Here is a 72089-nt window from a genome sequence, read left to right on the forward strand (position 1 = left end):
TGTATATACACCACATTTTCTTTATCCAGTCTTCAGTTGAGAGACATCTGGGTAGATTAAGACCTTAGTTATTGTGAGTTGAGCTTCTATAAACATCAGGTACAGAAAACTCATATGCTGATTTCATTCCATTTGGGTAAATTCCCAGGAGTAGGATGGCTGGATAATATGGTAGATCTATTTAAAGATATCTGAGGCATCTCCATACTGTCTTCCATACTGGTTGTACTAGTTTACATTCACACCTATTAGGGTACCTTTTTCTCCACACCCTCACCAGCATTTGTTATTTTTATTTTATTTTATTTTTTTTTAACTTTTATTTAATGAATATAAATTTCCAGTATACAGCTTATGGATTACAATGGCTTCCCCTTCCCATAATTTCCCTCCCACCCGCAACCCTCCCCTCTCCCGCTCCCTCTCCCCTTCCATTCACATTAAGATTCATTTTCAATTCTCTTTATATACAGAAGATCAATTTAGTATAAAGATTTCAACAGTTTGCACCCACATAGAAACACAAAGTGAAACATACTGTTTGAGTACTAGTTATAGCATTAAATCAAAATGTACAGTACATTAAGGACAGAGATCCCACATCAGGAGCAAGCGCACAGTGGCTCCTGTTGTTGACCCAACAAATTGACACTCTAGTTTATGGCACCAGTAACCACCCTAGGCTGTCGTCATGAGTTGCCAAGGCTATGGAAGCCTTCCAAGTTCCCCGACTCTGATCATATTTAGACAAGGTCATAAAAGACAGGGTGAGGATAGTAACCAATGATCCTAAGAGTGGCATTTACCAGGTCTGAACAATTATACAGCATTAAGTGGGGAAGAGGACCATCAGTACACACAGGTTGGGAGTAGAGCCATTGGTGGTAGAGTAGAGGTTATGATTACAAAGGAATGAGGCCCAAGTGCACTAGACAGGGTCTAGAACAAAGGACAGAGTCATTATTAGAGGAGCTAAGAAAGGTGCTGTCTAAGCTACAATTAAGTTTTCTGACTGAGAGGCAAATAGAACCTGATAGAAGGGGCTTGATAATATTCTGGTGGGCTTTAGGCCTTGTAAGTTAAGAGGCCCAGACCTATCTATAGCATTTGTTATTTTTAAAGGCATGGGATATGGCTGGGTCTTTAGGAAAAGATAACTTAAGGAAAAATATTTCTGTTAGTATGATATAAGAATATGAGAAAATCATAAAAGTGGTATGTAAATGATAGAAATTTGGTGAATCCTAAGTTTTAAAAGTGCTAATAACATCATTCTTTCATTTTAAAAATGATTGACAGTCTTGAAAAATTAAGTCTATACCGGACAAATATAATCAGAAATCAGATTTGCTATTAAGTGACTTATTTCTGAAAAATAAGCATAAGCTAAAATATGCATTTAATATTAATAAGTCAATTCAAATACTTTCAAATATTGGTAATAGTGAACATAACTAAATTCATTTAAAACAGTAAGAATGATGTTTCTGGGGTAGATTCAGTGAGTGCTTCCTTGACATCATCATGGACCCAGGTCCTTTCCATATTGTCCTCTGCCACTCTTAACATGTTGCTTTCACCCTCATAGTCTCATGATGACTTCCATGGCACCAACTCCTGACCCAGTGACCACCAGAGTCAGGAATATGTAAAACACTTTTTCTTGAATTTTTTATCCCTTTCAAGAGCAAAAGAAACTTAAAGTTTCTCTTATATGTCTGTACATTTCTTTTTAAAAAAGAAAAAGATTTATTTTATTTATTTGAAAGAGTTACAGAGAGAGGTAGAGACAGAGAGAAAGGTCCTCCATCCACTGGTTCACTCCCCAGATGGCCGCAACGGCCCGAGCTGTGCCGATCCGAAGCCAGGAGCCAGGAGCTTCTTCCGGGTCTCCCACGTGAGTGCAGGGGCCCAAGGACTTGGGCCATCCTCTACTGCTTTCCCAGAGAGCTGGATTGGAAGAGGAGCAGTCAGGACTAGAACCAGCACTCATATGGAATGCTGGCGCTTCAGGCCAGGGCTTTAACCCACTGCGCGATAGTGCTGGCCCCTATATGTCTGTACATTTCTTAAGCAAGCTTGCACCTAAGCTCTTACCTATATCGAGCATTCAAAAAAAGAGGGAGAAAGAGGGAAGGGATTACTGGGATTTCCTTAGATTAATCCTGATTCACCTGCTGGGGTTTAGGAAGGGCCAATGACAATCACAGGCCTAATGATGGAACAGCACTGGGGTTCTCTTACCAAGAAAGTAGAAGGGATAGGACGTTACTTGCCATAGTGTGCATTAACAGAAGGCTTTAACACCTTGTGGGCTTCAGAAAATCTAAAGATTAATGTTGATGAAAAATATTATTTCACTAATACAAACCTGGGTCATATTGGCCAAACACACACAGAAGATGGCAGTTTGGAAACATACAGCAAGATCACTAAACAAATAAATGAATAAGCAAACAGACATTTCAGCTGTTTAAAAGATATTGATTGGCTGATAAGTAGGCCCTGTGAACAAGGGGACAGATATGACAGGACAAACCACAGTGAGGAAAAGTGGGTTGGTGTTACTGCTTTTAAGAATTCAATGTTTTTAAAAAGCTTACAGTAGTCATTATGGGGACAATATAAGAACATTGTTGGACTTTATAAGACATTTTCACCTTTTTTTCATTATTTCTTATTTTCATTTCATTTGAAAGGCAGAGTGATAGTGAGATAGAGGCAGTGCCTTTTGTAGGAGCTGGGCTGGGCCAAAGCCAGGAGCCAGGAGCCAGGAACTCCATTTGGCTCTTCCACGTAGGTGGCAGAGCCAGAATCTGCTGCCTCGCAGGGTGTGCATTAGCAGGAAGCTGGATTAGAAGTGCCAACCAGGCACTCCAGATGTGAGATGTGCGAGTCCCAAGCTGTTACTTTAACCACTGTACCAAACGCCCATCACTTTTTTATTTTATCTTACATGTAAGATATGTGGAGGAGCATCTATATCTCTCACCTAAGCATAGAGTTTAGAAATGTTCTAATCTAGCCCTGACAGGTAAATTTAGGTCTCAAAAATAAGACAGGATATAAACCTCCAATTCACCTCTCAAACTATCTAAGTTTTAAATACTTTTTTTTAAACATATTTTTTTTTTGCTTTATCCCGTATTCCAGAATGAATGGAGCAGAAAAAAATGACTGAGTAGAGTCTGAACTGGTATGAGGAGACAAAAAGGGCCATTCACCCAACATTGATGAGCATAGAAGGGATTCTAAGTTCTCCATCTCTATTCTGATTTTCATCTCATCAATAGCCCTATGATGTGGATATTCTTATTCCAATTTTAAAGAGGTACAATGCAGGACCAAAAAAAAAAAAAAAAAAACAGTGTTTTGCCCAAGTTCTTTCCATTGAACTATCTGTCATCGTAGGGTCCATGCAGCAAATACTGCAGGACAAAATCAGAGGCCACACAATGGAATCAAAGAAACAGGCCGAGGGATGCCAAAAAACAAGGGTCAAAACCAGGCAACAATCAGACATTTAGCAGAGACTGTGTACCAGGCAAAGAAAAGAGAAGAGCCTGGGAGCCTGTCTAGACATGGTGGGGGAAGGAGGGAGGTCAAGGATCAGCAGTGACTCCAAGATGCTCTGAACTCTCAGGGGAAAGGTTTTCATATGTGCTTTGGTATGGGGCTATAAGTGGGAATGGAAATGGGAATAGGCATGGCTGAGACTTCAGGATAAACAGGCATACCTGAGCAATAAGGAATGTTCTCAACAGGGAGGGGTAAGGGAGGCATACGTTTTTGGTAAGATTACCTTTTCTCAGTAAGGTTATATTCCCCTTTCCTCACTGTTAAGTGGATCTGGGAATATAAAATATAGTAAATGTCCATATTTTATACATTGATGGATGCTATTTTATCATAAATTTTAAGAACTGCAGTTTACTGCAGATTATTAAAGCTATTACAGTGTTCTCATATCATATTTGAAATAATCATTCTGTTAGCATTTCTCCTGTTCTTAGACCAAGAAGCTGGACTGGTGTTGCCTCAGCTGTCATCTGGGTGTCAGTGTCATCTTAGATATCTGTCACTTATGGAGATTAAGGATCATCATTATGGCTGTTAGTCCAGGTGCTACCATGCAGTTTCAGCTGTGTGACTCATCTTGTGAAAAAGTATGCAATTTCATTTCCTGTATCAGTTTTAATCTGCCAGTCTTCATAATGGCCTGCACATTTTTCATTGGCTCTTCCCCTTCTTTTCAGTGCTACCATGATGACATGGCAGCTGTCTGTATTGATCTAAACCTAAAGAAAAATAAAATTAGTGCCAAGCCCATTTTAGTTGCAACCTGAAATTGAAAACACCTTGCAAAGCAAGTTGGGAGGTCAAACCATGCAACAGAATCTCCAGAGATGAAAAGCAAGGTCACACTCCTCCTCACCCAATTGCTCTTACAGTACAGAAAATGCAGACTACACTACATGTTGTTGGACAAAATGCGGAAATGTTCTTTGATCAATCCAATCCTTCTGACCCCTGAAAAGTGACACAAACTTATTTGTAGAAAGCAATTTACTAAAGTGGATCATTTCTCAAAATGCACTGGACTCATTTCCCAAGTGAATTTTTCTGTTCTTAAACATATCTTGGAATTAGTCTAAAAAATTTTAGCAGTAGATTGCATTGCTTATTTTACAAATGTAATATAAAAACCATCTGCCTGATCTCAGAAAGAGACTTGGGTTCAAATCCTGGCTCACTCATTTGATTCTGCATTACCTTGAGCAATTTACATAACCTCTCACTCAATATTGTTTCATCTACAACATTTAACTTCAATGAGTTGTTGGTTTGAATAAATGGCTGCAGATAAGTACCTTTAGCATTACTTTAAAGAATTATAAAAAAATAACTTAGAGGTTGGCACTGTCCTGTGGTCCCAACATCCTATGGGGGCACCAGTTCAAGTCTTGGCTGCTTCACTTCCAATTCAGCTCCCTGCTAATAAGACTGGGAAAGCAGCAGAAGGCGGCTGAAATGATTGGGCCCCTACACCCACATGGGAGACTCAGAGGAAGCTCCTGGCTCCTGGCTTTGGTCTGGCCCAGCCCTGGCAGTTGCAGTCATTTGGGAAGTAAATCAGTGGATAGAAGATAGATCTCTCTCTCTCTCTCTCTCTCTCTCTCTGTGTGTGTGTGTGTGTGTGTCTGTCTGTTCTCTCTCTATAACTCTGCCTTTCAAAGAAATAAATCTTAAAAAAAAAAATAAATCGCTTAAATTTAAAAAGCAGACATTCAGTCAAAGATCTGTAAGATTCAAATTTCTCATCAGAAAAATGAGAACCTCTCAAATGAGATTTAGATGAGATAACATATAAAAAGTTCTTAATACAGGAGTTGGCATTTATGACCATCATGACACAAATCTGATTATGGAAATCCTGCATTTCTATGTCCTCCTGCTGCTGCATCTAACCTCCTTTTGAATAAGCAAATCCCACAACTAGGCCTCCTTGCTTCCAATTGCCTTGCTCCAGGCCCGACTTTTTTTTTTTTTTTTTTTTTTTTTTTTGACAGACAGAGTGGATAGTGAGAGAGAGAGAGACAGAGAGAAAGGTCTTCCTTTTTGCCGTTGGTTCACCCTCCAATGGCCGCTGTGGCTGGCGCATCGTGCTGATCCGAAGCCAGGAGCCAGGTGCTTCTCCTGGTCTCCCATGCGGGTGCAGGGCCCAAGGACTTGGGCCATCCTCCACTGCATGCCCGGGCCATAGCAGAGAGCTGGCCTGGAAGAGGGGCAACCGGGATAGAATCCGGTGCCCTGACAGGGACTAGAACTCGGTGTGCCGGCGCTGCAAGGCAGAGGATTAGCCTGTTAAGCCACGGCGCCGGCCTTCCAGCCCCGACTTATAATGATTACGGTCATGAACATCTTCTGATTTTGCACTCGTGAGTCCAGATTTCTTCCCATGGCTCGCAACCAGAGACCTGTCCAGATTATGTGGATTTGCCAAAAGAGAATATCTAGTCTGATTTGGCTCATTCCCTACCTACAGATGAATCATCCAACTACCAACTAACTAGAATCAGGTATCTCTGCTATGGCCTGGGAAAGCAGTGGAGGATGGCCCAGGTCATTGGGCCCCTACACCCACATGGGAGACCTGGAGGAAGCTCCTGGCTCCTGGCTTCGGATCAGCGCAGCTCCAGCCTTTGTGGCCAGTTGGGGAATGAGCCAGCGCTGGAAGACTTTTCTCTCTCTCTCTGCCTCTCCTTCTCTCTCTGTGTAACTCTGACTTGCAAATAAAATAAATCTTTAAAAAAAAAAAAAAAGACATGCTGTAATCAGCAGATCAGTGGGAAGAGAAAGCTACCAAAAAAAAAAAAAATCACCCCCCTCCCCCGGTAAGGCTGATCTGTAAGAAAGGTGGACTGATCATGTAAATCGAAATGCTCAGGGGGAACAAGCGAAGTAGGGGCCAGTCTGGAGACTTGGCACTTTCAGGAGACAAGTGGGTCTGGTGGGTTAGATCAGCTAGAGGCCAATATCTTCGTCAGGTGGTAAAACTTATTGATTCCAGAAAGGTACATTGTGGCTGATGCAAGACACCAGCCAATGGCTGGGGCTGTTTGGAGACAGGAGACAAGAATGACACTCCTGGGAAAATAGCTTAACAAGACAACAGCAGCAGCAACAATGACGATGATGATAGCTGACTTTTTATTTATTATGTCTTATGAATTGAGAGCTATGTTAATCCTTTTCCATTTTCTCTACTTGTCACAACAACTCTATAAGAGGTTGGGTGCCAGATGGCGAAACTGAGTCTCAGGGTGGAGTGAAAAGACTTACTCAAGTTTACACAGCTTGTAAGCAAGTCCTTGGGCCACAGCCCAATCACAAGAGCACTGAAGGGAGAATTTCAGCTCACTGAGCAGGGCCTGTCCCAGGGGCTCTCTTGAATAAATTTGCATACTGTGCTTACAGCAGCATCTAGTTCCCATTTCTTTAATCCCTAATATCTCCTTTCCTCAGTTCAGACAAAGCAGGGCTGAATGTGCTGGTTGCAGGTGGGGCTGGAGCAGAGAAGAACTTCAGTAACTCAAGTGTCAATGCTGTATTGGCAATTTCAGACGCTGGCCTGCACTATCCTATCCTTTCAAATCACATGAGAGTTTACTCTAATCCTCTAGACTCTATCCACCATAAATAGCCTTTCTGAAAATCATTTCTGGAAAACTAAGACAAGATATTCAAGAAACACAGCTTACTACTTATATAATACAAGAAAAAGAACACTAAATGAAAGATCTAACAATATGGAACAAATAACAAACCTCAGGCACAGCCCCAAAAAAGCAACCATAAAATTTATATAAGAAAACACACATGACAACTTTGAAATAATGTGAAAAGACTTATGATATAAACTGAAGATTTTTTTAAAAAATCAAAATTATATTTACCCTGAAGACATAAATGTCTTTTTATTTGACATGTGGAAAACAACTAAAAGGTTGGCCGGCGCCACAGCTCACTAGGCTAATCCTCCGCCTGCGGCGCTGGCACCCCGGGTTCTAGTCCCGGTCAGGACGACGGATTCTGTCCCGGTTGTTCCTCTTCCAGTCCAGCTCTCTGCTGTGGCCTGGGGAAGGCAGAGGAGGATGGCCCAAGTGCTTGGGCCCGCATGGGAGACCAGGAGGAAGCACCTGGCTCCTGGCTTCGGATCGGCGCAGGGCGCCAGCCATAGTAGCCATTTGGGGGGTGAACCAATGGAAAAGGAAGACCTTTCTCTCTATCTCTCTCTCTCACTGTCTAACTCTGCCTGTCAAAAAAAAAAAAAAAAAAAAAAAAAAAAAAAAAAAAAAAAGAAAGAAAGAAAGAAAGAAAGAAAAGAAAACAACTAAAAGGTAAAGAATGTGTCACTGGGGAAGACATTGTGGCACAACAGGAGTAGCTGCCACTTGGGAGACTCACATCCCATATCTGAGTGCTTGTCTGAGTCTCAGCTACTCTGCTTCTGATCCAGCTTCCTGCTAATATGCCTGAGAGGGCAGCAGATGATGGCCCAGGTACCTGAGTCTCTGCTACCAATATGGAAGACCTGGATGCAGTTCCCAGCTCCTGGCTTCAAGCTGCCTAGCCCCAGGTGTGTAGGCATTTGGAGAATAAGCCAGCAGATGAAAGATTTCTTTCTCTCTCTCCCTCCCTCACCCCTTCCCCATCTGTCTTTCCCTCTTTCTCCATCACTCTGCCTTTCAAATAAATAAATCTTAAAAAAAAAGGAAAATGTACTATAGAGACTTTTTTAAAGATTTATTTATTTGAAAGGCAAAGTTACAGAGAGGTAGAGGCAGAGAGAGAGAAGTCTTCCATCCTCTGGTTCACTCTCCAAATGGCTGCAACAGTTGGAACCGAGCAAATCTAAGCCAAGAGCCAGGAGCTTCTTCAGAGTCTCCTATTTGGGTGCAGGGGTCCAAGGACTTGAGCCATCTTCTATTGCTTTCCCAGACCATAGCAGAGAGCTGGATCAGAAGTAGAGCAGCTGCAATTTGAACTGGCACCCATACAGGATGCCGACGCTGCAAGCAAAGACTTAGCCCACTGCACTTCAGTGCCAGTCCCTACTAGAGATTGAGTCTAGGTAGTAGGAGTGGAGATTATACTGTTCTTTTCTTCTTATTGATATGTTACAGTATTTTTAATGAGCACAGATTAATTCTCAGTACAACAAAAAAAAAAAATCCATCCATCTTTTTGAAAATGAAAATCACTAGCTTCCTGAAAAGTCACAGTACATTTTTTAATTGCTTCGGAATCCGCCTCAGCCCACCCTCCTATTTTCTTCCTCATGTGGCTGTAATCCGTGGCCCAGCCATCTGGTGGTCTGTGGTCATCACAGCTATTAAGTAACTTCTCTGAAGTTTTGAAGACTTTGACATTTTCTCCACTATCTTAATAGAGCCTTCAACAGGTTTTTGGCCTTAACAATTGTCAGAAATCCAGTCTTCCTCCCAGCAGTCCATTTCCGTAGAATGATGCGGTGAAACACAGGACCACACAGGCAAGGGCTGGTTTTAATTGTTAAACACTTCCCATCGTGTTTGGTTTCCTTCTCCCTGACAGGCTCCACCAGAACTCATCTGTAAACTGCCCCTCTTTAAGGACTCCCAGTCCAAATAGGCCTGACCACTCCCACCAGCGCGTCCTCAGCAGAAGTGGCCTGCTCACAAGCTTGCACCAGCCAATGATATCTCACAATCCTTACCTAAGAAGGAAATGCATGCCAGACTGATCACAGTGAGCACAGAAAATATCAAAGGACCCTTGTTGCTGTCTTCCAGGGGTCGGTTCATTTTTATGTTTCAGTTCCAAAATACCTTGGCAGCCACTTTCCTCCAGGGAGCCAGGGAGGGGAAAGTCTGTTCTTGCAACATTACCAACAGCTTGGGGAAAACCCAATCCTTTCACACACAAACAGGGCTGGCTGCATCTGACTGCACAAAGCCAGCCAAACTGGGATTCCTCAATAGCTCGTGCCTTCTGCAGTTATTCACCCCACACCACCTCTGAAATTTCGTTGAGAGACACCCCCAGAGACCTCCTTTCAGACCATGAGTGTGGTTTTCCTCCCTCTGTCAGTCCTGCTTTGGTGAACAGGCAGACGCAGTAACACTCATCTCCATACAGCAAGGCTGCTCTAGATGAGTCGACTGAAACCACATGAAAAGCACTGGGTGAAGGAGGGGTATCTGCATTACTAGAAAGACACTTTGACGAGCAATAGGGTTTTCAAAGAAACTTGACAAAGGGAGAACAGTTGAACACACAAGAAGGCTAAAAAGGGAAAAAGACATAACAGAGGAAAGTGAGGGACATCTCAGGGAGATGTAGATCTAAGTAAGCATGGTGAAGAAATCAAGAGAAGCGTGAGAAAATCCGGAGTGAACTTAGGTTCTGAGGGGTGTGCATCTCCCCTTTGGGTGTGCATCTGAGGTTGTAAACACTGTTAGGCAGCCCCGAACCTTGTATCAGGCTTAAAATCACTTTTCCACAAATTGTTTCCTCACCGAGACTAGGAACCCGACAACTTCTTTCAGCCTTCTTCCAGTGAAATTATATGATTTTAACATTTATGTATTTAATCAATTTCTTTTTAATTTTGACAAAATGAATCAGAACTGAAGAAAATAAAAATGAAATCTGATACAAGGCCTACAAAAAAAAAATTCCTAGAGATTGACAACTGCTTTTGTGTTAGCTGTCCCTGCCTCTGAAACAAGGCTTTCATAACTGTGGCCTTGTTCTGCTCTCTCAGGGGAGCCAAAGAAACTCAGTAAAACATTGGCACCATTCATTGACACTCTTACCAAGCCATGAGAAAACCCAAAAGAAGATTATGCACAGCTCCTTCACTTAAAAAGACGAGTCTCAGAAGTCTGCAAAAGTACGCTCCAGCTGAGATTTAAGGGATGTCAGAATTGGCTCACAAAGCAAGAAAATGCACATCCAGGTGGCAATGGAGGAAATGTGGAAGGAGGGTCAGTTATAGGAAAGCTTTCAGATACTCCGAGAATCTGTTCCTCAAAATTATTTTTAAAGATTGTGTTTATTTATTTATTTGAGAGGTAGAGTTACAGACAGTGAGAGGGAGAGGAGACAGAGAGAGGTCTTCCTTCCATTGGTTCACTCCCCAAATGGCCTCAACGGCCAGAGCTGTGCCGATCTGAAGCCAGGAGCCAAGAGGTTCTCCCAGGTCTCCCACGTGGGTGCAGGGGCCCAAGCACTTGGGCCATCTTCTACTGCTTTCCCAGGCCACAGCAGAGAGCTGGGTTGGAAGAGGAGCAGCCGGGACCAGAACTGGTGTCCAAATGGGATGCCAGCGCCATAGGCGGAGGATTAACCTACTTCACCACGGCACTGGCCCCTCAAAATTTAATCTCTGGGAGCTTCTTAGAAATGCAAAATGTTGGACCTATCTCAGATCCACTGCATCATAATTTGCATTTTAACAAGATTCCAAGCGGATCTGTTGCTGATAAAGTTTGAGATGCGCTTCCCTAATATTCATGGAGCCCCTTCACTCCCCTTGTTCGAATTGAATACAGTATGGCTTTAAATGTTGGGTGGGAACAGGCCTTTAGCTTAGCTGTTAAGATGCCCATGACTTGGATGCTACTTCTGGTTCTGACTCTAAACTCCAGCTTTCTGCTAATGCAATCCCTGAGAGGCAGCAATGATGGCTCAAGTAGTTGGATCTCTGCCACCCAAATGAGGGAGCTGGGTTGAATTCTCAGCTCCTGGCTTTGTCCCTGATCATTAGCAGACATCACAGGCATTTGCAAAATGAACCAGTAAATGGAAGTCACTTGTGTGCTCTCTCTCTTGTAAATATATGAATAAAAATTTTTAAATAAATGTTTCATAAGAAAAGAATAGGCATAACTGCCTAAAGGACCATAGACAGGTCTAGTTTTTTTTTTAAGAAGAAGAAAAGAAAAGAGAAAGAAGGGAAGGAGAGAGGGAGGGAGGGAGGAAGAGAGAGAGGAGAGAGAGAGAGAGAGAGAGAGAGAAAGGAAAGAAGGAAGGAAGGAAGGAAGGAAGGAAGGAAGGAAGAAAGAAAGAAAGAAAGAAAGAAAGAAAGAAAGAAAGAAAGAAAGAAAGAAAGAAAGAAAGAAAGAAAGAAAGAAAGAGAAAGAAAGAAAGAAAAGGAAATAAGCATTTCAGGAATAGCCAGCAAAACTAGTCAAACAGGTATCAAAAGATAGAAAATGGGGATTTCGGTTACTGATACGTTTGATATGAGTCAAGTGCCTGTGGTTACCAGAAAAGGGGGGGGGGGGGGCATGAATGCAAGCAAACTTCAAAGCTAGAAGCTGCACCTAGTAGCTTGTTATGCAGACCATACCAAGAAAGATGACTACCTTAGGTACAACTGGGGCCAGCATTGGAGCACCATGGTTAAACCTGTCACCTACCGTATCGGCCTCCTATATGAGTGCTGGTTCATCTACCAGTTGCACCATTTGTGATCCAGTTTCCTGCTAATGTACCTGGAAAAGAAGTGGAAGATGGTCCAAGTGCTTAGGCCCCTGTCACCCATGTAGATTGGAGTTCCAAGCTCTTGGCTTTGGCCTGGCCCAACCCTAGCTGTTGCAGCCATTTAGGGTGTGAACCAGCAAAAGGAAGATTATCATTTCTCTCTCCCTCTCTCTCTATCCTCTCTTCCTCTCTCCCTCTCTCTCTCTAACTCTGCCTCTCAAAAAAATAATCTTTTTTTTAGAAAAATATGCAATCAGAGCTTATGCTGTGGTGTAGCAGGTAAGCCACCACCTGTGACACCATTTCATGTTCCAGCTGCTCCACTTTCGATTTAGCTCCCAGAAAAAAAGTTCAGTTTAGCCTGGGAAAAGCAGTGGAAGATGGACCAGGTGCTTGGGCCCCTGCACCCACATATACTTGTATATGTAGACAAACTATCTATGCTATTTTAAGACATTAGTTTTATTTCTTTGTTCATATTTTTTAAAAAAATTCAAAAGTCTTAGGTTTGAGGTTGGTAATACTTGACTTTTTTATCAACAAGGCTGATTTAAGAAGATACAAACCGTGCCAAGAAAACAGAAATGTCCTTCGCTCCCATGCTGTTGCCCATCAAAGTAATACAGAGGTTTTAGCAGAGCTCATTCTGACAAACATATAGGCCTCCTGCTCTAAGACACTGCTAGATAATAAAATGGGGCATTTCTGAAATGTGTTAAATACAGAAGTAAATTTGAAGATAAATTCCTTCTCCTCCTTCCTCCTTTGCTTCAGAGGGAGAGTGGTCCCTTAAGTATATGTACACTGCATGTACATAATGGCTGTGTCAGGAATGAGTTTACAGATACGTGGTCCTTCCCACATCCACCCCCACACCCAAACGAAGACACAAAAGCTCACAACTTGGGGTCATGGTTTTAAGAAACAAGCTTTGACTTTGTCATTTCTTTCCTTTTCTCCACCTAACTAGCTCCTACTCATCCTTTGAAACCCATGTAAGGATTCCTTTTCACAGGAAAGCTTCCTAAATCCCAACTTCTGTATCCCCAAGCCCCTTCCTCAGCTCTGGCCACACCCTATGCCTCCTATTTCTTATTCACCATCACTCTGTAGGTCATAGCCTTTCTAAAATCTCCTGAGATGTGATTTCTCATCATCGCCCAATGTTGTTAAAGTAAAGGCTGGCAAACAAAAAGGCATCCTGATTCTTGAGAGGATCCAACAGTTCACTGGCCTAACTAAAAGCAAGAAGCTAGCCTAGAATCTACAACTGGGCTCCCCAAACCTGAACTACTCACATACCACCTTGGCATTTTTTGCCATGCCTGAATTTCCCCAGAACTCTTCTTAATACTTATTTTTAAATCAACTCACATTTTTAAGTAAATGTACTTTAAAAAGAAACTTTATCACCGTATAAGTAGAAAACTAACATATTGTATGCAATAAAAATACACAGTGCTGGAAATAAGAAACATTTATCCACATACCAACTAAACTCTCTTCCACTGCCTATGATATCCAATTCATTACACAGAGACAATGGCCTAGAAACCCATTTAAAGATTCCTGTGGCAGACCAGATGGAAGTCTAAGTGTGGGTGTGAGCCTATGAAATCATTCATGGCAAAGTCATCTATCTGGCTTAGGAAACCAGATAGAGCTTTTCAGGACAAAGACTTTGTCTGAACACAGATAAAGAGATCACTTTTCTGGAGTCAGGGCTGTGGTCGGGGTGGGAAGTGGGGAAGCACAGGAACCCAGTAAACTCCGAGAAAAGCAGAATGGTTCCAGGAAACGAATTGCCACCCCACACTACTCCAAGCTTCCAGCTCTAAGCTGTGGCATCTGTGTCAGCAGCATATTGAGACTTGGAACAGAGAAGATCGCAACAGAAAGCCAAAGGAAACAAACAGACAAAGTCAGAAGTTTACTCAGTGATTCCGCATTCCTGACTGACCAGATGCATCCCTGAAGGGCTCCTTTGCACCCCGCTCCTGCAATATCCCCCTCACCATGGACATCATTTAGTGATAAACCAAGTTCTGCTGATAAAATAACTGATTTTGACTTTTACTTCTAATTCCTCTTTCATATTTGGAGCCACTATTTATACAAGTACAATACAGTTGCTCCCTTTCCATGCACACGAAATGAAACAAAAACTCCTGCTACAAACGTGATCTTAAAATTCTACAAGTTCAAATTTCATTAAAATATCCCGGGTATATACAATGTAGATCTAGGCTTCGTTGTATTTTTGCATACATGACTTGATTTCCACCAACCTTTAAAAGTAGCATGAGCAGCTCAAGGAACCCTGGTTTCTTTTTTTTAAAAAAGAAAAACTAAATTAAACACAGAATTTGCCTAGTTTATCCATAGGGATTTGAGCAGTTAGAGTTGTAAATTGAGGGTTTCTGGTGGCTAAATAGGTCAAAACAAGCAGTTCCCTTCATACCAAATAAACTAAGGGTGCTGCACACAGGTTATTTAGGAGGCAGATTTCCACGAACTGTCAATCACTTTCAGTTAACAGAAAATTACACCCAAATATTCTTAGAAATCTCTCGGTTCTCCTCACTTCATAGTGCAAGATGTAATGTTCCTCTTTGAGGTGGTGCATATTAAATACAAGTGGTTTGATGTGAAAATGCTAGGGGATTTTTGCTAGTTTTTGCAGTTTCCCAGCCTAGATGCACAGATGTACTTAGAAATATTGTGCAGAGGTTAAAAACACATGCCAAGATGATCTTTTTGAATACTGAATACATTGCCCTAAAAATTAATAGCTGTTTATAGGAAAGATTATTTTCTTGGAAGAAAAAATATTGACACTTAGGGAGTGAACCAGCAGATGGAAGTTATGTGTGTGTGTATCTCTGGTTTTCAAATAAAATGAAAATAAATTTTAAATAAATAATTTGTGAGTTGCACCCAACATCAAAAATAATTTAGGGGCTGGTGTTTGGCCTGTCAGTTAAGATGTCCATGAGGCCAGCATAGTGATGCAGCAGGCGAAGCCACCACCTGCAATGCCAGCATCCCATATGGGCATGAGTTCGAGTCCCAGGCTTTTCTACTTCAGATCAAGTTCCCTGCTAATGCACCTGGGAAAGCAGCTTTGGAAAATGGCCCAAGTGCTTGGGCCCCTGCCACTCATGTGGGAGACCCAGCCACTGCAGCCATTTGGAGAATAAACCAGAAAATGAAAACGCTCGCTCTTTCTGTCTCTCTGTCTCTCTGTCCCTCTCTCTCTCTCTCTCTCTTTCTCCCCCCACGTTTCAAATAAATAAACAAACCTTAAACTAAAAAATGCCTGCATCCCCTATCAGAGTGCCTGGGTTCAAGGCCCAGCTCCTGACTCTGGTCAGTTTCCTGCTAATGCACACACTGGTAGGCAACAGATGGTAGCTCAAGTAGTTGAAGTCCAGCTCTGCCACCCACATAGGAGGTTTACACTGAATTTCCAGATCCTGACTTCATTCTGATCCAACACTGATCATTGTGGGCCAGTAGATGGAAGTAGATAAAACCTCTCTCTCTCTCTCTTTCTCTCTCTCTCTCTCTCTCTCTTTATATGTGTATGTGTGTGTGTGTCTACCTCTCTGCCTCTCAAATAAATACAAATGAAATAAATTTTAAATAATAATTCAAAAGGATATTTCCTCAGAATATATAGGCAGGAATGAAAATTGTGTATACTTATGTCTGGAGTCATAGAAATCAAAGATACAGAGATACGCCTGAAGAACCAGCTGAGTTCCAGAGGACAGCTAGCAGCAAAAGTGAGTCACCATGTCAGAATGCCAAATTCTTGATTTAATTCTCTTTCTGCTACAAGATTATCACTTAAAAATGTCACGTTTAAACTCAAGTAAATCACACTCTCAAATATGTGGCTATTGCAAAATAGACTTCTAGGTACTTGCTTATTTAGGCCCTCACAGGCAGATGCTTTGAAAAATGTTGGAGGTTTCCAAGTCTGGCCTCTGAGGCCAGAGAATCAGACTAGTCTCAATTTGTAACTATTCAGTGGCAAGTCACTTTGCCACACTGGGTATTAATCTGTAAAATGGAGAGGCCAGATAGATCTGTTAGATCACAATTGACTGAAAAAAAAATCACACTACTTTAAACCAAAAAATCAAACTGATTTAATTACTGCAACTGAAGGGTCCAGAAAAAGATGTGTTTTAGATGGGGCTTAGTTCAATGGCTAGAATCATATGACTAGGACTTAACCTCCCATCTGTCTGCTGTGTCCTCTACACTGGGTCTGATTTCAGGGTCCACGTGTGACTAGGTACCTGCCAGCTACTCCAGGCCTACATCCTTCCAAATTCAATCTGTTTGGAGTCAAGCAAAATCAACACCAAACAAGATGCCTCTTAGGTCACTTACATATACATTAGTTCTATATACTCCTATGAATTTCTATCTTAGCATAAAGGGATATATGAATTATTTTTGAAGAGACAGAACCTCCCTGTGCACCAGAGGTAAATATTTTTTACACTACAACTGCCTGTCATGGCTAGACAAGTAAACACCATTTTGTCATGTGCTATGATTGTTTCCATGTACTCTGTTGTCACAAGTCATTTTGCCTTTGTACACTTTATTTTCTCTACCTGAGACACTTTTATCCTTTCTTATATCCCTGAAAAATGTTTATTCATTGGTGTCAGTGTCACTTTTCTTGGGAAATCATTCCTGATTGCAGCCCTCCCCTTATGTTAAATTGACCACTCCATTGTACTCAGACCTTCCTGCAAAGCTTGATGGGACTACAATATAGTATTATTTAGTCACTGTCTGTCTACATGTCTTCTCCAAAGATTGTTGGCATTTAGAAGATGGACACCATGCCTAATCCATCTATATCCAAGACCAAATATAATGTCTGAAACAATATTCATTCAATAAATTTTAATGAATCAATTAACTAATCAATGAATTCCAGCTCCTCAAAACTGAAACATTACTCACCCCCTTTAAGCCACCTAAAACAATTAAAAAATAATGTATTTTCTCTTTCACACCATGGTCTAACTACCTGGCAATAATGAATGGTTTTATAGTCTCATATTTTTAACAAGTAGAGCTGCTTTTACTTTCTAACCAATGTCAGGACAAGAGTGTTCATTTGGTTTTCATAAAATGCATGAACGCAGTACCTGGGCCTTAGACAATGTGCTTCCCAACTCCTACATAACCATATATATCACACTGAATCACTATCCTAGGAGTTCATTAGTGAGGATACAGGGATATGATTAATAGATTTGAGTTTGTTGAGTACACAGTTTGTGTCACTAATTGATATTCCACTTCTATGGTGGTTAATTCAAGGGAAAATATATGCGTTCTTTAGGAATTTGACAGCTAATCATCACATTCCTGCTAGCCCTCCATTCCCATTGGGTTTTCAGAGTACAAAATCTTCCTTAAGAAGCTGCAGGACAGGGGTTCAGGTATGGAGCTATTACTCTATTGTGTCCCTCTTGCTTCCTACTTCATTATTTTTACCTAGGAAAAATGAGATTTTAAAGTGGCATCTGACAAAGCCTAGAAAAGGAAAAGAAAGGTGACACGCAATGAGAGGAGTGGACCATTGTCCTCATTTTGGTTACAGGAGTGTGTAAATGAACTTCTGGTGACACTGACAGCAACCAGCAAGGAAGAGCCCTCAAAGCATGGCTTCCTGGAATAATTCCCATAATAACACTGGGAGCCCTGATGGACTGCACTCCTGATTTGGAGATGGCTACTACATGTTAGGGCTCAGTTTACTTCCAGTCTTGCTTAAGACCAAGGAATTTGGTAGAAAATACTAATATTTCATTTGTCTGCTTCACCATCCATGACTTGGGAAAAACAAATATAATCAGTAAGTACAGGACCATATTGACTAAAAGACCTCATTCAGTACACTGTGCCACTGGAAAGGAGTCCAACACAGTCCTCTCAAAAATAACACTCATTTACTTCTGCTATGGAACCTACATGGTTCCTTGGGCGAACCATGCTCTCTCTGTCAAATCCTGACTAGGTACCTACTGTCCTATCTGTCTCTGATACCCTTCTGCCACTGCCTCCCTGATTCCCCAGTTGCCCTGAGTCAAATCTTATTTTTCTTTAGCTCACAACTTCCCTGGAATATATCCCCAAATCTCTTGGATTAGAACATACCCTCATATATCCTGCTCTTTTCCTTCCCTATCACTTATCATGCTTGAAGTTATTGTTCAATGATTGCCTTCCTCCATTGAAGTCCATGAGTTCCAGGTCCCTTTCTGGTTTGTTTACAGTTGTGAATAGGACATGGATTAGTCTGATTAAACTTGGAGAGAAGGGAGAGAAAGTTTTCATTATGCTACATAAATAAAGAAGGAGATATGTGAAACAGAAAGAGGAATCAAGAGCAAAACTGATATTTAAATATATTAAGTCATTCTCGTGTTTTAGACAATGGACTATGATGCTTATGAACTGCAAAGACTAACAAACTGAGGTTCCTGCTTAATAAATAATTGTAGTTTCTATCTTATAATACAGAAAACAAAAAGTTGATGAAATAGGAGTATATTTGAATTCCTGAAAGAGAAAGAGGGGAATACTAGAAAGATAAATTGGAAAGAAAAGATAAGCTTAACATTTTTCCAATTTCATTGATTTCTCAAACTTTCTTCACCTGAATCCTAACATACAGTCTGCTTTCAGATTGGTGTTTTCTAACAGAGCATAGGACACAAAGACCTACTTCTTAAAATTTATGAGGACATTTTGGGCTCCTTTGGATATCATTATATTCTTTGAAAAAGGAATGTAGTCAACATTTATGGAACCCTTACGATGTGGCCAACATCATCCAAACCACTGTAGACTGTGTACCTTACAAGAGATGTTTTATACCGCCATCACGTCTTAGCTCTCCACATCCTTCCTAGATACCCAGATGCTTGTGCGTGTTTTTATCCTGTTTGTTTTCTTTTAAATTTGCCCTCTGTAATCGCAATAGCACATTTTGGTAAAGAAGCTGAGGTAGTTGCTTACATGACTCAACCCTGCTCATGTTCTGCAAATCTTCATTGCTTTGACATCCCACCCTCATTCTGACCACACTGCCTTGGCAGCAGCACTAAGTCCTAAAGATGGCAATGATTAAATCCAGTCTCCTGAATAAGAGATAAAAAATTTTAGATCTGCTTACTTATGGCAAAGAAAAAAAAAAAAAACAAGCTGGACTTCACCTGAATTTTAGAGCCTGTGCAATTCTACAAAAAACATTCATATTAAGTTCTCATTGACCTACAAAAATAGAATGAGGGCAACCAAAAAAAATTGTTTATCCTAGGCAACTGAAGCTATCTAACAGACAGACACTGGTTCTGGAAAGGGAAGATGTAGAAAAATAATCCTGTAATCCCAAATCTCTGTGCCTTAATGGGGGTGCCCTATGGAATTTGGAGTGATGTGATGAATAAAGAATATCCACAGCATTTTGGAAATTCTCAAGAAGCCAGGAAGGCAGCATTCCCAAGGCAGAAAATAAAAGTTGAACAGTGATTTTTATTTCATTCTGTTTTATTTGTTTGAGAGACAGATAGCTCCCATCTGCTTGTTCACTCCCCAAATGCCCTCAACTACCAGGGCTGCAAGGATCCAAGCACTTGACCCAACACCATGACTTTCCAGGATGTACAAGAGCAAGAAAGTGGAATCTGGAGCTAAGCCAGGATCAAATCCAAGCACTCTGATATGGGATGTAAGTATCCCAAACAATGTACTAACTGCTGTGCCATATGCTCATCAGAGCAACAAGCTGTTTCCCTAGTAGAAGTCAATTCTTCATCACCCAGATAGTGCTAATTCCAGACATCTAAAGAAACTTGGGGGGGGTATTCAAATGGATAAAGTCAGAAAATTGGAGAAAAATTCAATATGAAATATTAGAGAGAGCACTGAGGATAATCAGCCATTCAGAAAAGCATTTAAAACCTTCAGCAAAATCAATAATAGTTCAATGAACATCTGTGTCCAGGGAGTCCTCCTGAGGCAAAGTTTCTACCTAAAGCCAAAAAGTCACATTTTTTGCCCAGAATAAATAGGAGGTATAAACCTGTTGATTCAAAGGAGACGCATTACAGAATGTTGTACACTAAATGAGTAAAGAGAACATATAGCATGTTTTTACCCCCAAGACTAAAGCACATTTCACTGAAAATAATGTGTGCATGTCTTAATAGCTGACTGGGTATGTTGTACTGTACTGACTAAGTGAGGTAGATATACCCAGTTATTCCAAGGAATGTATTTTCTGCAGAATAGTCTATGCATCCCAAGCCCAGAAAGGAAAAAGATCACTATCGGTAGGAAAGTGATGATAGAAGGAAGCTAATGAACCTGCTTGGGAACTACCCTTAAAAAAGGTCTATTCCATCAGAGCAGCTTCCTTCTTGCTTCCAAGAAAATACAGCATCAAATACATAAGTACAATATCAGTTCAACTTCAGAGGCAGGAAGAGGGTATCAATAAAGGAATAAATTTCTTGGTTAGAACCACATTGTCCATCTTTAGGAAAGTCTAAGGACCTTACATGTTGTAAAAGGGAAATTCTGAAATTCTAAGGAACAGCTTCCTGTTGAATCAACCAGGGGAACCTGGAGAACAAGGACAGGTTGGCAAACCTTGCTTAGGGGACACCAGCCAGCTCAGCTCCACAAACAAGTCAGGAGCTGGAGGCCTCTTTATGACTGGGAACCGGGAAGAGGAACCTTGATGGGTGGCCTAAGTGGGAGCCTGGGCTTTGCAGTAGAAAGGTGCTGAGACAGAACCTCCAGCCATAAGAAACTGCAGAAGGAGGTACACACACTGCAGGGAAAGATGCCAGCCCACATCAAGACTTCATAATCACAAGCGTAAATTGGCCCAAGTGCCAGCCTAACACTATAAATAAAATGCTTGGCTTTGTTAAAGGGAATCCCTAATTATCCTCAGGACTGTGTTACAGATATACTGAAGAACACAACAAGAAACACATCAAAGGTACTGATAACAATAAAACTTAGCAGATAGAGAGAGATTTGCAGTTGATAAAGTGCTTTCCTGCAAATGACTGCCCTGAATCAAAACAACTCCAAGGATGGAAGACAGGTGGATATTTTATTATCATTGCTGTTCCCACTTTTCAGATTTACATGAAGCTAGAAATGAAATGGTAAATGAAAACTGTCCCCACATGTGGCCTCTTAGCTCATCAGTGGACCTCCCCAGGGGACACAGGCCAGGCCTCTCTCTCTGCACAAAGGAGGCAGCCCATGTTGCAGACCCTTCATGACCCCAGTCTTCACACAGACAGCCCACCCACACATGACTAGGCCAGATCCCACCTCAGACCCTCAGGCGTCTGTGTCCCCGAATGACTCACTCCATCTTTGGAATATTTGTGGTCAACTAATTCCAATTAAGCTTCCATTCTTATAATCCTCATAGTCCCAAAGAAAGATAATTTACATCCCTGTTCTTAACCCCCTATTGCTCAGTCCTTTCTCTCTTTGGCCTCTCCTCTCTTTAAACCACTATGTCCTCTGGAATCTTCTTCCTTTACTTTAAAAGAATCCCACCCCTTGTAGGCTCAACATGTTCTCCCTACATTAACCTGTATTTTTCCTGTCATGTAAACAAAGCCAGGAATAACAATTTATTGGTTCATCAACACCACTTTGGAAGCACCACATTTTCTTGGTACTCATGCCACTTGACTATACCATTCTGTACCTGTCTATGTTTTATCATCCCTTACCTCCGGGTCATATTCTTTAAGACACAGCCATCTTCTTATTCCCTCAAATCCAACTTCTGAATCATCTTAGAAAATGTCATTGTCTTTGTGGGCAATCCATCCAACAACACCTTCAACCTGTTGTTCCTGGACCTCAAGTACTTAATAAGAAATCTCATCTCCACTCAACTTCTACTCACCCACACTAGCAGAGTTACAACCTGAACCTTGTCAACACCAAGAATAGTTAAGCAAAGCATAACTACAAATATCTCATCTCCTGATCCAGCTCCTTTCCCCTGATCTCTCAGGACCTTTTCCTACACATTCCTGCTCCTCAAATGTAGAAGTCCTCCAGCTCCTGAGTTTTCATTTTCTCACAGTCCACCACTCTCTCAAAACACACTACTGGCAATGAGTCATCTGAACTACCCATTCACCAACATCCTCAAACACATCCTCTCTCTCTCTCTCTCTCTCTCTCTCTTTCTCTCTTACACACACACACACACACACAGACCTAGAGAGTTCCCAACACAGGATCAATGCTACCCTGGCACTTAAAAGGCTGAACACTCCTAAGCAAAATTTTAAAGCCATTCATATTATTCTCACAATGGTTTTTGATCTCAGGACTTCAATAAATCTCAGTCTTATCACTTGACAAACTTGCCTACACTGCTGGGTAAGTATTTTAAACCTATTTATCTTTTTTATGATTTATTTATTTATTTGAAAGTCAGAGCTACACAGAGAAGGAGAGGCAGAGAGAGAGAGACAGAGAGAGAGAGAGAGAGAGAGAGAGGTCTTCCATCTGCTGGTTCACTCCCCAGTTGGCCGCAACCGCCGGAGCTGTGCCGATCCAAAGTCAGGAGCCAGGAGCTTCTTCCAGGTCTCCCACACAGGTGCAGAGGCCCAAGGAATTGGGCCATCTTCTTTCCCAGGCCATAGCAGAGAGCTAGATCAGAAGAGGAGAAGCCGAGACTCAAATCGGCACTCACATGGGATGCCGGCACTGCAGGCAGCGGCTTTACCCGCTACACCACAGTGCAGGCCCCACCTATCTTTATTAAGAAACTTTACCATAACATGTCCCCTCCTCCAACCAGGAGTGGAAAACCTCTTTCTTCAAAGGGCATTTGAATATTTGTAACATCATTCATAGACCATACAAAATTATCAACTTAAAAATTAGCCTGCAGTAGATTTATTGAATTTGGAATTCCAACTGCAGTTGCCTTGGCAACCTTATATACTAAGCAGACTGGATGTTCCCCACCCCTGGGTGTCTAAGCAAACAGCATAATTTTCTTCTTCATTAAAAAAAAAAAAACCTGATGCATTGGAGGTATGAGGAAAATCAAGGAAGTGATAAAACTGAACTTTTGGGGCCAGTGCTGTGGCATAGCAGGTAAAGCTACCACCTGCAGTGCCAGCACCCCATATGGGTTCCAGTTCAAGTCCCGGCTGCTCCACTTCTGATCCAGCTCTCTGCTATGGCCTGGGAAAGCAGTGGAAGTTGGCCCAAGTGCTTGGGCCCCTGCACCCATGTGGGAGACCTGGAAGAAGCTTCTGGCTCCTGGCTTTGGACTGGCCCAGCTTCAACCATTGTGGCCATTTGGAGAGTGAACCAGCAGGTGGAAGACCAACCTTTCTCTCTCTTTCTCTCTCTCTCTCTGCCGCTGCCTCTCTATAATTCTGCTTTTCAAATAAATAAATAAATAAATAAATAAAATTTTTGGAAGAATTGCCCAGCCCACTATGCAACTGTTAAATAGTAAAGTTTTCAGGGCTCACCAGAGGCTTTCTTTTGTCTTCATAGTCAGTATACTTCATCTGCTCCTACAGATTCAGTTACTCCCTTGATGCAAAGGATTTTGGAATCCCTATTATCAACCAGATCTCTCTCCTAAGCACCCTGGCATTGTGCAGTGGGTTAGACTGCTGCTTATGCCATTGGCACCCCATCTGGGAGCACTGATTGGAATAGTTACTGCTCTGCTTCCCTTCCAGCTTCCTACTAATGTGCCTGGGAATTCAGTGGATGATGGCTCAAGTACTTGAGCCCCTGCCACCCATGGGGGAGACCTGGCTTCAGCCTAGCCCAGACCCAGCTCTTGTGGCCATTTGGGGAATGAGCCAGTGGATGGAAGATCTATCTTTTTGTCTCTCTCTGTCACTCTGCCTTTCAAATAAATAAAAAGAAAGCACCTCAAAACCATATATTCAAAATAGACCTCTCTCTTACACACACACACACACACACATAAAATCATTTCTGATATCTCTCTTTCAGTAAAAAACATCACCACCCAGGCACTTAAGAAAGAAAGCTGGTAGTCATCCTTGCCTCCTCCCTCTGCCTCACCCAATGCATCAACAATATCTACTAGTATTATCTCCTAACCCTCTCACAAGTCCAATGCCTTTTCCTTGTTCAAATAAAAAACAATAACCCTGTTCAAATAAGGAAGCTAAAGCAGGGAGAGGTTGAGAGATTGCACAATGTCACACAACTAGTAGGTGACAGAGCCAACTCGGACTCCCATCTGCCTGTAAAATCCATGCTTGAAATGAGAGAAAACTGCCTTACCCAGGGGAATCCTTAGAGCCAAAGATACCTCTAAGAAACACACACTCAACTTCAAGATGTCCCAGAATTCAAGAGGAGCATGCTTGGAGCCATATAAGAAAGTGTCTTTCTCATCTGACTGCAGTAGGAGCCATCAAATCATGAGTGACACAGCCCCACAGCTCCAGCTCTGAAAAAAAAAAAAAGAGAGAGAGAGAGAATAATGATTTCAACAAAGCCAGGGTCAAACATGATGCCAACCTAAGTTTGCCTCAGATAGACATAAACTACTCCTTATCCAATAACAGTGAGACACCATGACATATGAACCTTTGTAACCAAGTTTGATTATGCATATTAAACATAATTCTGAATAAAGATTAACAAATAATCCATGTTTGTAGTTAACAGGCTTGGTTGTATATTTTTTAGAATTTTTTATGTATTTTTTTATTTTAGAAAAAAAAGAGAGACAAGGAAGGACCCAGAGTTCCCATCTGCTTGCTCATCCCCAAAATGCTGGAAACTCAATCCCCCAGAAGCTGGAAACTCAATTCAAGTCTCCCACATAGATGACAGGGACCCAGCTGCTTCAACTATCAGCTGTTAGCTGCTAGGGTGTTCATTAGCAGGAAGCTGGAATCAAGAGCAGAAGCCAAGACTTGAATCGAGGAGCTCAGTTGGGCATCCCAAGCAACATCTTAACTGCCCACTTCTTGATCATCTGCTTTTTTAAATTTTTTACTTTTTTAAGATTTATTTATCCTATTTGAAAGGCAAAGTTGTGGGGTGGGGGCAGAGAGAGAAAGAGAAATCCATCTTCCTTGTGCAGGTTCACTCCCCAAATGGCCACAACTGCCAGGGCTGGGCCAGGCCAAAGCCAGGAACCAGAAGCTTCATCCACCTCTCCCATATGGGTGACAGGGGTTCAAGTACTTGCGCCATCTTCCACTGTTTTCCAAGGCACATTAACAGGGAGTTGATACGGAAGTAGAGCAGCCAGAACTCGAACCTGCACCTACATGGAATACTGGTGTAGGAGGTGGCAGTTTAACCTGCTAGACCACAGTGCTGGCCCAAAGTTCTTTATTTTTTTACTCATGCTGTTCATCCCTCACTTCCTTATTAATACAGAATTAATCAGAGTTAAAAATACAAGTGAAAAAAAAGTGAGTTTATATATTTATCATTTTCCTTTTTGGCTAGTAAAGAAAAGAGTATCTTTAGACAATGGTATTGTTGTCCCCAGAGTTCCAAAAGTGGAAGGCCAGGGGAATAAGCTGCAGACTGAGTCAATATCCACAGTGGTCATCGATGCCATCTGCCAAATATTCCAAATTCTCCCCTGACCCTGGTTGGATAGGACTGCCAACCAGTTATAAGAAAAAGGAATGCATTTCATCTCCAGACCAAACGTTCATCACCAGTACAAGCCTCTCCAAAGCTTTTTTTTTTTCTTACTTTATGGTGTAATGACCAAAAAGTGGCTATTCCATCCGTCTGAATTCCTAAGTGACTTCAGGAAGCAGCCCTCCCCTCTGTGCAGACCATGGATAAACATGTGTGAGAACAAGCCAGTGTTTCATAAGCCACTCAAATTCCAAGTTTATTCGCTATCATAGCATAACCTGGTTCATCATGACACATTCAACCTCTTTCTATTTACATTTGGGATTTTGTAGTATGCTCACTATCAAAGCCAGAAAGAAGATTCAAATGGCCACCAAGTAGAGTCCTGCTCCTGGAAAATATTACTAATAATTCCATTTGTCCTCTTGTTGGGTTCAAGTTTCTCCTTGGTTTCTCTGAAGGTTTTTACTGGGGGTCAGGAGGAGGAGAATGGAGAAGAAATGAATGAAAAAAGGGGAAAAAAAGAATGGAAATTTGTCAACACCTCCCAAAATGAAGTTACTTTGAAAATCACCTAGGCATAGACCATGAAGCTCACAGAGATGATATTAAAGGATATATTTTCAATATTGTATCTTTTTTTTAGAACTATATCTTTATGTCTTCCTGAATGAGGACAGTCAAAAGATATTTGCCTTAGAAGTTGCATCTACCTCTATATAATGGCTCAGAATTTTAACTTTGGGACAGGCAATGTGGCATAGCAGGTAAAGCTGCCACCTGTGGTGCTGGCATCCCATATGGGTGCCGGTTCAAGTCCCAGCTGCTCCACTTCTGATCCAGCTCTCTGCTTATGGCCCCTGAACCTGAGTGGGAGACTCAGAAGAAGCTTCTGGCTCCTGGGTATGGATCGGCCCAGTTCCAGCCTCCGCCTCTGCCTTCGCCTCTGCCTCTTCCTCTCTGTAATTCTGCCTTTCAAATAAAATAAATAAATCTTTTTTAAAAAGTATCATGAAAACATAAAAAAGATAGAAATGACAAAAGCAATCAACATCTGTAGAGAACTGATAAACATGCATGATTCAGAAGAAATTTCAGGACTTAAATCTGGAGAAGGAAGCCAGCACCCCTTTGGAACCATGAATATTGTCCGGACTCCATCTGTTGCTCAGATTGGAATTTCAGTGGAACTGTTGGACAGTTTGGCTCAGCAGACTCCAGTAGGCAATGCTGCTGTATCCTCAGTTGACTCATTCACTCAGTTCACACAAAAAATGTTGCTTCATCATTTGCTACATCATTTTTTGCTTCATCATTTTTCCTTCATCATTTGCTGTCTCTCAGGCCCAGATGACACCAAGTCCATCTGAAATGTTCATTCTAGCAAATGTGGTTCTGAAATGGTATATAACTTTCAAAAGCCACTAACACAGAATCCTCTCTTTTGTAAAACATAATTTGAAAAAAATACTATGTGATGGATCCTGAAATTTGTCATGTTTGGAAGATGACTCCATTTGAAAGCACAAAGACAAGAGAATCATGAAGCCTAAGTGTAAAAACTGCTTAGTGACTGTGAAACTTAATTAAAAATCTTTGTAAAAAATTAAAAACATTTAAAAATAAGAATACCTTCATCATTAATGACTTTTTTTCCCTTAAGCTTAGAATTCTACTCAGAGGCAAAATTTTGCTTTGGCCATCATTCATTGTTTACTTAGAAAAAAAGCCATTCAACCCAGTAGAGTGCTAAATGCCATTGCACATGTCATGATACATTTATTTTTACAGTGGTTTGCTGGAGTAGTTAACTTTAAATCAATCATCTCAAAATTAGGAGACTTTTGAAAAACACCAAACATACATTTTTAAATATGGAGAAATTCTTTTCCAGGACTATTTAAGGTTGCAAGTTTTGTCACAACAGGCTAGCTGTCAGTTTTTATATCTGCAGTTTCATACATTTCTATTTGTTTAATGAAATTGCCATGGTTAAAACTGATGAACTTTAATACCAATAATATTACTAGGCATTTTTATTTAAAATATTGGGTTCATTACTTCTTTTTTTTTTTTTTTTTTTTTTTTGACAGGCAGAGTGGACAGTGAGAGAGAGACAGAGATAAAGGTCTTCCTTTTGCTGTTGGTTCACCCTCCAATGGCCGCCGCACTGGCGTGGGTTCATTACTTTTGCATATGGAAAAACCTTTATATCTCATTTAAAAGGTAATTTGTTGATTGATTTGTACTGGTGAAGCCCATTGGCCAAAGACCAACAGGATTCCACCTGTAATCAAAGCTAGGTTTATTAGCCTACTGCTGAACCAAAGGAGTGTGTACACCAGAGGAACAATGAAGTATCCCCAAAGAGAAGGGTACACGCAAGTATAGGAGTATGGGGCCTGTAGTTAGTTTTAGATTGCCTGGGTAGATACTGGTGAAAATTTGGAAGCTAGAGGTTGCTGGTGCAGTGCTTTTAGAACACATAAGCCTGGCCAGCGCCGTGGCTCAACAGGCTAATCCTCCGCCTAGCGGCGCCGGCACACCAGGTTCTAGTCCCGGTCTGGGCGCCGGATCCTGTCCCGGTTGCCCCTCTTCCAGGCCAGCTCTCTGCTATGGCCCGGGAGTGCAGTGGAGGATGGCCCAAGTGCTTGGGCCCTGCACCCCATGGGAGACCAGGAGGATGTACCTGGCTCCTGGCTTCGGATCAGCGCGGTGCACCGGCACGGCAGCCATTGGAGGGTGAACTGACGGCAAAAGGAAGACCTTTCTCTCTGTCTCTCTATCCACTCTGCTGTCAAAAAAAAAAAAAAAAAAAAAGATAGAAAGAAGAACACATAAGCCTGTGGAGAGTTATTTGTTGAGTCAGTTAGTGGTCTTGCTTTGAAACATATGGATCTAGTTGAGCTAGTGTTGAGAGTTTGAGCTTAGGTAGTTTCTTGCATTGTCAAAGTGATTAGCTTCAGATCTTGTTAATGGAAGATCATTGTTGAATTATGTGACTTGACATACTAATATCAGCAATAGAAAGGGATGAAGTACTGATTTGTGCTATGACATGGATGAATCTTGAAAACATTATGCTAAGTGAAGGAAGCCAGTTACAAAAGACCACACATTTTCATGATTCTATTTGTATAAATATCCCAAATAGCCAAATGGCAGAGACTAAACTAGATTAATGGATGCTTAATGTTTGTGAGGATTGGAAGGTAGGGAGGATTATCTACTAATGGGTCTAAGGCTTCTTTCAGGGAGGATGAAAATGTTCTGAAATTAGATTGTAATGATGCACAACACTGAGTAAACATTGTACACTTCAAATGGGCGAATTGTATGCGACTTACAGTTTTTTAAATAAAATGGACAACTGCTGAAAAAATTTTAACTTAATTTTTATTAAAAGCATGAGCTTTGAAAGGTAATGATCATTATTGTTATTTTCACTGTATAGCAAAGATACAGGGATCACAACACCACCTTTTTGATCTCTGAAATTCAAACTAAAAAGTTACAAAGTCTATCCTAATTCAAGCCTTGAGTTAGAAGTCAGACAATAGAATATTTTTTGATTTTTTAAAGCTTTATTTTATTTATTTGAAATACAGAATGACACAGAAAGAGGGAGAGATACAGATCACCCATCCACTGGCTCACTCCGCAAAGGGCTACAGTGGATAGGACTAGGCCAGAGCAAAGCCAGGAGCCCAGAACTCCACTGACCTCAGTAGAATACCTCAAGACTGATAAGGGTAGACTGTAAATATTCTCACCAAATGATGGGCGAAACTGCTGCCAGGAGCCAGAAACTCCATCTTTGTCGCCCATGTGGGTGGCAGAAATGAACGCAGTTGTGCCATCATGTGCTGCTTTCCAGGTGCATTAACTCCCTGTGGGATCAGAAGCAGAGTAGTCAAGACTCCAATACGGGATGAATGGAATCCCAAGTGGTAGCTTAACCTACTGTACCACAATGCCTGCCCCCTAATTAGCTTGTTTTAACTATTTCACAGTGCATGAATTTTTCAAAACATCACATTAGGTGCTATAAATACATAAATTTTTTTGTCAACTATGCTTTAATGAAATTAGGTTAATTTTTTAAAAATTATGTGGCAATGGCATCTGATAGATAACATGTGAATTTAATCATAAAACAAAGAAATCAGACTGCAAGAGCACAACAGCATGAGTTTTCACATAGGACCCTCCTGGATGTGATTGTCACTTCCATCATTGCAATTTATGAAATTCTAAACAAAATTCTTAACTTTTCTAAGACTCACTTTCTTCATCAGAAAAATAAAGAACTCTTTTTCATGATGAATCAGTGAATCACTATATTTAAAAGTGCCTGACACAAACTGGGCTCACAACGGTTTAAAACTATTAGTGCTGACAAATTCTAAGAAATTGTGGCTTTCTAAGCATTGCCTAGTGATTACTATAAGGCTAAATTAGTAGCAGAGGCCACTTGCTGAACACCTCTTGTGTGCCTTTTACGCTCTAGATTTGCAGACAAACATCAGTGGTTAAGAGCATGCACTCAGCATCGAGCTTCAGAGATTCCTATTTTAGCCCCATCACAGAATGACTGTGTGACTTTGGGAAAACTACTTAATTTCTCTCATAAAGTCTGACTTCTTTGTCTATAAAATGGAAATTATAGTAAGTATCTATTCACAGGGCTATTGTGAGGATTAAATGAGCAGTACATATAAACAGTTTATCACCAGCACATAATATGTGCACAGTAAATATCAGCTAATGTTATGATTTTTATTTCCATTTTACATATTAGGAACCTGAGCCTTAAAGAAGGTAAGTAATTTCCCTATGTCACAAAACTAGTCATGAGCTAACTTGCTTTTCAAAGTCAATGATGCCTAATTCCAAACTCTATGCTTTTATACTACACCACCTCCTCTCCTGCTATACTACATAAAAATATTTATTTTTCTTTAGTGGCATGCACAATTAGCTAATTACAGTCTACAAGGCATCAGGGAAAGCATATGGAATAAGAGAGAGCAATCAGGTCTGCATTAAATATGTGTTCCTTTGTTCTTTTTACTCTCCATACTTGTATATTTGCATTGGAAATATTTTATCCTTCTTTATTTGAGAGGCAAGAGACAAACACAACTACCATATGCTGCATCACTCCCCAGTGTCCAAATCAGCCAAGACTGGGCCATGATCAGAGCAAGCAGTAAGGGAAATCAACCCAGATCTCCTGCACAGGTGACAGGAACCCAATTAGTGGGGCCATCACCACTGCCTCCTGGATTTTGCAGTGCTGGAAAGCTGGAGTTAGAGTCAGAAGCCAGAGCCAGGCATCAAATCCAGACACTCTGATGTGGGAGGCAGGTGTATGAACTGCTAGGCTAAATGCCTGCTCCTTCAAAGTTAAGTTAATAGGGAAATCCTTGAATGTTCTTGCTTCAAACATCAGTGCACATTTGCAGTCTCTAAGAAATCTTCTGGCAGGTACTTCTGGTTGAGAGTTGGAAGAAGGCGGCAAAAGAAGAGAAAAACAGATTATCATTGGTAAGCATAGTCAAAGGAAAAAGTTTAAGGAAGAAATAAGATTTCCACAGGCCTGATGATCAACAAGAATTATTTACCAAGCTGCTTTGTGCAAAACTTTGTAAAGTCACCTGGGACTTACAGCAAAAATTTCAGCTCTTTGATTTCCTTTATCCTCTCGTCTGTCTTCTACTATCTTCCATCTTCCAAAATGAATCATTGTTGTACGATCAATTGAAATTCAGACACACAGATTCTCACAGGTCTTTATAGCTATTTTTAGAAAGATAAATAGCCTAGTGATAAAGAATGTAATTCTGTTTAGCTTCATCTTCCAGTTCCACCACATATTAACTGTATAAAAATCCAAAAGGGTTGTTTCTGTGTTAAGATTCCTACTTTCTGCACTTTCAGACCCGCTTACTCACAACTAGAAAATTTTCTGCGTGCAAGGAGATGACTTCTGCACTCAGAAGACTGGCTAAGTGTAAATAATCAACCTAAGCTCGCTCTGCCTCTAGCATTTCCTCACAACACTGCAAGTCTGGCAACCTTCTTAATGGTGGCACCAGTTCAGCCACACTCTGGAAGGTATTAGTTCATTAAGTACGTTGTGGAACCACCAGAATAAAAGGACACCATGAGGGAAAACGACAGGCATGCGGCTCTGTGGTCTATCGACGTAGTTGCTCATACAAGAACCTGGGAAGGGGAAGCCCCCAAAAGATTAGTCACTCTATTTTGTGTTGCAGAACTCAATGCAGGTTAAGAAGGCATGTGCCAACAAAGGAGGTGGGAGAATGGCAGTATTCACTTGCTCTGGACTGAATAAACAAATGTGGGATTTGTGGACTGACTAATGTCCTGGGAAAAACCAGGCAGTCAGCCAAGCTCTAGGAATTTGGATGAAAAGACAGCAAGTCCATACTTTTCTTCATGGAAAGCGCTCTGTGGGAATATTGATGTCCACAAGGGCAGCTTGGGCCTTCATCTTGCCTTAAAGATTCACCCTTATTCAGCCACAGAGATTTCTCAGTGCTTCTGTAATTGAAAACCTAGATCAAGTGATAGAAGCTGAATTCCTTCTTTTTAAGATGTGTTAAATAAGAGTCATCCATCTTCTTTTAAAAATGTGTTGTCATTGTCCCTTTTTAAATACCACATTACCCTGAAAATATACAATTAGGCTACTACAATGTGACTCTGATTCTATCTTTCTATTCATTCATTCACTTTATTCATTGAGTGCCACTCTACTCTAGGAAACATGTAGGGCCCCTGGATAAAACAGTAGCTGAATCAGATATATTCCATGCCCTCAGGGGGCCTGTTTGCCAACCTTAACAATTTCAAAGGCACTGGAAAGTAATGAAGTACTTAAAATTCCACTTCTCTGTTGAAGTAAACTTAAAATTTGCAAAATTTTAGTTTGCAAGGCAATAGTTCTTTCAATTAAGGTCACAATATGAGAATCCTTCCAAAAGTTTGTGGAAAACCATGACAAAAGATAAATTTTTGTGCAAAAAAATTTTTAACTACTTGCCTAGTTTTTCGTACTATGTATTTTCCGGGAACTTTCTAAAGACTTTGCATGTAAGTTTATAGAGAAGTTGGACATGAGAATAGTTTCCATTTGACCTAATCCTCATGACTTACTAGCCCTTTAGAGTCCCAGTAGGAAGCTGCCAAGCTGCAAATTCCAAGAATTAGCTTCAAGAGGCATTGTATGTAATTGCCTTGAGAAGGAAATTCAGGCAGATTAACAGAGAATTTAAGAAAGCCTTTTCACACAACTGTCTAGGAATCTGGGGTTTATGAAGTCATCAAATCAATACCACGTTTAACATATTTATTTGACTGAGTCTTGGGAGCATACGTTTGTAGGAAGAAAGGTATTATAAGGTCAAGGTTTGGAAAAGGAATTTAACACCTGCTTATTTCCTCTGAAGATGGCAGAGTTAGAAGAGTTATAGACAGACTGGAGAAGAGGTGCTTCAGACTTGTAAAATAGGGAAAGAAAAGCTGAGATCAGTGATTGGATGATAAGCACGGAGCAGACCTCACAAAATGTCTCTGTCTCCCTCAGCTCAGTGTGCCCCTTAAAGGCGCAAGATGAAGCGCACAGCCGCAAACCAGAGGAAGGCCTGCACAGGAAGTGGAGAGGCAAATGCAGCCCTATGGACTCTGAAACAGGATGAAGTCAGTCCATGTGAGGTTCAAGAAAACCACGCAGACAATATGGGCATCCAAGTGTTTCCTGAGGTCATTAACTCAGCACCACATCCTGATGTCAGACACATGGACCCATGGATGGAAAAGCTGTGAAACAGGGGACCTTTTTAAAAACCTCTCTGCTGTTTGCTTGAGCTCTAGCAAGGCACACACCAGAACCCGCTGATGTGAGTGATTTAATACACAGTATCAGTTTTCCCAGCAAAATTAGACAAGAGGCTTGACTTGACAAGCGGCAGGAAAGAGCACAAAGAGCTTCCCTAGACAATGCCAGAGAGTCTGATGCCAAAGCCTGAGGTGGTTATTAGAAAATGGTTAGCGCCTCCGACTGTGCCATGCAGGAGCTTCACTGCCCGAAGACTGCTACAGCCGAGTGCAGCCAAAGCAATCACTGCTCCCTTAGGAGATATCCACCAGGCGCTCCTGCTAGCATCCCTGCTGTTTGCGAAGTGGCTAGATGGATCACTGACAGTAATTCCTGTTACCAATTAAGGAGAAATTGCCCAACAGGATTTCAACGCTTAGCTGGATTTCAGCCATGCTACTTCCAAGTACTCCTCTCTCCTTTGGTTACCTTTCAGCTAGGACTCCTTTGGCAGTCAAATCCTAGTGCATTTTGCCTCCACGGTCATCAGCCAGTACAGAGGATAAAAAAAATTGGAAAGGGTTCAGACACTCCAGGTCTAACCTTGGCTTTTTGCCAAGTCAGGTTGTTTTCCTGTGTTCCTATCACCATTATCTATAAAATAGGATAATATAAAACCTACTCACACTGGGTTACACAGGAGATAACAGATGAGCAGACTGCTATAGAAGTACAGATAAGGGGTCGGCGCTGTGGTTCACTTGGTTAGTCCTCTGCCTGCAGAGCCGCATCCCATATGGGAGCCGGGTTCTAGTCCCAGTTGCTCCTCATCCAGTCCAGCTCTCTGCTGTGGCCCAGGAGGGCAGTGGAGGATGGCCCAAGTGCTTGGGCGCCCGCACCCACATGGGAGACCAGGAAGAAGCTCCTAGCTTCGGATTGGCGCAGCGCCGGCCTTGGCAGCCATTTGGGGGGTGAACCAACGGAAAAGGAAGATCTTTCTCTCTGTCTCTCTCTCACTATCTATATCTCTACCTGTCAAATTAAAAAAAAAAAAGTATGTGTGTATCTTAAAAAAAAAGTACAAATAAATGTACTTGAGAGTATGTCTGTGTGTACACATACAATTTTTTATGCTTCCTAACTGCACAAAAATGAAGTGGAATTTTCCTGGTTAAATGATATGTATTCTCAAAATATTTTAGAATAAAAATTCATACTTTGAAAGGACAGAGTCTAAAATCGTATCATTTTTCTTCTCTCAGTCCTGGCCACAGAGTGCACCAAAGACTGAGTTTCATGATTGTTAGCAGGCCAGAGAAAATATTTTGAGGAAAATACAGAACTAGTGATTATTAAAGGCTTACTATAGGCCGATCAATCCACAAAGCACTCTATAGATATTATTTTGATTATTCTTTTTTACAATCTTGTGAAGTAGGTATTCTTCAACAACAAAATCCATGATTCCTTCAAAGAAATTTATTGTTGGTGCTGAAATTCAAACTCAGGTCTTTCAGTGACCTTGTTCTTAATCAGAGTCATATTACCTCTGTAAAGAAAGCCATGTTTCTCCTCTATTCCTACTCCAGACTTCTGCATTTTGCTTTGCTGCTAAAAATTGGCCCATGTGCTCTGGCTGGTGTGTGGGCCAGTCCTTGTGCGGCCTTTTGTAAGAGCAGATGGTTACTGGGGGTTGACAAAGAAAGAGTGGTGTGAGGGAATAGTTCTAAAAGCACAGTGCAGGAAAAAAAAAAAAAAGTGTCACTTATTAAGTTACCACACTGAACCCATAAATGTATGTAATCATGTGCCAATTAAAAAAGAAAAAAAAATCACATTTTATAAAACAGAATTGGTATCTCCTTTATCTCCTTTATACATAGTTGCAATAAAAACATACATAAAGATACCTAGCTTAGGGTTGGGAAAAACTATAGGGTATAGAAAAAAATAATGAAAAGAGGAGGAAAAGGAAGGGGAGGAGAGGGATGAGAAAAGCAAAGCAGAGCTTGTGTAAAGACAGGAGATGAAGACTCTCTTGGTTTATTTTGTATCTATTGGTGCCATGGGTTTACCTGTATAACCTGCACTATACCTTGATTATAGCTCTGGAGGTAATCTGAGTCACCATTAATTTTCAGAAAAGTAATCCAGGGCTTTAAGCAGTAAAGTGGGCTATTTAAAAAGGTCTATTTCAGAACTTAATCCTAAATCTATGTGGTTTTTATTTTATTTACATTTTTTAAGCCACAGAAACTTCTATTAGAAATAAATGAGTTGCAGCAAAGTGACACTCAGTGCACATGGCCAGACAGTCAAGGTGGGGAGTACAGGTGGGGTTAGGGGCCCACCCAAGACCAGAGCTGATGACCTCTGCATCCTGCTTGGGCTGGAGTGCATAGGTCCAGGGCAAAATACAAGGATATGCACTGGTCCACCACTCTATACTGTGACATTTGTGTGGACAGGGCAGTTGCTCTTCCCACCAGCCCCCAGGCTATCCAGCCCAGCCTCAGTATTAGCAGCAGGTGCCTGTAGGGGTAAATGGCCATCCAGAGGCTGGAGCCAAAAGACAAGGCACATGTGGCCTTGGGCAGTGCCAGGACACAGGCAGTGCCAGGATCTGGCTAGCATCTGGGCTGGCCCTGGGAGCCCTCAGGTAAGCAGGTCCAGGCTTGGTTGAACTTGGATAAAGCTGGGGCCTCTGCTCCTTCTCCTCACATACAAATCACCAGGACCCCGTCTTGGGCCTTGGGCCTGGGGCATCCTCACCTCCTCCTCCCTCGGTTCCATGTCCACACTTTGCCTGCCTCTGAGGGTTGTAGGTGAACCCTGTGATGGAGCAGCTGTTGACAAAGACAATTTGTTGAAGACAATAGTTGAAGGACTAGAGAGGCTGCCATCTTCCCCCAAAGGGTCTGAGGCCACGTCTGAGTTATAGCTGTACATGTCACATTCGGCCAGGCCAGTAGCCTCTGCCACCACGTGGCACACCTGTGGCTTCGAGCCTTGCAGTCCTCCTACCCTCTAGAGAACAGACTGCAATTGACGGCATTCACCAACCCAGTGAGGCCGGGCTCCCCGCTGAACAGAGCAAGGCCGTGCTGCAGGCACAGCCAGGCCTGGTGGACAAGGGTCTTGCAGCCACACTCGTCACTGAGGGAGCCCCTGGTTTCATATCCTGCACAGTCTGCCAGGGCTGAGGTTCTAGGATGGGGACCTTCTGGCACAACTGCTTAAACACGTGCTTGTCGGCTCCAGCCCTCTGGACCTTAGGGGTACACGCAGGACCAGGGAGCACGCCGCCGCCAGGTGCAACTCAGGGGCCAGGCAGGGCACAGTGACCTCTGAAACACAGGTCTCACCTGCCGGCGACGTGAGCATCTCTGGTCCCCAGTCAGCTGCTTGCTCCGGTTCTCTCACAGTTTCCTGTCCTTGGGGAGCAGGCGTTGCTCCCGAGGGACCAGTGCGGCCTGCCCCGGCCGGCGCGAAGGTGCCCACTCACGTGGGTGCCGGCGCGAAGGCGGGACAGGCTCAGCGCAGCGCGGGAGCCTCAGGACCGGAGGGCGCGCGGCGGCCTCAGCGCAAACCGCACGACATCCGGGGGAAGCTCCGCCCCTACGTCCCTGCACCTCGGGCTCTGGCGCCCTTGTGGGTCGCCACCGCGACTGAGCCTCACCCCCGGCACAGCGCCCCCTCTCGCCTCCGCCCTGCCACCGAGCGCCACGGAGGGCCCCAGAGAACCAGCGACCTCCGCCGCCCCCAACTGGAGGACAGCAAGCGTCCGTGAGGCCCGGCCCACGCCTCTGAAACCCTGTGAGATTTTAACATCCCCTTTCTCCTTCATTGTACCTCATGATCTGTCGCTCCACGCTGATGCTCTTCTGATGTGTGCTTTTCAGTTCTAAGCGCAGATAACACGTATCTGGTGGCAAGAAAATAGACGTCATTTTTGTGAACCCTGCTTTTTTTTTTTTTTTTTTTTTTTTTTTTTTTTTTTGACAGGCAGAGTGGACAGTGAGAGAGAGAGACAGAGAGAAAGGTCTTCCTTTTCTGTTGGTTCACCCCACAATGGCCGCTGGGGCCCGCGCACCGCGCTGATCCGAAGGCAGGAGCCAGTGCTTCTCCTGGTCTCCCATGGGGTGCAGGGCCCAAGCACTTGGGCCACAGCAGAGAGTTGGACTGGAAGAGGAGCAACCAGGACAGAATCCGGCAGCCTGACTGGGACTAGAACCCGGTGTGCCGGCGCTGCAGGCGGAGGATTAGCCTATTGAGCCATGGCTCGGGCCGTGAACCCTGCTTTTGAATCAGAGTGAGGCTTATTCCTCTCATCAAAAGGCAGACTGGCTGTAGGAGAAAGAAGAGGCAAATGTTAATTTGGCTATGATCTAAACACAGCAGATACTGCTACCCCTCTTCATAGACCCTTTTGTCACCTTGGGTAGTATGTGGAGTTGAGAAACACATTGAATATGGAATACCTGTAATCAATAAACAATGCAGGCATAGTGGATTCAGCCCCAGCCTGTGAGGCAGGCATCCTACATGGATGCAGGTTTGAATCCCCCACTTCCAATCCGGCTCCCTGCTAATGCGTCTGGGAAAATAGCTGAAGATGGCCCAAGTTCTTGGGCCCCTGCCACCCACATGGGAGACGGGGAGCAAGCTCCTGGCTCCTGGCTTCCATCCCGCCCAGCTGCTGTGGTTGCATCCATCTGGAGAGTGAACCAGCAGATGGAAGATTTCTGTCTCTACCTTCCTCTCTGTGTAACTCTGCCTCTCAAATAAATAAATAAGTCTTAATAAATAAATAAACAAACAATACAGGCACAGTGTTGGGTGCTGGAGGTTGGGCCACAGCTTGAGATGCCCAAGTTCCACAGCAGAGTGCTGGTTGTGTCCTGGCCACTCTGCTTTCCATACAGCTGCAGACTATTACACCTGAGAAACAGCAGGCAACAGCTCAAGTAGTTAAGGTCCTGCTGGAGTTTCTGGCTCCTGGCTTTGTCCTGACTCAGGCTCAGTTGTTGCAGCCATTTAAAGAATTAACCGGCCCAGGGCTGTGGCGCAGTAGGTTAATACTCAGCCTGCGGTGCCGGCATCCCATGTGGGTGCCAGTTCTAGTCCTGGCTGCTCCTCTTCCAGTCCAGCTCTCTGCTGTGGCCCGAGAAGGCAGTGGAGGATGGCCCAAATGCTTGGGCCCCTGCACCCGCATGGGAGACCAGGAAAAAGCTCCTGGCTCCTGGCTTCAGATCAGCGCAGCTCCTGCCATAGAAGCTCTTTGGGGAGTGAACCAATAGACGGAAGACCTTTCTCTGTCTCTCCCTCTCATTGTAACTCTACCTCTCAAATAAATAAATAAATAAATAATCTTTAAAAAAAAATTAACCAACAGATCAATCCCTCTCATCTCTGTCTATCACTCCAGATTTCAAATAAATTAAATCTTTGTAAAACAAACAGAATAGTTCCACCTTTCAATTCTAGTACACGTGCCTAGTTTAAACCTACACAGCAAATCCTGCTGGCTTTTTGTCTCTTGCAGCAACTCACTCTACACATAGCAAGGTCTCTATGACAACCTCCCCAGTTCCTTGAGGGGGCATTATGGGTAATCCAATGGTCAAGGACATGGGTTCAAATTCTGGCTCCATCACTGATGTGGTCTTGGATAGGCAAGTTATTTTATTTTGTTTTCTCAATCACTAAAACAGTATTTATTTCATGGAGTTGCTATTAAAGTCAAGCAAAATAATATGCATAAATTCCCTAGCGTAGTACTTAAGACATATTGGGAGATAATGTATTTTTCTTAAATTATTGGTATGACTGGTGTGATCTAACTAAATAAACTGTGAAATAGACAAATTCCAGTGCTTTGAGGTAATTTTCAGATCTAGGGAATCATTCTGATGACTTCCATTTGCTAGGGAGAAATTCGCTTAGAGGAAAAGGTGCTTTGAAAGAAGCTTGTCACTTTCTCAAGAGAACTGAGCTGCCAGGATGTTCCAAATTTTGTTTGTTTGTTCTAAGTCTGGTGTGAACAAAACTGTTCCCTATTTAATATTTAACATTGCCAGTGAATTCATTCGAATTCATTCAATTTGTGAGACTATAATGTAATATAATACTCTTGTATGCATATGTGAAATATTATTTAACAAATGTGCATGTTGATTTATGAGCATTTTACAGAGCTGTAATTATGATATTGAGAAATTTGCATCTTGATGGAATTGTACAGTGTGGTAACTTCACTTTTATAGCTTATTGCTAAGTCTACTTGGTTTAGCCAACACCAGGTTCTTGGTGAAGAACACAACACCCAGAAAAAACTTTAGACTTTACATGATCTATTTTGTGACCTGCAGTGTGGCAAAGAGCATGGACAGCCTGTTTATTTCACCACTTCCTCCATCGGCACCACAACTACCCCTGGCACTTAACCATTATTGCTCCTCCCACCTGTTCTGCTTTCTAAGCACCAACGGTTGAAAAACTTGGCCAGTTTATGAAGTCCAGCTACTTGGGCATTTGCTGAGATAGTGTTGTGCTTACCATTGATAAGGGACTTGCCAAAAAGCAGGAGGATATAAAGCTGAAACTCTGGATAAGACTACCAGAGGATTCGGCTCCACTTCCACCAGTAATTAGACTATGGAGTTGAATAAATGAACTTCTCCAAGCCTCAGTTTCTACATCTATAAAATCTAAACAGATGCAAAACAGCAGCTACACTACTTCATTAGATTAGCTGTTTTTATTGGTGTGATATACAATAAACAATCAGCAGTGGTAGCTATTCTATGCAATACAAAAACATTCACTTTCACCTGAGGATGCTACTCATATTTTTCTCCTTTTCCATCTACCTATTTTCTCTTTTCACTTTAATTCTATTATATTATTTGTGCTTGTAAAGCCAAATTTTTGGTAGAAGGAGACTAGATATTAAGGAACACACACACACACACAATATTTTCCAAGAGAAACAAAAGTCCTGAAACAAATATTGATATTGTGAAATGTATGCCAGGTGAAAATGGATCACTGATCGCTGTCCAACCTGGAAACAGCACGACATTCTCAGGAGAGTATCTGGGATTGTGGCAGGGCCCTAGTGAAACATATTCAGGCACCTTTTGCTTTCAAACCTTTTTTCCCAGCCAAGATGAAAAATGTGGGTTAAGCATTTCCTCTGTAACTGACTCATTTGGCAGAAAAAGAAGTCCAGATGCCAAGAGGAATAGAAAAAAACTGGTGGGGAAAGAGACACAGGAAGGAGGGGGAGGTAACAGAAACATGTCGTATTTCATCAAACTATAAAAACCGGATCCGGAAGATTAAAAAAGAGGATGCGTTGACCTTCACAGGTGAAAACCAGGCTCTGGAAATATACTTCTTAAAGTGAACTTCACACCAAAGAGTGTTAATAGGCGAAGTTTGGGGTAAGGAGAGGTTGGTGTGGTTTTTTTTTTTTTTTTTTAACAGATTGTGCTACAACTCCATTATCTTCTTGGCAATAGCAAAAAATGTTTATCATTAGACACAGGAAAGCCAAGGAGGTAAAACCTCCAAAACATTCAGACTTAAGTATTCTAACAGACCCAAAGCTACACTGTAATTAGACTATGGTGAAAAGTAATTAGAGTAATTGTCTTGTAATTTAATCATAGGAAAACATCTAGTACATTTTCACCTTTATCTAAGCATTTTACACACTTTAGCTCATTTGTTCCATAACCACTGCCAAAAATAAATGTATATGTCCTACAGCTTCTGGCATTTACTAAGATGTCTAATGAACATATTTAATAACATAGTCTTTATACCTTTACAATTTTCAAATATCTTTCTGATTTTGACCAACTTAAAATAAGAGAGTCTTCAAAAAGTTCATGGAAAATGAATACTATAAAAAGCTCTTTGTGGATTTCAATATTTTTTGCACCAGGATGAACTTATCTGGGAGCAACCATTTAGCCCAGCAGTTGAGACACTCCTGTCCCCATCAGAATATCTGGATTTGACTCCTGGCTTCAGCTCCTGACTCCAGCTTCCTGCCAGTGCAGCAGTGATGATTCAGGTAATCGGGTTCCTGACACATGGGAGAACTGGATTAAGTTCCAAGTTCCTAGCTTTGGCCCTGACCCAGCTCCAGCCATGGTGGACATTTGGGGAGTAAGCCAGCTCTCTGTATCTCAAATAAGTTAATTAACTTTTGAAATAAGTTTACCTTTTAATTAAAATTTTCCATGAACTTTTTGAATTACTCTCATATTGTCTATGCCCTGAATACAAGAAAGTAACAGTATTCTGTTCCAGTTTTCCAAGTCTGTATTATTCACCAAAATAGCTCCCAAATGTATGTGCTTAACACTTTATAAAGTAGGTAAATAGTGGAATGTTAAGTGAGATTTAAGTATCTTGAAAGTTTATGCCAAAGGAGAACACAAAGACAGATTTGTAGAATACATTATATTGTTTAGTCAAAAACAATATTGGGACATCAGTGTGGTGGTACAGAGGTGAAGCTGCACTTGAGATGGCAGTATCCCATATCAGAGTGCCAGGTCAAGCCCTGGCTCATCCAGTTCCCATCCAGATTCCTGCTAATGTGCCTGAGAAGGTAACAGAAGATGGCCTACCTCAAGTACTTCAGCCCTGACACTCTTGTAGGAGACCCAGATGGAGTTCTCGGTTCCTGGCTTTGGTCTGGCCCAGACCTGACTGTTGTGGTCATTTGAGGAGTGAATCAGCATATAGAAGATTCTTTCTCTCTATTTTTCTCCCTCTATCTCTGTTTATCAGCCTTTTTAAGAGAAAAAAAATCTTTAAAAAGCAAAAACAAAGCAATTATTGAGCATGAAGTGAGTACAAGGTGCTCTGCTAAGAACAAAAGATGAGAAACAGGCCGGCGCCGTGGCTCAACAGGCTAATCCTCCGCCTTGCGGCGCCGGCACACCGGGTTCTAGTCCCGGTCGGGGCACCGATCCTGTCCCGGTTGCCCCTCTTCCAGGCCAGCTCTCTGCTGTGGCCAGGGAGTGCAGTGGAGGATGGCCCAAGTGCTTGGGCTCTGCACCCCATGGGAGACCAGGAGAAGCACCTGGCTCCTGCCATCGGATCAGCGCGGTGCGCCGGCCACAGCGCGCTACCGCGGCGGCCATTAGAGGGTGAACCAACGGCAAAGGAAGACCTTTCTCTCTGTCTCTCTCTCTCACTGTCCACTCTGCCTGTCAAAAAAAAAAAAAAAAAAGATGAGAAACAAATAAACCATGATTGTACTCTGTTCACCATGTACTGGAAGCAAAATTCAGGTACACAAACAAAAAAATGCATGTAATAAACTGTACAATGAAGACGCCAATTGTGGAAACATGGGGAAACTTTTCCTAATTATTGCTGGATTTCCATTTTTTCTTCCTCTGTAAAATAAGGAAGCAGTCTTAGATCCTTCAGATCCATGCTGTCTCTGATATTTTATAATATGTTTAAAAATATGTATTTCACTATTTTCTTCCAGAGAGCTAGAAGATTTTTTTGTCTTTAATAAGTTAGCTACTCATGAAAGAGAATGCAAAGGCTTGTGAGCAAATGCCTTGATTAAGCATGACAAAGATATTCACTGATCAGCTAGCAGCTAAGGAAATAAAATTATTAGTTAAAATAAGAAAATGTAGTCTGGTTTCTCCTGCTTGATCCTGGCAAAAGAAGATTCAGCATTCATGGAATGGATATAATTGACACTAACATCCTTTTTCTGAGATTATTATTTTGTTTGACTAATAACAAGCACATAAGACAAAAAATTTAATCTGTCACTACCATACCCCAGCTTCTATGAAATAATCAGGTGTGAAATCTCAGCTGACCAATAAAAAGACTAACTACTAAAACACGTTATGTGTTAATTACAGCTGCTCTGGGCAAAATGAAGTTTAACTTCTGCTACCTCCCGGTCTTGCCTTCATACTCCATATTTCTGTGGAAAGTGTCTGTGAGGGTGGTTGTGAAAATGAAATACTGTTAAACAGCACATATGATGTTCTCAATAAATAAAGCTCTTACTACCATTGCTATGGTCACTCTCATGATTTCCACATTTTATTTTCTTCTGCCATTCCTCACTGTCAAAAGTGAATCAGACCAATAGAATTTCCCAAAGTTTGATATGTGTAGTATTGAGGGCAAAATTTAGAAATGTATACAGACAAAAAGTATTTAATTTATAGCAAATATTTTATTATATTAAAGTATATTTGAAATCGTATAACTTGCACATCAACATATGTTGTCATTGAACAAATTTAACGAAGATAAAATAATACATTTTCAGAAGCATAATAGTACAAGAGGCCCATAATTTGAAAAAAAAAAAACATTCAGATGATATGTGAATAACTGAAGCATGGCCAACAATAAAATGGAGCATAAACAATCTCTTTCACTAAGGAGAAAGGAAGTGTCGTCAAATTTTCAAAGGAGTAAATTTCTCACCTGAAAAACAATAGATTCCTTAAGTGCAAATTCACTCTTCCTCTAGGCTGGTATATTAATGTGTGCCAACAACTGAAAGCTGCACAAATTTGAAAAAATAACAACAACAACAGCAGGGGTGTGTGTGTGTGTGTGTGTGTGTGTGACTTCAGTCTGAACATTCTCCTTATTCAGAAAACAAGTCTTGTAATGGCAGCAAATATGAAAGAGCTTCATACCTTATTAAACATCAGTGATTTATTTTTAATTGTAAGATTTATTTTATTTATTTGAAAGGTATATGGGGCCAGCAATGTGGCGCAGTGGGTTAACACCCTGGCCTGAAGCGCCGGCATCCCATATGGGCATCGATTCTAATCCTGGCTGTTCCTCTTCCAATCCAGCTCTCTACTATAGCTTGGGAAAGCAGTAAAAGATGGCCCAAGTCCTTGGGCCCCTGCACCTGCATGGGAGACCAGGAAGAAGCTCCTGGCTCCTAGCTTCAGATCAGCACAACTCCAGCCATTGCAGCCAATTGGGGAGTGAACCAGAGGATGGAAGACCTCTCTTTCTCTCTCTCTCTCTCTCTCTCTCTCTCTCTCTCTCTCTGCCTCTCTTCTCTCTGTGTAACTCTGACTTTCAGATCAATAAATAAGAATCCTTAAAAAAAAGAAAGTTATAATTACAGGGAAAGAGAGAAAGAGGAAGAAACAGAGAGAGAAAGAGATTCCACCCACTGGTTCAACCCCCAAACGGCCACATCAACTAGGGCTGGGCCAGATTGAAGCCAGGAGCTTCCTCTGGGTCTCCCACATGGGTGGCAGGGGCACAAGCACTTGGGTCATCTTCCACTGCTTTCCCAGGCACATCAGCAGGGAGCTGGATTGGAAGTGGAGCAGTCGGGACCCCAACCATCACACATATGGATTGCCGGCATTGCAGTGGTTGGTTTTGCCCACTACACCACAATGCCAGCCCCAGGGACTTCTTACTGTAGAGAAAAATCTGTGAATATGGACAGCTTTTCCAAGTGCTTATAATTCATGGAGAAAACAAAAAAACCTTCAAATCACTAACAAATGAGGGAAGACTTTAATCACCCTTCACAACACTGGAAAAGTTTGAGCATACCATAGCATTCAATAAACTTTGTTAAATTAATTACATGGATTGTATAGTTCCACTTGGACAAATAACCTATTGCTTCATAATCAAATAAAATATGGAACTGATAACCCCTGAAAATGGCTGTGATGGGAGCTGAAAATACAGAGAAAAAAGTGGAATTAAAATTTCTGTATAAACCATATTATAACTGTGTTAAAACAGCTGATTAATATGTATGTCATAAAACTCTATTGCAAGCAGATTTTCTAAGATGTCTTGATTTCAAAGGCAGAGTGACAGAGAGAGTGGGACAGACAGAGACACAGAGAGAGCTTCTATCCAATGGTTCATTCCCCAAATGCCCACAACAGCTAGGGCTGGGTCAGGCCATAGCCAGGACCCAGGTGTCCCATGTGAGAGGGAAGAACCCAAGCACATGGACCATCGTCTGCTGCTTCCCAGGTGCATTAGTGAGAAGCTGGATCAGAAGCAGAGGCAGGACTCAACACCATGCCTTCTGATGTGGGATGTGGATATCCCAAGCAGAAACTTAATTTACTGTGCCACAATGCTTACCCCTGTGAATAGATATTCAAATCATGTGTACATTTCATTGCTATGGAAACACTTATCCTAATCATGTATATTATGGATAGAAATATTTAAGACAGTTTATGCATAATTGTTCTTGTATGATTGTGGAACAAAAATTAGAATTCAGGAAATTTTGATGGAAACATGGAGCTTTTGTAAAAAGGATTTACTTATTTAAAAGGCAAAGTGATAGATCTTCCATCCACTAGTTCACTCTCCAAATGGCCACAACAACCAGGGCTGGGCCAGGTTGAAGCCAGGAGCCAGGAACTCCATCTTGGTTTCCCATGTGGTTAGTAGAGGCCCAAGTATTTGGGCCATTTTCTGCTGCCTTCCCAGGCACATTAGCAGGAAGGAAGCTGGATCAGAAGCAGAGCAGCCTGGGACTGGATCAGACACTCCAATATGAAATGCCAGTATTGCAAGTGGTGTCTTAACTCAACCCATTGTGCCACAAGGCTGGCACCACATAGTGATTTTAAGAAGTAAATTCAGTAGTATAATTTTGCTTTCTTTAACATGATAAAGTCAACACTAATAAAACAGTCAATTTTTGTCTTTCTACTGGGTCAAGTACTTGTGAGACAATGTTCTGCAGACAACTGTGTTCAAACTCCCTCGAGTATTGCTTCTACAGTGCTGCTGTAGTGGCCACGGGGTATGATAAAGTCGCTGTGGTTGCGGGAGTGGGGTTTACTCCTAACTACAATGAACCCTATAAGAATTTTTGTATTGAAATGCATAAATACATTTCTATGCCATTCTTTTCCAAAGAACTCTTGCAGACTTTCTGCTTTTTAAAGAGAGGAATAATAACAATTTGGATTACTGATCTCTGCAATTGCAACATTTTCACTAAGCATAATAATTATTTCCTTATAGACTCTTGAAGGCAGCAAATCTCTAGTTCACCACTATATTTCTATTCAGTAATTGAAATATTGTCAGTATTTGGTAGATATTTGTTTAATGAATGTATAAGCTTATGAAAAAAATGTCTCAGCCCCACAAGAGATGGTAGAAAAAGAATTGTGAAGAGGGTATAATAAAGGGAACTTCTGAGATCCAGAGTCAGGCCATTTACTTCATGGCCTCTTCTCCCTACCCTGCCCAGCAGTGAATGAGCCAGCAATGATCTCATCTGTAGAACCTGCTGGGCTAGTCCTGTTGCAGGTGAGGTGAGTCTGACAACTCAGGTGAAACACAAAATACTTGGCTAAGTTTGCTTTCCCAATCCATCCGGTAAACTAGATCGAATTATTCACCATAGAATTTGGCCAGTTATACTGAGATTATGGTATGTTGAGAAATCTGAACTTTGACTACTCATAAATAAAAGCACAGGATCAGAGCCACTCCCTGTTGCTTCTGGGTGATTTGTGAATTTGTTTTGCAAACGAAAACAATTGCTTTGGAACTTGTGAGTTTTCTCGTGAACTACAGATTGATTCATTTTTGTAGATGTAAATTGTCTTCAAATGCCTTTATTAAAATAGTTATAATGTCTAAAATCTAAACAAAATACAGCACCTTTGTTAATCATCAAAAAAAATTATGTGAGGTCCAGCGAAAGATACAAAATAAGATATAGTTTCTGGAGTTGTGGTTTTTAGTCAGATTTCAAGAGAAGTTCAAAGCCCTAACAAAGTGTTATCTTTCCTCCATCAGCAGTAAAGTCAGACAGATTAACTCTTCCCTGTTTACAGTAGAAGGTCACCATGTACATTATCACATGTTCACACAGTATAACTAAATTTTAATCTTCTCCTTTTTTCCTGATAAACAAAAATCATTTCAAGGTCTTAATATTTGTGTGAAATTGTCAAGAACTGTTCTGGGTACTGTTGGTTAAAGTCTTCTAAAAACTAATGGGATTGATCTGAGTTCTTCATTTTCAAAACAGGTTCACAGGAGGATCTCAATGGCTAGACAATTCCCAGAGTATGTTACATTTTTGTTCACTGATTCACAACTCTTCAGGATTACAGCAATTGACGAGGTTCCAGGTACACACTCTTTATTTGCTCTCGTCACTCCCTCATATTGTCTTTAATGGTCTCTCTTTTCTACTCCTCACAACAGATGTCTTTTCCCTTTTGTGTGAAGGACACCACTTTCCAGTAAGATTTCTGTTTATCTCGCTATCATCTCCTCTATTATTGACCTCTCTGGAACATTTGTTTTCAGTTTCCATGGGAATTTTTGCTCTGAAAGACAGTTGTTTCTTTTTGAAGATTTATTTTATTATTTATTAACTTAAAAGGGAGATATAGAGAGCAAGTTTCATTTGCTGGTTTACTTCGGCATCTGTTATTATTATTATTATTATTATTATTATTATTATTTGACAGGCAGAGTGGGCAGTGAGAGAGAGACAGAGAGAAAGGTCTTCCTTTTCTGTTGGTTCACCCCCCAATGGCCGCTGGGGCCGGCGCACCGCGCTGATCCGAAGCCAGGAGCCAGGTGCTTCTCCTGGTCTCCCATGGGGTGCAGGGCCCAAGCACTTGGGCCATCCTCCACTGCACTCCCAGGCCACAGCAGAGAGCTAGCCTGGAAGAGGGGCAACTGGGACAGAATCCAGCACCCCAACCGGGACTAGAACCTGGTGTGCCGGCGCCGCAGGCGGAGGATTAACCTATTGAGCTGCGGCGCTGGCACTTCGGCATCTGTTATAACAGTTGCGGCCAGGCCAGGTAGGAACCAGGGGCCAGGAACTTCTTTCTGGTCTCAAACATGGGTGGCAGGAACCCAAATACTTGGGCCATCAGCTGATGCCTCCCAGGTACATTAGCAGAAAGCTGGATCAGAAGTAGAGGCTGGACTCAATCATAAACACTCCAATTTGGGATGTAGGCACCCCAAGTGGCAGCATAAGCCACTGTGTCACAACACTTTCCTTGTGTAATGAGAAAGAGGGAGTGGTATGAAACCACAGCAGTAACCAAAAAAAGCCAGAGAAAGCAGTTAATTCTGTAAGCAGTGAGAGATGACAAAATGAACACTGAGTTGAAATCAGAAAACTTGGGGTCCCATGCTGACCTCATGGCCTAGGAAGTCGGGGGGAGCCTCTTCAGCATTTCAGTTTCTTCATCTTCATAATCAGTGTGCTAATACTGGCCCTGATTTTTAAAAATTTGCTAAGATCAAATCAGACTGCAGGAAAGTATTCATTTGTAAGTTGTATGCTTTTGTAATTCATCTGAGCATGGTTATTGATGATGCTGGCACCCAGCTGCAAAGGAGGTATTCATGTACACCTGCTGTCTCCAGTCTTCTGTTTTTTCTTGAATGAACTGGACTAATTCAGGAATGTTTAGGAGTTCATTCCTTAGAGTGTAGGGAATCCGTACCTAGGAACAACTCTACCTTCTTTAGTGTACCAGCTGTATTGGCTTGGCTGATGTTGACCAACTCATAAGCACCACCCACACCTCCAGCTTCAGTATGCTTGTTTGTGGAGAGAATCTGAATTCTGCTAGAATCTAGAGGGATGATAACACTTTGGAGTTAAATGAGCATTGGTTCAAATACAGACATTGTAATGAAATAGCCATGACACCTTGAAATTATCATTTAATTTCTCTGATGCTCCATTCCTAATTTAGACAGATTAGGCAACAACTTCTTGCCTTGACCACCACAGTTGAAATGGTTTATTAGTTTGCTAGGGCTGCCAGAACAAAGCACCACAACCTCAGTGGCCTAAAAATAGAAATTATTGTCTCACAACCTCAAAACTTAGAAATTGGTGATCAAGGAGTCAGCAGGGCAGTGCTCCCTCTCCAGGACCCCCTCCTTGTTTCCAGTAATTTCTCAGTGTGTGCCAGAATAATTACAGGCTTCAGACAGACAACATTCTCCTTGTGCATGCTTCCGTGGCCAAAATTCCCCTGTTTACAAGAATATTGGACTAGTGATATTGGATTAGGGGATGAGTATGGAGTACAATATGACTCATATTAACTTATTATATCTGCAATGACCCTATCCCCAAAAAAGGTCGTAATCTGCAACATTAGGGATTAGGACTTTAACGTATTGGATTTAGGAGGCATACAGTGCAACTCGTAACAAATGAAGTGAGGAAACTTTGAGGGTTTTACGGCTTGGAAAACTTTATTCAAGAGCTGAGAGGTCAAAGAAACCTTGTTGTATGCCATACCTCATTACTCAGCCACCTCTTTCTATAATCATTGGTCTTTTTAAGAAACTATATGAATATATAGCTACATAATCTGTCAATCCACTTTGAATGTGTTGACTTGTATTTGCTGATTCATTTAAAAAAAAATAAGGATAAAATAGGGGCTGGCATTGTAGTGCAACAGGTTAAGCTGCTACCTGAAATGCCAACATCACATATGCGTGCCAGTTCAAGTCCTGCTCCACTTCTGAACCAGATCCTGGGTAATGCTCCTGGAAAGGCAGCAGCAGATGGCCCAAGTGCTTGGACCGCTGCCATCAACATGGGAGACCTGGTTGGAGTTTGGGGTTCCTGATTTCAGCCTAGCCCAGCACAGGCCATTGCAACCATTTAGAGAGTGAACCAATGGATTGAAAATCTCTCTCTCTCTCTCTCTCTCTTTCTCTCTCTCTCTCCATCTCCCCCCCCCACTATAACTCTACGTTTCAAATAAATAAATAATTAAAAATGGATAAAGTACTATTGGCCTCTTTTGAAAGTTTACAATCAAAAGATTATAACAATCTGCTACTCATACAGATGTTAAAATACATACAGATGAAGATGAGGCAGATGAGATACAGGCAAAACAGTCACAGAGAATTTGTTATATGCAGAGTTGAATCTTGGTACCACATGAAGGTGAATAGGGTAGTAACTGAAAGAAAAATCATCTAGTTTCATAAAGACAGGCCTCCTGGAAGGAACTGAGGTGAATCTGCAGAAAGAGAGAACATGGGAAACTCAGAGGAAATCAAGCTGCTAAAGTGGCATGACCTCCTCCAGGTGAGATATTAATGATTCTAGTTCTATCTGATTAGCAAAATCTGAAGCCTTGAATTTCTTTTTAATAATTTGTGGCCTTGAAAAATTAGATGTGTTTTTAAGTTTTTGTTATTTTAAATTTTTTAATGTATGATTTCCCAGAATTATTTGGCAAAGAAAATTCTAAATCCCCTTTAGGAATACATACTAACATGGGGGAAATATCTATGTCCTTATCGTAATTTTTTCCTACAAATGAATGTCAAAATCCCTCCCAAAGCAATTTCCACTCCAACATAATCAAGTTAACAATTAAATCATTATTTCTTGACTATTAACATGCAGACACTGTGTCAGACATTGCTTGAATATATAAAACAAAGAAAAGAGTTGTTTCTTTACTTCAGAAATTGTTGAAGTATAGATGAATGCTGTATGTATACTCTGTCTTTACCAAAGAATGGGCTTATTCTAGAGATTACCTCTGTCGTTTAAAATGGATCAAAATTATTGGCCTCCATTACTACTCTATTACCTTGTGAGTTCCTTACTAGAAGGAATTACATCATTCCGAGATCAAACATTTCTTAAGGATTAAAAAGGAGAAAAATAAAGGGATAGAATGATCTAAAAAGAATACAGTTCTATTGAAGTCCAGGAGCTAAAAGTAATCTCCACCCCAAATTTGGATCTATAGAATTATCCAGATATTTCATTGTTGCTCTTTTAGAAATAAAAGAATTTAAAGACAAGCAGCCTAGCAATTAAAGTAAGACACACTTTGTGATTTCCCTGGGCTCATAGGTCTTGAATATGTTTATCAAATCTGTACTGGAACAATAAGTAAGCCTAGCATATGCTTAATGTTTTCAATAATTAAGTGAGTTAATAATAATTAAATGAAAGAAGGAATAAATGAATTAATGAATCCTGAAATAAGTTAGAGAAAAGTTGAATTTCACATCTCTCCTCTAGATGGCAAACTCATACCTCCTACAGTATATTGCATTTCCTGTCTCCTCCAGAATTTTTTTTCTCTAGAATTAGCATATGAAAATTGTACTAAAAAAAACGCAGTTTAATGTCTATTGTAATGTAGAAGTAAGCAACCATAAAATATTTTCTCCAAAAAGTGCTCCCCTTATTTTTATATCTTTAACTTTCTTGTAAAAAAAGATTGTTTATAGAAAGTCATTAAGAAACATGATTGTGTAAGTACCATAAAAAATAGAATTGTGCAAGACATTTTTCAAAGCACTTGTGCAACACAGCTTTGAATACTCTCAGTTTTCATGGCCTTCTCCTAGGAAAACATTGTTTTTCCCAAAGTTCATTATTATTCTTGTAGGTTATTCATCCTCCACTAAATACAAAAGAAAGAAAGAAAGGAGGGGAAAGAGGAAAAATTGTACTGAGCATGATCTTTTTAAACTAATACCCAAATATACAAATATGGGCTGCTTTTGTTCCAAATTCACTATGACAGCAACAGACAAAATTGATTAACAGCTGAATGCATTATCCTGTAAGCTGAAAGTAGAAAAATCAAATGAAACATGTTAATCCAAGTACTTTGCTTTAATTTCCCTTCAAACCAGGATATAAATTGCCCTAATGATTTAAGTAATCCACCCGTCTCCACTTCCCTTTGTGGTGAGGTGACATAGTCCGTATTTTTGTGTACAGGAAATATGGTTGGAAAATATCTTGGAGTATCATGAAAGCTGAAGAGAGAGCTAAAATTAATCTAAGAACACATCAAACAGGAACAGCAAGATTTGAAGATGCCTGCCCCTCTTCCAAAAATAAGGGGAGGAGATAAGTAAAAAGAACAATGACATGTTATAGTCCAAGAGCTAAAATTAAATGCGTGTAAACAATTCTTGTTGAAACTAGAAGCCAATGTAGATTACGCAAACCAGGTAGAGTCCTGCCAAAACATGCCAGGATAAGAGTCACCCACCATCGAAGCCTGGCTTGTGATAGAAGTGAGGCTAATGCTGGAAAACCACAGTTCTGAACTTTCCTGGCAGCAATTAGATTCCACATTAAAGTATAATATGTACCTAAACCCATATTTCTTCTTTATCCCACCCAGAAAGCTGAGAGTCAGCTGTTCAGATACAGGAAGCCAACTGAGAATTTCTAGTGTATATATAATTATTTCCCTAACACACATTTCTTGAACAACCACATTGGAGCAGCCCTTTAGTAGATGTCAATACTACAAAAATAAATAGGACATGATCCTAGCCCTCAAAGGAGTGAAGAAGCCAGACATGTACACAAATAGCCATGTAAGAATAATAAGAGGAGAGGAGGAGAAAGAAGCTCAATCCAAGTTGCAATACTGTGTTAGGATGTGGTAGGGCCATCTGAAAATCCCTTGCCATGCTGGATTAATGGCAACTTATGTGATGATAATCCAGCCATGACTTGGATCAAGCTCATTTTTACTGAATTTCTAATTAAATCTATATACCTGGATTTCTAATGCAACTATCTAGGTCATAGAAATAGATCTCAGGTAGATGGAAACACTTATAATACCTTTCCAAATGCATTTTAGTCTTGTTTCAAAAGATCATATTCAAATATATGCAACTCAGAAGAGTTATGGAAGAAAATATCAACCATTAGATGATAAATTTGCCATCAGGAGGCAACTATAAACCTTTATGTAAACCAAGGAACAAGTTAAAAATACATTAATACAAGAATATAAGTGAATTATAAAATATTTCACAATTTTAAAAGAATTAACTAACTTTGGCATAGAAAGCTCTCCGTAGGGACAGGAATTTGGTCTAGTATTTAAGATGCTGGCTAAGATACCTGCAGCCTATATAGCAGTACCTGGGTTCAGCACCCACCTTGGTTCCTCAGTCTAGCTTCCTGCTAATGCAGACCCTGAGAAACTGCAGTGATGGCTCAAGTAGTTGGGTTCTGTCCCCACTGTGGGGAAACCTGGATTGAGTTTCTGGCTCCTGGTTTGGTGTCACATCAGCCCTAGCCATCTTTCTGGGTGTTGAGGAATGAACCAACAGATGGGAGTTCTCTGTGTTTAGTTGTACCTCTATCTCTCAAGTAAATAAGTATTTTTTGAAAAAGAAAATAAGTATCTGCATATGTATATAGCTGAAAGAAAACAGCTAGGAAGAAATAACTTGGGCTATAGGATAACCATGTTATTTGATGCAACTTAAATACTAATTCACTGTACATCCAGAATTATACTCATATAAAGTGAATGGAGATTTACTTTTTTTGTTGTTTTTTGGTGCTTAGATTGACTATTTTACCCACCAAAAATTTTTTGTCTTGTAGTACACTCTAAATGTATAGTATTTGAAGACTTGCAATAGTGTTCCTGAATGGTATTGGTTGTTTCAAACCCTTTATCTGTAGCCACTTTTGCAAGTATTATCTTCATATTTAAAGCCTTAAATCTAATTAACCATGTATACTGTAAATTCAATTCAAAAAGAGAAAAGTGAATTTTAACCCAACATTTGTTATCAAAGGCATTTTTTGCCCCATACCAGCCCAGTGCAGATCTGTTACCATATCTCTTCCTCCCTCTCTCTCTCCCTCCCTCCCTCCCTCCCTCCCTCCCTCCCTTCCTTTCCTTTCTCTCTCTCTCTCTCTCTCTCTCTCCCCCCCCTCTGGTTTTCCTTTTTCTTTACTCTTCATTACATGAAAGGAGAGAGAAAGGGAGTTAATGCAAGGGTGTTCCATAAAATAGAAGAAAATGTATTGACCATTCCTTCCATTAGCAGGAACTGAAAGTTGTGTGTTAACTGTAGTCTTCACATTTGTGATTAAGTCAACAACCTAGGGGTCTGTTCTACAGCATCTCCTTCATTGTGACTGCCACAATTTTCCCTTTTAGTCAAAAAATTATTTGTGTAAGTTCATATCTACAGTGACTCAGGACTTTCAGATGCGGTCATGACCTTCTCTCCTTCTAGGAAAATTCATAAAGATGATAAGCAAGAATCTCACTTCTATGAACCAAACTCTTCTCTAGAAATGAGGCAGGATGCCACACAAAGAAAGCCAGGATGTGGAGCTCAGTCCTGCATCTTGTATCTGCCAGTGACCTTTCACAAAGTGACACAAGAAAGTAGGCAGAAAAGCAGCCAGTACCTTGGTGTCAGTGTCCCACAAGCAGAACAGGTGCATCCACCCCTTCCTGGCACCACAGACCAAGCTAGACACACCCAGACGCTCCTGCTCAAAGGGCTGGCAGGGCTGGTCTGAATTCATGTCAAAGGAGGCTTATTGCCATGGGGATGGGTGAAAACGATGTTTGGCACCAATCAACATATGCATGATTACTCACCAAGGAAAATAAAGAAGAAAAGCAAACATGGGCACCTCTATCTATACAAATCTTTTGAAAGGGTTTGAGGTTAAGAAACTACAACTGAGAGAATGGTATTAATTCAGTAAGTATAAAATAACTACCAGACATATCTAATTCAACTTTCTAGTTCCAGCAGAAGAAACTACAATGACGAACCAGCAAAACATAATTTGAGCTGCCTCATATCACTTATTGGTTTACTGTAAATATATTAGATTTTAAAATATACAAGACTAAATAAAAATAACAACACAGCAACAATGATAATTATTTCAGTTGCAATGTATTAGGTATCCATTAGATGCCAGATTGTTTGCAATATGTAGCTATATAAGTTAATCTTCATAACAGACTTGTGAAGCAGCTTTTATCACATTCATTTAACAGATAAAAATATTACATCAAATCTAAAATATCTTTCCCCAAAATGCCAGCTAAAACAGTAAAGCCATAATCAAACATCAGTTGAATTATTTTCTCTATACCCACAGTAAAAAAATTGTTACCCTTGTGTCAAATCTGTACTGTTTGTTGCTTGGTTTTGTGTAGTTTCATTGGAACAAAAACATTCTCATCCATCTACTGGTTGCTTTGGTGTCACAAAAGCAGAATTGAGTGGTTGTGACAGAAACCATGGCCTACAGAGGCTTAACAATGTACTATATGGCCCTGTATAAAACGTTTGTCTAATCTTACACTGCAGTATGCCAATTTTAAATGGTTAAATGTAACAAGTACTTTCAGAGAATTATGAAATTCTAAGGAATGGATGTTTGGTAAATCAATTTTTTTTATTAAAAGATGCCATTAGACACTCTGTCCATGTATAATGCTTTATTTCATTCCTTAAAAACTGAATTGAGGGGCTGGCGCTATGGCTCACTTGGTTAATCCTCCGCCTGCCGTGCTGGCATCCCATATGGGAGCTGAGTTCTAGTCCCGGTTGCTCCTCTTCCAGTCCAGCTCTCTGCTGAGGCATGGGAAAGCAGTGGAGGATGGCCCAAGTGCTTGGGCCTCTGCACCTGCATAGGAGACCAGGAGGAAGCACCTGGCTCCTGGCTTCGGATCAGCGTAGCTCCAGCCGTTGCAGCCATTTGGGGGATGAACCAACAGATGGAAGACCTTTCTCTCTGTCTCTCCTCTCTCTCTCTCTCTCACTGTCTAATTCTATCTCAAAAAAAAAAAAAACTGAATTGAAGAAAGAATATTTGCTTTTTGGAAGAAGAATCTGAATTTTATTGACTGTTTCTCTCAATTATTTTCCAAACCTACCTCCAGCTTCCCCTCACCTCAATTTCTCACAGAATGTCTCACCACAGTAAGTATTTAAAAGAGGAGCACATTGGAAAAGTAGTACTATGGCTTCATAAAATTTCCATTCCAATTTCAGACTCTGACCCTCTGCCACAGAGGAACTCCAGAAAAGATGTGCCATATCTCGGGGTTTTATTAGTGTAGACTTTTCAGATTGATGCAAGCCTACATAAATGAATTTATAAACTGGAATAATACAATTTTAATATGGAATGCACATTTGGCAATAACAAAATAAGAACCAGATATTTCAAAGAACCTTCTCTTATCCATTCTATCACATGCCACAGCTGTATACTATCGACTGGCTTCTAGATAGTCATTAATTTCATGTCCTTTACCAAGGCAATACCTTTGATTGAAAGAGTTTGGTTGGGGAATCAAACAGATGTGGGTTCAAACCCTGCTTGGGCACTTAACTTCTTGTTTGATGTAGAAAAGTCAGTAAACCATTTTTTTAAAGGATTTATTTATTTATTTATTTGAAAAGCAGAGTTACAAAGAGGCAGAGGCAGAGAGGTCTCCATCCGCTGGTTCACTCCACAAATGGTCCTAACGGCCAGAGCTGGGCTGATCCAAAGCCAGGATCCAGGAGCTTCTTCTGGACCTCCTATGCAGGTGCAGGGGCCAAAGGACTTGGGCCATCTTCCTGTGCTTTCCTAGGCCATAGCAGAGAGCTGGATCAGAAGTGGAGCACTGGGAATCAAACCAGCATTCATATGGGTTGCCGGCACTGCAGGCAGCAGCTTTACCTGCTATGCCACAGCGCCAGCCCCAGTAAACCACTTTAAGCCTTGGCATAATATAAATAAAATGTAGATGATTGCTCCTTAAGTATAAGGAAGATGAGATTTGTCTCACATGCAGTGCCCAACAAAGCACTTGACATAATAGTAGGAATTATGTCACTATATGACAAACACTACTGTATCACCTCAGTGTCCTCTTGAACCAAAGTCAGCAGGTGTTGACTGCTAGTATATCACTGTTCAAGTATAAGTGGTAACCTGCAGGCTGCATACTGTAGAGGTAAAAAAAATTCTTACCTGAGAAAGCTTGCTTTTAACTTTCTAATCAAGTCTGGTACCAGTTGCAAATAATTGTTATATGTTATGCTTTATGGACAGTCTTATTTTTAATTATGAAGTTTTTATAGGAGAGGCAAGTTTCAGAGTAAGCCTGCCATCTGACTTGCCAGCACTTGTTAAAAGTTTTTATAGTGTGACTCATTAACATATGCATGCATGTGTTTAAGAGTGTTGCTATTAAATTTTGTTGGCATAGAGTAGGGGATGTGCAATTCAAGTTTGCCCATACATATACCTCCCTCACCACCTGCTTTATCCCTGTATTTAACCAAGGGACAAATCTGCTGTTTGTGCATATGAAATAGAAGCAAACCCACTGTTAAGTGAAAATATTTTTTGCAGTGTAATGGAATGACACAAGTCTAGAAAATCAGTAAGACAACGTAAAGCAAAATCATTACTTCCTGATGCCCAATGTTATTAATATCTACAGGAAAAGTCATATTCACATCCAAGTCAACAAGTGGCACACACAGATCAATGTTGCAAATTGTCTGTAGAGCAAAAGGGAGAGAGAACATGAGTCTGTAAAGCTCTTTAAAAAGAAGAAAGAAACCAAAAACTCAAAATGACATAGAAAGCAATGAAGCAACTGGATGATTCAATAACAACCAGCAGCCAAGCCTTTGCTGAGCACCTCCTACATATGCTCCCCTTGCACATGAACCCTGGGAGAGCACTGCAGATACAAAGTATAAATGATAACATTTTATAGATACAGGAGTTTTCTTTTTGTGTTGCTCTTAAGTTGCCAGCAGCTCTATTAATTAAAAGTACAGAAAGCAGTAGGAGGAATGAAAGGAATGGGTGAAGGAGAAAAGGAAGAGAGGACAGATGGGAAAATGTGAGAGAAAAAGATATTCAGTATCGGATGTCACAATTTATTAGAACTGCAAGTGCCTGAGGCCTAAAGCTAGCAGCACTCGATTGCTTCTACCTTCACCAAATCACTTCTGAAAATGACTCTGTGGACTTGTGTCATATATTGTTGAATAACAAATTACCCTCCCCCACAAAACTGCTAATAGCTTAAAACACCTGTGGGTCAGTGTTCTGGGAATGGCTTATCTGGGTCCTCTGCTTCATAATCAAGGCTGCAGTCAACATGCCCACCAAGACTGGGATCTCATCAAAGGCCACCAAAGGATAGGTCTGCTTCCAAGTTAACATACATGATGGCTGGCAAGATTCATTTAATTAAGGAGCATTGAATTGAGGGCCTCAGTTTGCTGCTGGCTGTGTCCAGAGGCTGTCCTCAAGTCATTGCCACATATGCCTCTCTTCAGTGGCAGCTTGCCTCAGCAAAGCTAGCATGCCTTCTAGCAAACTGCTCAGGGTTATGACACCTTTTCAGGGTTGCCATAATCTATTGGTAGAAGCAAGTTGATCAAATGGAGGGGATTGAATAATAATAACTAATAAATATAAATAATAATATATATAATAATAAATAATAAATAAATAATAGAAATAAAAATGGAAGGTCATGAATACTAGGAGGCCAACATAATCAGGAGGTATCTTAGGCTACCTACCACATATTGGTGATTGCCTCTTGGTTTCTTTCTTTGCTGTTTTTTTCTTTCTAATTTATATTTAAATTACTGCAAAATTCAAAAGTAGCTAAGTCTAGAAGCCAGCATTATGGTGCAACAGGCCTGCACCATATATTGGAGTGTTAATTCAAGTCCCCAGCTGCTTCTCTTCCAATATAGGATGTAGGCTTCCCAAGCAGTGGCTTAATCTACTGCATCACAATGCACACCCTACCTTGTAATTCATTTTGATGTTCAAATTGTCCCGAACTAAACCAATTGGAGAAAAAAGTTAATTGTGAAAAAATAAGGCGATATTAAGTCTTGTTATCCCATAATCAAATAATGTCTAAGAGATTTACACATGTTTTGTTATATTGTCATTTTTATCACTTTTATAACACTTTAGTAGTTTCTTTGTATCATGCCAAGGAAAGGAGCGATATCTTTAATCAATTCAAATTTGTCATGGCACAGGTTTCTGCAGTGATACTGCATGTGATTACAAAAAGTTTCACAAATTATACATTAAGACTTTTGCAGACATATTAATGCCTCATTATTAAATCTCAAATGCTAATTTGGAAATAGAGTGCAAACTTAAAAAATCTTAAAAATTGCCTTCATTTTTTTTTATTAACTCTAGATTTTACTTTGCTTTGAAACTTTCACTACATTACTGTCTAGGTTTGGAACCACATCAAATGTCAATTTGAGAGTGAGGTGTCAAAATTAAAATCCTTAAACTGCCATCATAATGATACTGAATTTTGGTTTATGACAATTTGTTCAAAAGTTTTGTTCAACCACATCTTGTTTTATAACCAAACCTAATGTCTTACTGCTGATTTTTAAGTATTCACTTAATATGAGAATAGCAGAATTTAAAGTATAACACTATCTAAATTTTTGTAAGTAAGTTCTGTTTTCTGAAACTTTCATTAGCTCTGCCAAGGTTTTTCTGAAATGAACAAAAACTATGCAATCAGTTTATTATAATTGAGAAATGATTTTAGTAGCTTTTAGAGTTCTATTTATTTATTCTATTTATTTGATAGGCAGCGAGACAGAGAGAGAGGGGACAGGGGAGACACCCCCAGGACATTCTCAAAATGCCCTTAATTGCTAGGGCTAGGCTAGGCCAAAGACAAGAGCCCAGAACTCCATCCTGGTCTCCTATGTTGATGGTAGGGACCCAAGTAGTTAAGCTATCACTTGATGCTACCCAGGGTACATGTTAGTGGGAAGCTGGACTGGAAGCAGAGCAGGGACTAGAACCCAGGCACTCCGATATGAGATTCAGGTATCCCAAGCAGCATTTTAACCATTTACCCAAACACACTCCTCCACCAGTTTCAGCACTTATTCACTCATATGCAAATTATTTTAATGTATCTATATGAGGTATATATTGATTTCTTATAAGCTAAGACATGTATGTTTTACGAAACAGTATAAAACATGAAGCATCTTAAATCAAAAATAACCTATTTGGGGGCCAGCATTTTGGTGCAGTAGGTTAAGTCATAGCTTGCAATGCGAGCATACATATTGAAGTGCCAGTTCAAGTCCCAGCTACTAGGCTTCTGATCCAGTTTCCTGCTAATGTGTGCCGGAAAGGCAGCAGAAGATATCCCAGGTGCTAGGACCTCTATTCCCATGTAGGAGAACAGTATTGAATTCCTGGCTTCAGCCTGGCCCAAACCTGGCTCTTGTGGCCGTTTGGGGAGTAAACTAGCATACAGAGGACCCCCCCGCCTTCTCCCTCTATCACTGTGCCTTTCCAACATATAAATAAATAATTTTTAAATAAATAAACTATTTAATTGTTATTTCACATTTCTGTAATGTGATTACTACAGAAATTATAGTCTCCACTAGAAGAGCAACAGGGACAGGAATCTTTTACTATTTTGACATATTTTAAAAGCCTAAAAGAGTGCCTGTGACACAATGGGCACTCAAGAAATATTTGTTGAATGATTATTAGATAAGTTGAATAAATCAACACAGAGTCACATCAAGAAAAGAACCATGAAAAAAAAGCATTTCTCATTCAGAGAAAGCATTATTTCTAATAATATCATCTTACCATTTTCATTTGGTCAGAATGAATACATAGAAATTTTAAAAGAGACTCCAGTCAGTGATATTATTTGGTAAGTGGTAAAAGAATACTCACATGTAGTCCATATAGCTGGCCTATTTTTGAGTACTCTGGATTTATAGAGTCCTCTGGATTCTTTCAATAGATTCTTTTAAGTTTTAAATGGAATTGTACTTACCTTCTTAGTAATACAGGAAAAAAGTGGAATATGTAATTATTCAAATTAAAAGAATTAACAATGTAAAGAAATAAGAAAGATGTTTTCAGAATGATTAAGTGATTTAAAAGAAAAAAGAGGAAGGCATCAACATATGTTCTTAAATTTCAGAACTAACTCCTAGGATTAAATATAAGTGATGTTATGAAAGTATTTCAAAAATTTCCTGGAAATGCATATTTTAAAAAAACTGCACAGGGATATCAAAATATTTTGCTCCAAAATAAACTTATCTGGGGCCGGCGCCATGACTCACTGGGTTAATCCTCCGCCTGAGGCGCTGGCATCCCATATAGGCTCCAGGTTCTAGTCCCGCTTGTTCCTCTTCCAGTCCAGTTCTCTGCTGTGGCCCAGGAAGGCAGTGGAGGATGGCCCAAGTGCTTGGGCCCCTGCACCCTCATGGGAGACCAGGAGGAAGCACCTGGCTCCTGGCTTTGGATTGGTGTAGTGCGCCGGCTGTAGCGGCCATTTGAGGGGTGAACCAACGGAAGGAAGACCTTTCTCTCTGTCTCTCTCTCTCACTCTCTAACTCTGCCTGTCAAATAATAATTTTAAAAAATAAAATAAACTTATCTTTTAACTTCATTTTTTATAAACTTTAAAATTTTTTAATTTATTTATTTAAAAGAGAAGAGAAAGGGAAAGACCAAGAGATCTTCCATCCATAGGTTCATTCCATAAATTGCCATAACAGCCAGGTCTCAGCCAGGCAAAAACCAGGAGCCATCCTGGTCTCTCACATGGGTGGCAGAGTATCAAGTATGTAAGCCATTTCCCACTGCTTTCTTAGGCACATTAGCAAGGAACTGGATCAGAAGAGGTGCAGCCAGGACTCAAACCAGCAATCCAATATGGGATGTGGTTGTCTCAAGCGGCTTAAACCCTTGCCACAATGTCAGCCCCTTCTACTTTGCTTTGTTTTGTTTTTGTTTTTACTTACCCTCATACTATTCTTTCTTTGGAAAAATGAGGCAAATTTCTATACTCAGGTTTCTGCCAAAAAATTCCATTATTATATTTGTTAGTTTAAATTATGAATACACCCTCCTGTCTAAGCTCCAGACCCCTCTCTCTACCTTCCACTGGACATCTCCACCTGGATTCTGCACTATGTCTCAAGTTCAACCTTGATAAACTTGTTCTAATAATCTTCACCTCAGACTGCATTCTGGGGTTGAGGATCGTGACACAGCAAGTGAAGCCGTGGCTTGTGATGCTCTCACCCCATATCAGAGTACTGGTTTGCGACCTGGCTGATCTGTTTCCAATTCAGCTCCCTTTTTTAAACATTTCATTTAAGGCAAATAAATTTCATGCATTTCATATATACAAATTTAGGAACATAGTGATTCTTCCCACCCTACCCTCCTTCTTACCTGTTCTCCTACCCTTCTTCCTCCTCTCTCTCTTATTCCCACTCTCAGTGTTTACAAAGATCTATTTTCAATTTCCTTTACACTCATAAGATTAACCCTTTACTAAGTAAAGAGCTCAACACATAGTATGAGGGGGAAAAATACTGTTCCTCAATAGTAGAGACAAGGGCTGTAAACAATCATGGAATCTCAAAATGTCAATTTTGCTTGTACACATTGCATTTTAGATACTCTGCTAATGTGCCTGAGCATGCAATGGATGATGATCCAAGTATGTGGGTCCCTGCCACCCATGTGGGAGATCTGGATGGAGTTTCTGGCTCCTGGATTTGACCTAGCCCAACCATTTGGAATTTGAAAAGTGAACCAGTAGAAGGAAGATCTCAATCTCTCCCTCTTTCTGTCATTCTGCCTTTCAAATAAACAAATCTTTTAAAAACTGCATCCTCATCTAATGCTTGTACAAACCTCCTTTGCTGTCCCTCATCTGCCATCTCCAGTTCATTCATTGCTAACCCCTGTTGATGTTACTCCTTAAATATGTCTTAAAACAGTCCACTTCACTCCATCTTGGTGTGCTTTTATCCATGGTACCATAATCTAGCAACTAAACTACTGGCCCACCAATATCCACACTATTCTCTACAAACCATGCTCCAAAGTGATTTTTTAAAATGTAATTGAAAATCTGGTCACGTTGCTTTTTTTTTTTTTTTTTTTTTTTTTTTGCTTAAACACAACACAGGCTTCCCCTTCACTTAAGACAGAGACAAAAGTCCTTAGCATGGCCTATATGGCCATGTGGGATTTTACCATGCTTATTACTCCAACCACACTCTTGTCTCTGTCCCTATGCTGCAACCACAATCCCCTCACTAAGCCAATACTTTCACCTACCTCAGAGCTTCTTCGTACAATTCCTCCTGCCTAGAGGGTTCCGTCTTGCAAGTACTACCTCTTCTCTTTGATTAGTTAAAACATCCGTAGTCCTACAGACATCAACTCAAATATCCTTTTGTTACCTTGACCATGAAACCAAATCACCTCTCTCACTTTGCCTGGCATCCAGGACTTTGATGTCATGGCATTTTTTCATGTTTTTTTAAATTATTACTCTTTGATTTGCTCAACACCTGTACCCAATACATTTGTATCTGTATCTGATATTTAAAGTGACTCAATATTTTTCTACTGGATGAGTAAGTATGTTACAGAATCATTCAATACTTTATGTCAGAATTGTTACTAACAATGCAAGTGAAAGTAGATTAAAATGCCTTTTTAGAAGGATATAAATGAGTTGCCAAGGCTATGGAAGCCTTTTGAGTTCGCTGACTCCATAGTCAAAGTGGAAGTTCTCTCCTCTCTTCAGAGAAAGGTACCTCCTTCTTTGATGGCCCGTTCTTTCCATTGGGATCTCACTCGCAGAGATCTTTCATGTAGGTCATTTTTTTTTGCCACAGTGTCTTGGATTTCCATGCCTGAAATACTCTCATGGGCTCTTCAGCCAGATCCGAATGCCTTAAGGGCTGATTCTGAGGCCAGACTGCTATTTAGGACATCTGCCATTCTATGAGTCTGCTGTGTATCCCACTTCCCATGTTGGATCGTTCTCTCCCTTTTTGATTCTATCAGTTAGTATTAGCAGACACTAGTCTTGTTTGTGTGATCCCTTTGACTCTTTGTCCTATCATTATGATCAATTGTGAACTGAAATTGATCACTTGGACTAGTGAGATGGCATTGGTACATGCCATCTCGATGGGATTGAATTGGAATAGCCTTGGGAACTAATGAAAGAGCCTAGGGTGATTACTGACGCCATAAACAAGAGTGTCAATTTGTTAAGTCAACAACAGGAGTCACTGTGCACTTACTCCTCATGTAGGATCTCTGTCCTTAATGTGTTATACAATGTGAATTAATGCTATAAGTAGTACTCAAATAATATTTTACACTTTGTGTTTCTGTGTGGGTGCAAACTGTTGAAATCTTTATTTAATATACACTAAATTGATCTTCTGCATATAAAGATAATTGAAAATGAATCTTGATGTAAATGGAATGGGAGAGGGAGTAGGAGATGGGAGGGTTGTGGGTGGGAGGGAAGTTATGGGGGGGGAGCCATTGTAATCCATAAGCTGTACATTGGAAATTTATATTTGTTAAATAAAAGTTAAAAAAATAAGGATATAAATGTGGAGCTGGCACTGTGGTGCAGTAGGTTAAGCCTCCACCTGCAGCACCGGCATCCCATGTGGGTGCTGGTTCCAGTCCTGGCTGCTCCACTTCTGATCCAGCTCCCTGCTAATGGCCTGGGAAAGCAGAAGCTGGCCCAAGTGCTTATGCCCCTATACCCATGTGGGAGACCCGGAAGAAGCTCCTGGATCCTGGTTTCTGATCAGCTCCAGCTGCTGGGCCATTTGGGGAGTGAACCAGTGGGTGGAAGACCTCTCTCTCTCTCTCTCTCTCTTTCTCTCTTTCTCTCTTTCTCTCTCTCTTTCACTTTCTCTGTCTGTAACTCTGCCTCTCAACTAAATAAATAAATCCTTAAAAAAGAAAAGGATATAAATATGTAGCTATAATTTACATCACACTCAAGGTACATGTTAGCAGCAATATAAGAGTATGACTTCACAAAAGGCAAGAACATTGAGAATGGCAAGAAGGAAGAAAAGAGGTCATCAGAATCTAAACTGCGGAGAAGAAATTGCTCCAGATGAAGTCCAAGATTTTTGGATTTAGCAACAAGAAAAGCATTGGTTACTTTGGCAATTGGTTACCAAGATTATGAGTGAAGGCAGGATTACAGACAGATGAAGATTTCGTGGAAATGGAGATAATAAATAAATACTTTCCTTCCAAGGACCTTAAATTCTGAACTTGTCAGTTACTTAGCAAATGCATATAGAGATTCTGAATGTAACTGGGCAAGTGTGGAAAGACAGCCTGATCTTAAAGAGGGAAGTAGATTACCCATAAAAGCAGAGAATCCTTTACTTCATAATTAAATCATCTCTTGGGGCCAGCGCTGTGGCAAAATGGATAAAGCCACCACCTGCAGTGCTGGCATCCCATATGGGTGCCTGTTCAAGTCCCAGATTCTCCACTTCCAATCCAGCTCTCTGCTATGGCCTGGGAAAGCAGTAAAAGATGGCCCGAGTCCTTGAGTCCCTGCACCCACATGTGAAAACTGGAAGAAACTCTTGGCTCCTGGCTTCAGATTGGCACAACTCTAACCATTGCGGCCAACTGGGGAATGAACCAGTGGATGGAAGATCTCTCTCTTTCTGCCTCTCCTCTCTCTGTGTAACTCTGACTTTCAAATAAATAAATAAATCTTTAAAAGAATTAAATCAACTCATTTATTTCATTTCTCTACATTCATGTGTTAACTAAATCAATTACTTCTCAAAGAGTTGCATCAAAGCATTTTGGGTTTTTTCAGTCTCATTTTTGGTGGCAACAAAGATCTGGGGACACTGCTGGTTCAAACATGGTCCAAAAGCACACATTATTGAATTTCTAACAGCTTTCTGACCATTCATGTAGACAAAAATATGCATAATTACTGAGTTTAAAAATGATTTATGTTTTACAAATAAACAAGAAAGTCTAGAAATACAATTACAAACTGGGTAGCAAAATACCCTGATAGCACCATATTGTGCGTTTGCATACCTTTTCCTACCAAAAAGAACCAGAACTCCCTTGAGAAATAGTTATATGGTGTACAGAACAAAAAAATGTGTAAGATAAAACTAGAGTGTATTGTCAAACCAAAAATGAAAGATTGAGTCAAAGACCACTGGTATTATTTCAGAAAGACTCAGGAAGAGAGCAGAGGCTCCAACTGACCAAAGGACTTGAACATCAATAGGAATAATAACAATAGGAGACTGAAATATATCAATTATGTTTAAATACTTAAGTTCATAATAACTTTAAAATTATTAGCCACCTTTGAAATATGCTAGATATTCAACCCATTGTTTTTGAAAACTTACAAATAAATTTGAAAATAAACAGGTTATTCTTTCTTATATGTACATGACAGCAACCAAGTAGATGTTGCAAAAAACTCCCTGTTCATAGAAATATTCCAGCTAGTAAAATGAAGAATGGATGCAAAAATTGAAAGATCACCTTTTGCAACCTTCAAGGAAAGAATAAGTCTAAGAAGTAATTATCAATGACTGCCTATTGGTCAAAGGACAGTACTACTTATGAGATATTTTTGCCAAAACAGCAAACCTGAATTACATCCAGACTCTAGATCTAAGTAGTAGATGACAAGAAATACAAGTGACACACTACAAAGAAATCTTGAATATATGAAATGATTGATGCCAATTATCCTGATTTGATCATTAAAATGTATGTATGTATCAAAACACTACATTGTACCCCATAAACATGTACATTTATTGTGTGTCAATAAAAACAAATAATCTAATAAAGAAAGAAATATAAGGGACAAAGAAAAAAATTAAGTGTCATTATAAAGAAGCATTCAAGAAAATCCAGGCTTTAGAAAATTATAAAACAATCAATTTCCATAACAAACAAATTGAAAGAGAGAAAATGAAGAGAAAAAGGGAAACTATAAATAAAGAGACATAAGAGACTGATATCAATTTCAATGTGTTAACTTTATTTTCATCCTTATTGAAATACAAAAACCATCTGTAATAATTTTAAAGGAAATGCAAATCAATAAATGTAAAAATTATATGTTTCACATGCTAAATTGAGGCCCCCTTAAAATTCATGTTAACATCCTAGCGCTCCAGTATATCACAATGTGACTGTTTTTGGAGTTAGATGATTAAGTTAAAATGAGGCTATTCGAATGGGTCCTACCCAAAACCAACTGGTATCCTTATAAGAGGAAATTTGGGCACTCAAAAAGGACACCAGGTACATGCATGCAGAGGGATGATATGAAGAAGCATCAGGAGAGAGACCATTTGCGAGCAAAGAAAAGAGATCTTGGGAAAAACCAAAACCGTAAGAAAGTAAATTTCTGCTGTGTAAGCACTATGAAACTAATACAGTTGTTAAAATGGCAAATATGCCCACCATCCAATTAAACTTAAGAAACACATATAGGAAAATAGAAGGAAAAGTCTCTTAGTCCCTCGACAGTAACTCTCAACTGATGGAATGGAGAAAAATTACACCTGCTGGTAGGAAGTGGGCCAAATATAAATTGAAAAGCCCCCCAAAGTGATTTTAAAGGCTCTCCTCTCCCCCCTTGGAGACATTTAGAAACATCATCTTGGACCCACCTATATGCAAAAAAACACATAAGTGACAACATGGTTATATCACTACTCTTAGACACTTGATTCTATTAACACTTGTATAGTGAGTTCACATATAATTTCACCAACTAGAATATAAACATTGTCACTAGTGATCTGCTTTAGGTACAATATTGGAATTCGTTCCACTCATTGCCCTCTATTGAGCTCCAAAAGTCTTTGCCAAACTACCATTTACTTTATTCTCACTTATATATTTTCCACCCTATTAAAATATATGGTTGTGACCACTCCAATGCCCACTATGCTCATATCCACTTTATCTCTGACGTGTGTTTAATGCATTCACAACAGGTTGTGTTTCATCCTAGAAACAGATGGGTTTCAGAGAGAGGCAAAATGTCTCATTATCTCACTCTTGTCTAAGACAAATACGCTATTGTATTATGTGTGAAATGACATCTTTGAAGTCTGTTAAGGGCGTGCTATGAGGTGAGCCATCTGGAAAACAATGTACACTGGAAAATAATTATAAGCCAGCTTATTGGTTTTTTTCCAGTTAAGCCTACCATGACTGCCACTAAGTACACTATGCAGTGTAAGTGGTAGAAAGGCTCTGAAGTTACACAGGTTAGATACCACCACCAACAGCAGTGAGCCAGTATACAACTTTCCTCTCTGATCCTTTTGTCTTATCTTTAAATCTGAAACAATGCATGCTGCTCATGACTTTTATCAGATTTAAATTAAATAATCCTTGTTAAACACTTGCAACAAAATAATAAGTATGATTTCTCTTCTTTAAAATATACAGAATACTTTATATTCTTTATTCAGAGAATATTGGACAATCTAATAACATATGGAAACCAAGTGAAGCAGTCTTTTTTTAAAAAAAAGTCCGTTGAGTTTCCATGTAAATTCCTTTTGGATTCAGAGGAGAAAGGGGCTTTGGAAGATCAAATGGGAAGCTCCTAGAATTCAGTCTGGAGCAGGTTAGGACCACCCAGACATGCAGACTAGGGGAGCGCTGTCCGTGGTGCTGGGAGCTGCGAGTGCCCCAGCAACATTTCCTCAGCACAAAGTACTTTTCCAGTCAACTTGTTTAAGGTGAATCACGTATCGGTCTCTGGAAGGTTTCAGTTATTCTGCTCTTTGGCTACTTTCTCAATCTTGCAAGTCCTTACCTATGTCCTTTCAAGAAATTTTCTTACCTTATTAACTCCAAGTAGTTTTATTTTTCAGACATTTTGGTCATGCCTACAAGAACGTGGCTCAGAAATAGGCTCAGAGTATCTTTTCCCAATCTTTTTGATACATTTCAGAGAAATACAAGACTCAAAGTGATAACACATGAAATAATTAATTTGTGATGCTTCTATAAAGATTCTTTTCAACCGGGGTTGATCTTCTGACACAGAAGGCTAAACTGCTGCCTAGAATGGTGGCATCCCATGGCAGAGTGCCAGTTCAAGACCCAGCTGTTCTGTTTCTGATCCAGCTCCCTGCTATTGCTCCTGGGAGAGCTATGGAGGATGGACCAAGTGTTTGGGCCCTTGCCACCCACATGGAAGACCAGGATGGTGTTCCTGGCTCCTGCCTCTATTGTGGCCATTTGAGGAGTGAACCAGTGGATAGAAGATCTCTCTCTCTCTCTCTCTCTCTCTCTCTCTCTCTCTCTCATTCTCTCTCTGCCTTTCAGATACATAAATAACTCTTTTTTAAAAAGATTTATTTTTATTTATTTGAAAGACACAGTGAGAGAAAGAGAAAGAGAGAGAGAGAGAGGTCTCCCATACACTGTCTCACTCCCCAGATGGCCGCAACAGCTGGAGCTGTGCCAATCCGAAGCCAGGAGCCAGGAGCTTCCTCTGGGTCTCACATGCCAGTGCAGGGGCCCAAGGACCTGGGACATCCTCCAGTGCTCTCCCAGGCCATAGCAGAGAGCTGGATCAGAAGAGGAGCAGCCGGGACTAGAACCAGTGCCCACATGGCATGCCGGTGCTTCAGGCCAGGGCTTTAACTCACTGCACCACAGCACTGGCCACATAAATAACTCTTTTTTAAAAGATTCTCTTCAGTTGGTCCCTCATCCAAAAAATTTTCCCTGCACCTCCACTCAGAGTTAAGTTCCCCTCTTCTTTACCCCCCAAAATGTACTGTAGTTGTATCTCTCAGCAAAATTGCCATATTTAAGTTGCAACTCTCTATTTCTCAGTTTTGTGTGCTACAACTGAGAGTTTCTTAAAAGTTAGGATCCCTATCTTACTCAACTGTGAACACCTTGAAATACAGTACATGCTCAGTTAAGCTTTGTTGAACTAAATTTAGTTACTGGATTCACTACAGAGAAACTCTTAGCAACATTCCTTAAAAGGCAACTGTTGTTGTGGATTCGTTCTGAGAGAAGGAGCGTGGTGGGGGCAAGAGGTGCGGAGTCACCACACAGACCCCAGGAGTTGGGTGAAAGCAGGCCAGAGGCTAGCAGCCCACAGACTCATTTAGTTCAGTTGGTACAACAGCTTATATAGCCAAGGCAGCCAATCTGGTCAAGGGGTGGTGTATGCCCTAACCAATCACAGCCTGTTGCCAGGCAGGCTCCATTGTCATGTGGTTTCCAAAGCCATCCAATCACAGCCTGTTGCCAGGCAGTTTCTGTTGTCAGTGGCCATCTTGGCATGGCCTTCTATTTCCACCATAGGCAACCTTCCTAGTTGCATTAGACTGTGTGCTTCATTTTGGAGCAGCCAGGCATTGCTGATGAAGATATTCTAGACTGAGTCTATTTGCCACTGCATCTATCAACATCAGCCCAGTGCTCAGCCCATCAGGCGACTGACAAAGAACCTATGGCATACATTTCAAGGGCTCTGGCTTCCCACTGCCTTCTTTTCTTTTTCCTCTACTCCTCTCATCATTCCCCACAACAAGGATTGTACATGGTGACTGGTTCTCAAGGAGAAAAATGGCTTATCCATATTTTTCATCTAGAAGTAGATTTCTATTCCTTTGGCCCAACTAGGAAGGGGGTGGCCGTTAACAAATGAAATAACATTTTCCCAGATGAATGTGGATGTTCAGATGAGAACAAAAGTTAGAGAAATTAAGAAAGTTGAAAACTAAGAAACAGCAGGTGAGATGTGAAAGAGAACTTGCTATGCATACTGCCTCCTTCCCTGCCCACTCCTAGTGAATTTCAGCCCTGTTGGGGCTCATCAGGAGGTCTTCATCCTTGCATGCCACCTTCATGGGCCACACTGTGTGTAAGGAAAGAGCTTTTTCTTTTCCTACATTGATTTGCCAGAGAGGGAATAGGATCTAAGGCATGCTACAAGAAACATGCTGAGAAGTCTGTCATTCTTGAATAAGCTAGCAAATGACTTTTAAGACTGTCTTTTTCAGCACTCTGAACCAAAACAATTTTCTAAATAAGAACCCTTCAGTGTTACGAGAGATCCACTCTCAAGTAATTCATCACCAAAGTTCTTAGGAAACAGACACATAATTTTTTGCTCCCTTCCTATTTCAAATTGCAATTTTTTTTTTATCTTTAAAGCAGTAAATATGTTGATTCAAACTCACTCAGCAAGTAGGAAAGAGAAAAAAGCACTTGGCCTTTAAATCTTCAGAGGCCAATTTAATGACAGGTTCAGCCTGTTTAATGACAGGATCAATACCACACCCTTGTTTTATTATGTTTCATAATTACTGCATAAATGTCCTTTATTACTCATGAAAAATAAAAATCAAATACTTGCCGAGCTGGGTTTAAATAGGTAAGAGTGCAAAGAAAGATATACTGTACAAATATCAAACAGGGATCTCAGATTTTTTTTTTCTTTTTTTAATTTTATTTAAGTTATACAAGTTTCATATATTTCTTATATACAGATTTAGGTCAGATTCTTAAAATACATACTGAGCCAGGCTGCCTCTCTCGATTTTGGGCTAGGTTTTGGGGGAGTATTTTCTATTTTGCTTTCTTTTGCTTTTAGGATTGTGCTCATAATTCAAACATGGAAAGAATCTAAAAAGTAGGATTCTCGGGATTTTTTTTTTTTTTTTACTGTCGTCCTGGTGGAAATAGGAAAACACACCAAAA

Source organism: Lepus europaeus, chromosome 12, assembly GCF_033115175.1.
Source record: "Lepus europaeus isolate LE1 chromosome 12, mLepTim1.pri, whole genome shotgun sequence".
Lineage (NCBI taxonomy): Eukaryota > Metazoa > Chordata > Mammalia > Lagomorpha > Leporidae > Lepus > Lepus europaeus.